This window comes from Epinephelus lanceolatus, chromosome 15 (assembly GCF_041903045.1).
Source record: "Epinephelus lanceolatus isolate andai-2023 chromosome 15, ASM4190304v1, whole genome shotgun sequence".
Taxonomy (NCBI): Eukaryota; Metazoa; Chordata; class Actinopteri; order Perciformes; family Serranidae; genus Epinephelus; species Epinephelus lanceolatus.
In genome coordinates, this window is record NC_135748.1 from 31,543,934 (window position 1) to 31,616,022 (window position 72,089).

Here is a 72,089-nt window from a genome sequence, read left to right on the forward strand (position 1 = left end):
TTACTATCTCACCAGGAATACCAGTACTGTCTCGGTAAAACACAACTGCTCTTTGCGCCACTACCTGGTAAGAAACACAGTGATCTCTCATGAAAAAACAACCACTTTTCATGCCACTTTCCCAGCAGAAAAAGCTGTAATATCTCGCCAAAAACGACCCGGTCTCACTCCAAAGTCATTAAAATCTGGTGCTTCGGCAGTGACTTCCAGCGTCACTCCCCCAGAAACAAGCCATCCTGTAACATCAGCATAATACACAGCTGGTTGCCATTAGAGTTTAACATCGAACACTGACTTTCACCTGGCAGAGTGGTGTTCGCGTCCTGTAATATTATAAAACCAAACCCTGTTATTTTTTTCCTAAACCTAACCACGAGCTTTGGTTGTTTAAGAGGTAAAAAAAGTCAATTCATGGATGTAGGTCATTTATTTTGAAAGAAACTGTATGTAAACGTTAAATTTCCTTTAAAAACCGAAGTGTATTTTGAAAGAAGACGATGCATGTAACAGGCAGAACTTGACAAAGTGTCCCACAACATCAAAACCCAACTCACCATGGGTACCTTTCCCATCGCATTTGGACGTGGAAAGTCCATGACCAAATGCTGATATATGACGAGGTCGGAGGGAGAATGTGTTGGCAAAAAAAAAAGCAGCACTAACTCGGTAATAAAACAACCGCTTTTCATGCCACTATACTGGCAACAAAAACTGTGGTATCTGTCAAAAAACAGCAACTGGTCCCAAAAAAAACTCGCAATTGTTGCTTAAAAAGCTGCTGGAAACACAAACCAATGTTGTTGTTTTGACAGCTGTCGAGGGATGACAGTCAGCACATATTTAAAATATAAAAGTAATGCACACCAAGAATTATAACAAGGTGCTGCTCACTGGCGATACACTTGATTGTCGAAAATGAGTGTCACACACTGGCTCCATATGCATTTCTTTTATTATGATGACGTTTCGGGCTTTGGGCCTTCTTCAAGATCAACAAACATATTGAGACACATGCACTGATATTATATGGACTACACTTTTGTCACACTGATGATGATTAGGTATATGGAGCCAGAGTGTATGAGTGTGTGTGGCACTTGCTTTCCAAAGTCATGTTATATCACTTTAGAAATGTTGATATGATACTTTTGAAATATGCAACAGTGCCCTCATTTTCTTTTGTCAGCTGGGATGCTAAAATACATGCATTTATGAATATGAATCATCCACTGACTTTTTAACATGTTAATATCAGATATGGAGAAATAAGAGAAAAATAACAATAACAATAAAACCAATATAACTAAAAAGTACATGAAATATTCAATAAGTACTATGCATTGTTGTATACAAAGTAGTATGGGGTATTGTGGGCACATTAGTGATAATCCTCGTGTCATGCTTGGACCCGTGGATCACGGGGGTGGGCTGCTGGATGGACGACGTCCGGTCAGCTCGGTGCCTCCCGGCCGGTCGAGGGCGATCAGGAAACAAACCGGATGAATAATGGACCGTGTCGGCGGTCACATGTCGTGCAGCGGGCTCCTGAATGATTTAAAGCTTTTTACATCATCAGCCTCACCCTCCCTCCCTCCTCCTCCTCCTCCATTTCCTCCTCCTCCTCCTCCCTCCCCGCGCTGTCTCCCGCTGATGCACCGCGCAGCCCAGAGATGCTGCTGCTGATGCTGGTGACCGACTGCCGCATCTGACATGGGCATCCTTTAATCCGGCCGTGCCACAGTGAGTGTTTTTCCTCCACTTTTCTCCTCCTCTCATCCCGCTCGTAATCTCAGCCCTCCACCCTTCTCTGCTACTGACTCCCCTTCCTCACTCCTCCTCCTCCCTTTTTTGTTGTCTTTCCTTTGTGCAGTTTTTTTTTTCACGCGCGATGGCGCATAACGCGGCGGAAACCGCGCGTCCTCGCAGACAGAGGTGATGCTCGGTGAGTCCGGCGGGGCGGACGGAAATGTCGGGTCCCTTCCTGTATGCGCAGCTCACCTTAACGGTGCGCGTGTTTGCGTGAGGAAGAGGAAGGCAGAGAGAGTTTAGGGCGGGTGTCGCTTCTCCCACCGGACTAGAGCTGCAGCAGGCTCCGTTTGGAGGGTCGGGAAGAGTGCAGGAGGAGACAGAGGGGCGGCTGGGACGCGACTCACAGAGGGTGGGACGTGTAATTAAGTGGTTTTGCAGGTGAGAGCATGTGTGGTTATTGTTCCTGTGGACTGTGTCTAGGTGTGTCAGAGGGAGAGGAGGGGAGGATGGTGAAACTTACTGTCTTTGTGCTCAGGGAAGAGAGATCTTCCATGAGGTGTAGAGTTTATTGTGCTGCTGTTGGTCCTCATGATACTAAAATAAGATTTGTGCAAAGGCTGAATCTGTATCTGATGTGATGACAGATTTTATTATGGCACACAATGCTCTATCTATCCATCTCTGGCCCCACAAAAACAGTGAGGCAACATACTGTGCCGCTGGATGTGTTTGTGTGTCTCTGTGAGGACAAGAGCATTCAGACGCTGAAAGCCTCAAGCTGTGGAATTGGGCTAATCCCTGATGACATGGCCAGCTCTCTCTCTCTCTGCCTCTGTTTTTCTCTCTATCTGCCATAAGGTCTTGTCTCTCTGTCTCTCTTTCCCCCCCCTCCTCCTTAATTCTTTTTTTTTTCCTCCCCGTCCCTCATACCCAGTTGTGATGACGTGCTGTCCGTGGTGCTGAAAACAGTCATCAGCAGATCGCTGGCTAATGTGCTCAAGCTTTATGGCGCTGTCAGCGCTCAACAGGTGCCTATTACTTACCATAAGAGACAGCTGCACAGGAATAAAGGAGGTTGGTTAGATGGAGGTTGTGTTTGCAGGCTGGAGCTGTGGGGTTTTGTCGGAAAGCAGCATATTTATGACACAGAAAGGGACTCCATTGTGAGAGGAGAATTATTGTAATAGAACAAAAAATGAAACAGTGGGATACGTTTTAAAGCACAGTAGGTAATTCAGATCTGTTAAGACATGCTGGGTCAACTAGTACCAGAAAACTCAGGAAATAACTGAGAAAACTTTAGGGATTAAGATTAAATCCTTCAAAATACAATAGCACTAAACACAAAATCCATAAGCTGGACATACAGTGTGATGGACAGAGGAACGAAACAGTCGCCCCAGGATTTTGCAGGCTTTTTTGGGGTATTGTCGCGGCCTAAAATGCCTGATTTTACAGCAGCTTTTCTAAAAAATTGCAGTCTTACATTGACCTTCCGCTAGGCCCCGCCCCTTTGTGATGGTCCGACAAACAAGCTGTCAGAGTAAGCATGGAGCCCACACTGTAACTAACTGCACTCCCTGAAGAGATATGATCATATTTTTGGAGAAATGAAACAGTGATTCCAGAGAGAAGCAGACAGAGGGGTCTACAGTCTGTGTTTGAAGGATATATCCAGGATGTCAAACTGACTCAGCAGCAACAACAGGTTAAAAAGACAAAGATAGTTAGAAGCTAGTGTTGTTGTCGGACCCTGGTCTGAGCCGGCCTGATGCTACGTTATGATTGGCCAGTCTGTGTCTGTTAGTGTCGTATAAATCACAAATTGTCTAGTACTACCTAAACCTAACTCACCTTGATTCTTTGCAGAGCATCTGGATAAAACAGCCTCTGTCATGGTGATTTGTCATGTTAGTTGTCAGTGCATTTTAGCCATTTACTTGTGTTTGGTGGCAGAGAAGTGTCTGTAAAATCAGTGACTTTTGTTTGTGTCCAACCACAGCACTGCATGTGGTTTACAGCTTTCCTGTAGAACATCAGGGAGTGGCCTTGCACAGTCTGTAACCGTTATTTTTGTCGGTAAATGTGAGAAATTTACGCATTTTATGTCTGAAATTTCACAAGCAGAGACAAGGAAGTAAGTGTGGCAGGGGGCTGCTATATGTGGTGAAACTCACAGGAACCTACAGTGATTGGTTGCAGTGATTGAACAGACACGCAAGGTCGCACAGAGCTCACGAGGGTAGGTTGAATTTGCATTAATTGTTGCGATCGCATCCTGGAGGGGCTGACAGACAAATGCAGTTTTAGCCAGAACAGTGGAGGAAGAAGAAAAAAATGATGATGGTGATGATGGGAGGGTGAAAACAACAACAACAATAATAAGAAGAACCAGAGAATTATATAACTGACCAATTTAGCTACTGCAGTTTGTCTTCCTGCATATCCCTCACACTCACGCACACACACACCCTCAAGACTTCCAGGTCTCACATCAGACAACTCGGAGTCACACAGGGCCACACCACCAGAGCAGCTTGAGGTGCAGTGACTTGCCCCGCGCTCCAGGGCACCTCAGCAGTGACAGTGGGCACAAATAGCCTGACCGTGTCTTCACTAGGACGTTACAGTGACAGTTTTTGTTATTGTTTACTTCAGCTGAATATTTTTTCACTTTGAGGAGATGTTATTTTTCTGATTCAGTGTCTGAAAGAGTTTCTGAATCCACAAGAAAAAACACAGTGTTTTTAAAAATTATTATCTTCTGGGCATTTTCTGCCTTTATGGGGTAATAATGGTGGAGAGGCGAGAGTAAATGAGGGAGAAAGCTGTAGTCTTTATCAGCCTCTAAGCCCCAGCAGCATAACAAAATAATTCAATCTTTTTTTAAAAACTATTTCTAAACTATTTAAGTCTATTTAACCATATGAAACCTGAGCAAATTGCCTTGATGTCTTACAGAAACATGGGAAGAAGGCAATGAGCAACAGAGGAAGAAATTACCTAAAAAAAATTGCAAGAAATTAGTAAAAAGAGAAAATTAAAAAATAGAAAATCAGTTTAAAAAAAAGGTTAAAAAAAAAAAAAGTGTTTAAAAATTCTAATAATTCACCATAATTTTGAATATGTAATAAAAATAAATTTAAATATTAAATAATATATATTTTCTTGCTAGCTTTGTCTTTTTCCCGTTTTATTTTTATATAATTTTCTAAAATTTTTTATTTTATCTTTTTTTTTTTGTTTGTTTGTTTTTTTTTTTGTATTCTGTGGGACATGTCTTACCAAGTTGCTCATTGCCTTTTTCCCCATGTTTCTAAGAGGAAACGCACCAATTAGCTCAGGGTTCAAAGGCTACAATACTTGCGAAAGGCATCTGAAAGCAGCACAAGAAAAATTATGTTGCTCCAGGTTTCAAAGGGTTAACTTTATGTAACTGCTGAAAAGTGGCCACTGTACATAAACTGAGTTTCTGTTCAGCAATGTAAGTTTCAACATTAGCTAACATTAGCCACCCTTAGCTAACTGGTAATACCAGATCAAGTAAGGCTGTAGATCTAGAAGCTGAGTGTAGCAGGGGTGCATTTTTAATTCTTATGAATTCAGTTTTTAATTTGTAAAAAATATTATATGCTATCTCCTCTTTCAAAAGTGAGAAAGCCTCGCTTTAAGTAATCACTGTTTCTTTTTGTTTTGTGGCCACTTGGGGGCAGCGAAAACAAGATGGACATACAAATATTGTTTAAGTTTATATATGTAACAGTTTCTTCTCTAAACGTCCAGCAGTAAGGAAGCAACATCAGCATTCCTTTGGAGTCCTGCTTGTGTCCACCTGGTGAATGTAAGTCCAATATTCATTATCTTTTAGTTCTGCTTTTGGTCTTTACCAACTCCTGAGGGAAATATCTGCCCATTTAGCTGCTAATTGCTCCGCTATGCTCAACATCTATTCGCTAACTGTGTCTATCTGCTGTTTGGTGCTGAGCAGATGTTGGTATACAGTCGGTTTGTAGAGCTATTTCTCTAAAAACAGCTGCCTGGTGCAGCAAGAAAATGATGCTTTGAGAGCAAGTGGAGTGAAACAGTGGGCCGGACTGCTGAACAGTGAGCTGAAACTTCTCTGTAAAGGATTTTCTGTAGGTTCGTTACATTAAGTGACCACTTTTACATTGTGACACTGTTTTCATATTGTCATCTGAAAGATTTTTAGTGTAAAAATATCAGTTATAGCCTTTAATTCGCAAGTCAGAACAATGGAGAGAAAGCTTATAATACAGAGTCACTGTATAACTGCAGTGTTTATGAAATGCTACTGGTCTCTCATTCATCTTTATTAGGGATGATGGATGCTGACTAAATGCTTGTGTGCGTGTAATAGGTACAAGTCAGACACTAGAGAGAATGGATGTGTCTTTGGGGACGGTGATGTTGATGCGCCCGTTTGGAATCACGCATGAAAGATTTCTTTATGACAGATAAATACTTAGCATTTGGTGATGTCATTAGTACCCCATTACTGTAAAATATAGGTGTGACTCATGCAGCAGCAACACACACACACATACACACAATCATAAGCCTTTATATTTATGAATGGCCGATCAACCCCCACCGCCCCTTTCTCCATCAGATGTGCTCGGCACTGACGTCAGTGAACCTGCCTGCGTATAAAGGCTAATATAATCAGGACCTCACACACACAGACACACATTGCATCCTTTTCTTGTCTCTGTCAGCAGCACACACACACACACACAGACACACACACACACACACACACACACATATATACACACACACACATGCATCTCTGGTTATTGGCTCAACTGGCACTAAAGGGAGGGGAAAGAGAGGAGACAAAGCACTGGGACAGACAGAGAGAGACTGGAGGGCCAGTGTGTGTGGGAGGTGGGCGGCCTTGATCATTATCATTACAATGTAATCCGATCACTGCTATAAATTCGTGACTGCGGTTTATTCCCTTCAGGTTTATCGGTAGTTGAGCTCTTTTCTGCCCGTTTACTCCATCTCCTGTAATTTTGAGCACTTCCCAGACAAAATACACAAACATCACTTTATTATATTGACAGTCAAGGACAGACAGAGCCGAGAGCGACCACATTTAAAGCTGCCGTGTCTAAGCCGCAAAAAGAAACTTTCTAAAGAGCAGATTATCATCATGGATGGTGAGATAATACCTGGCATTTGTTTACGCTCTCATCTTTAAATATTTGTGTGAAGTCTGCGGCAGTTTGCCTCAGCTTTGAAAATCATGGGCATTTTAAAAGCCATTAAAACAGCAGAAAGAAACACTCTGTTGCGCTGACAATCAGTCAGTCATTTAGCAGATGCACAAAGTAGTTCCACTCTGTAACGCTGATTGAGAGGAAATCACTGCATGTCTCCGAGGCTTTGTCCCAATTATCCCCCGTAACAGGCCTCCTTCCTTTCCCTCATTGTATCGGTCCCCTCTGTGTAGAGTGGTCTTCAGTAAAAACAGCTACCACAGGTCGTGGAAAACTAACCCCGTATTTTACTCCTCACCTCCTCCAGAGCTAAAATTGCCAAACCCTCCAGACATGTGGTCTTCAGCATGATGACTTCTATCAAGGCACCAGTAAACAGTGTGTGCACAAGCTGAAATAAGACTTAAAGGAGGCAGCAAGCGTTGAATTTAACAGGCATTAGGAAATTTAAACTGTGGTAAACACATAAATGGTCATCAGTGAGACAGGAGAAGATAAAATTACACTGGTATTATTGTGTCTTATTAGTTGATTGTGAAATATGATCATTAGTTGAAAGCTTATAAAGTCATTACTGAACTTTCACTGAGACAACATGCATTTGTTTGTTTACGCTCTGCCTTTATGCCTTTGTATTTTTTAAAACCAATGGCCTCGTTTCCACCAGACACTTTCAGTATGGTACCTTTGGAACCAAAAGTAACCCTGCAGACAAACGGTACACTTAAATGTGGGCGGGGTTGTCGTCACTCACTGCTCCGTCCAGCGCTTACTGTATTTCCTCATTACTGGTGACATAGATGAGAAGACTGCACCTTGTTTATCGTCCGCAGAACAAAGCTGCATGCCGACATTTTCAGAACAAAATAAAACAGGCTGCAGTGAGAGTCTCTCTTGATGGTATGTTTAAAAATAGCGGGTTACATTCTCGGGCAAGTGCAGCCGGCAGGAGCCCACAGGCGCTCCGTGATGCTTTTTTATCTCCAGGTAAGGATTAGAATATATGTTGTTCACATAATCTGGTCAAAATTAATACTTATTTTCAAAAGCTTGAAGGTCCATTCATTACAAAAAGTCTGTGTTGTCCAACAGAGAAAATAAAAACTAAAAAAGTAATAGTCAAAGTTGTTATATTGAAATTTAAGGTGTGCTGATGGATTCACGTCGTCAACTCACCAGTCTCCATTCATTGCATGTCGGATAACATTACAAGTAAACATTCCACCTTAAAAGTTGCCGTCAGTCAACCTAATGAATTCTCAGACTCCAGCTGCTGCGAGAGGCAGCAAAACATCCTTTATTTTTATAGTTGTAGTTTACCAATGTAAAATTTGGCAACAAAACAATGTTACTAATAAAAAGCCCATGTTTTTCGCACAAAATGTACATTTGGATCCCCATTCGATGTAATCAAAAATTACTTCAGTTAATAAGAGAAAGAGGAAAAACTGAAGTAACTGTAACCCCCCCCAAGCCAGGGTGTCCGCGGGGTCTTAAAAAGTATTAAAAGTTGATCAATCAAATGTCGGAAAATTAAGGCCCTTAATAAGTATTAAAAAGTCTTAATTGCAATTTTATCAAGTATTACATTTTCCTGGCTTTCAAGCTTTGACAAAAAGTATCCATTAATGTATAATTTATTTTCCTCCTCGCGACTATTACAAACAACGATGTGTAGGTAGACACACTCTGACTGCCACTTGGGGTGGGGGCTGAGCGAAAAAAAAAGTCCAAAAAAGTTAATAACTTAAAAATTATGGCGAAAGGGTAGTTTCTTGCAACGCTAGAATTAAGATAAAAATATTCACAAACAAAAAAGCACTTCTGGTTGCTGATAAGTAGTGTTTACCTTTTGATTGAACACTAAATTAAAACCCTCGGCGCGCACTGCAGCGCAAACAGACAGATGCGCGACTCAGAGCAGCATGTGTCACTGACACCAGACCAGTGGAAATTGTCACCATCAGCATATTATTTTACATCAATAAAATATATTTTATCATTATTTTGAGTCACATTGTTGAAAGAAGTTAGTCGTCTGTGTTCAAGCAGGATAATAGGTCTCCATTCATTGCACGTCGGGCTTTCTATTTCCTTGTCGGAGATGTTTTCCTTTTTTAATAACCAACCAAAAACAATCAATCAATTAAAAACACGAACTGGAACATGAAATCTTTTATGCCTAACAGACATTGCTTCTTGTTCTTTGAGTTTACATATGGCTAACGGGGAAAAAAAACAACCGTAAACAGACAGCATGATTAGTGTTGCGTTCAAGGTCCCTCCAAAAAACACAGCTTTGAAGCTTTGAATTTTTTGGGTCAGCCCTAAATCCCACATGCAGGGGGCTAGCCATAAGGTTGTTGTTTTCAGCAAGTTGGCCTTGAATAGCTGATGTTGAGCTGTAGAGCTGTGTTACTTGTTATGACCTAAGGTGTATTTTAATAAACCTGCCTTTGGTTTAATTTATTCTTTCAAGCTTTATTCCTTCTCATTTTATCTGAGTTCTGTTGTGTGTTTGTGCTCCATAGATTTAACTGCAAACTACAACTGTTTAGTAAGTTAAAGAAAGAGAGTGTTGCTGCTAACGACAGCTTGAAGTGGCGATGAGGTCTTAAGGTTTTTTTGGAAGGTCTTAAAAAAGTCTTAAAAAGGTATTGAAATTAACCTCAGGATTCCTGCATATACCCTGCACACATCTCAAAATAGTATTATTGTTGGCATCATGGTTCTTTGGACAGCAATACGATATTTGGTGATATCACAAAGTCTGCCAGGATACGATATCCCCATTGTCTTTGTCTTGACTGCTGGCCATTGTCTGCCTGGTGCTAGGCTGCTAAGACTGTTTGAATGTTTTGAAAGGAGTTGTGCTTGGTAGGAAAAGGTGACACAAACGTGCCATGGAAATGTCTAAATAAAGGAGTATCTAAAGTTGACGACATGCATCGATGACATTGGATCATTCATCATCAGTCTAGTTCAATATATCATTAAACCCCTATTCACCTACTGGGGATAATAACCGTGAAGTACTAACATTGACACTCTTTGGTAACTGGGAATAGCTGCAGATAGCCACTGGGGAAAACAGAAGCGCTATGCTCTTCCTGTGTTATTTCTGCAAAGGTTGACGCACTTCCTATGTGCTGTAAATTGAGCCTTAAAAGGTCGTACCTTGTAACAGAATTGCATAGTGAAAGTGAGGCCCATAGGGAGCCAATCTAAACGGCAATGGTGTCATCATTCTATAGCCGTTACATTGTGCAATTAACATTTACTTCATAGTAAGTTAAAGCAAAAAACTATCACCACTTTATAATATGAAGGAAAAAAGATTCTGGTATCAGTATAGGCCTTTCACAACCTCACTGTGGCACATGCAGCGCACATCTGAGAGGTCAAAGTTGTTGTAAGACTGAAAAACTTGTTGGCGGACAAACACGGGAGTTCAGGGAGTTTATCCATTCGGTTGCCATGGCAAAGTACTCTAAGGCCGACCCTTTGAGAAGAGACTGAGAAAAAGAGAAAACAGACAGTCAGAGAGTGAAGGGGAGGAAATACACTTGAGAATGTGGAGAGGGGTAACAGGTGAAGGTGGAATCGATGAAATGAAAAGGACCATCAATTGTCAGCGGATTGTTTGAACACAGTGAGCAGCGCACACAACAGGGACTACACTCATTTGCTGGCAAGCAGGATACGCTGACAAACAAGTCCCTGCGCTGACTGGGAGGATAGAGATGGGGAAAACCAGAGAGGAAGTGGAGAGGTTACAGAGAGTGACGGCAGAGATGTGGATACTGTATGTGGTGCTAATGATATACGGCAGATGCATTTTTCTCCAGTCACTGTGATCCCAAGACAGATGGATACTGAATTCTGTCATAACAGACCAGGCACATGTTTTTTGTGCAGTGATGCTGTATAGAAAGCTTTCTTAGATACTCGAGAACGACAAAACTGACTGCAGTTAGGATGGAGATTAGCAAATGGGATCGATAGAGACAATACTGTTGGGAGGGGGGATGTCTCTGGCAACCACTGGCAATATTTCCTTCCTCCATTATCTCCGAGTGTCACCAATATTTCATGGCATTGGAGATTCTCGATGAGGAATTAGTCAGCAGGATATCAGTGAGCTGGTTTTATGACCATGTTTCAAGCCTTCTCTTAGACTATATGTCTGAAACTGAGGTTTATTCTCAGGCATCAAGTCACGGTTAGTCTGTAAGTGTAAAATCACCCTGCTGTTTTTTAGAGCTTAAGGCCTCACAGAGAGAGATGTCATCGATATGGCTGGTTAGCCAGAGAGCCAGAGGGAGTGACACCGTTGTTTTTATTTATCTTGCCGTCTGGAGCCAGACCCAGTGCGCTTTAAGCTTCAGGCACCCCGTGTTGTGCATTAGGGCGAGATAGATGGGGATGAGGCGGGCCAAATTGTGAGTGAACTGTGCTGGCTGACAGGTCAGTCATGCAGAGCAATTTGTCTGCGGCCTGGCACCAGCGCTTTCCACCTTGGAAACTTTTGACAGATAGGGATGGTACACCTTAAACGTGCAGGCTGCTGCAGTATTCCTTCTCTCTGTTTACTGATTGTTTATCACTATGATAAAATCTAGAATACACATCAACATGTTTGCGCTTAATGGTCCAAATCTGAATCAGAGTCATTAGCGAGCCAGAATATGAGCCAGACATGTAATGAGTAAACTGGTCAGACAGCCAACTGAGCGTAGCAGAGGGACGTCCCTGTTTGTGTTTATATTTGCCTCTTAGCAGTTCAAATATTGTCGACTAGCACTAAATGGCTAGGGATGATAGTATGTTGGAGGGTATCACTGGTCAGCCATTAATTTGTTTATACCAAATTCAGACTTTCTGTCCTTCATCTATTGGCACATTGGTTATTTGGACCATGTAGCGGCTCTTTCAGTGTACTCCATGTTCCAAGGCCACTGAAGAGTCTGTTTCGTCTTGTGTTGAATTTAATCAAGTAGTACACTCACAAGTCAAAATTGGAGGAGGCAGGCAAAATTGCAAATGAGGATTTATTTGAGTATTTAAAATCAGAAACAGCATGGTAGGTTATTCTTATACAGGACTTACAATCATGGCCAGATGGTTTACTCTTATTAACACAATGACACAGGATATAACACAGTCAAAAGCTCCAAACATTTACATCTTACCACAGATAGATTTTTTTTGTCACACCATGTTACTACACAGCCTCGCAACACTAGCTCCTGTCATCATTTTTAAAAAGGATATAGTATGTAGGGCTGCCCCCAACTAAGGATTTTCCTAGTGGACCAATAGTCGTCATTTAGGGCCATTAGTCGACTAGTCGCCCGCATGTCTACATACTAATTTAATTATTAAATGATATATTTTGGGCGGGGCAACACAATGGTTTGAGTTGAAGATGTAAGAAAAAATAGTATCAGTAACATTGTTAACACTGTGCTACATTACAGAGAAATACAAAACTGTACTAATGAACCTTCATTAATATAGGCCTATATTTTATCTACAAGTGCACGTCACACACTGAGCGAGCTGCCTGTTAATGACGCTGTGGGCTAATGGGCATGTAGCTACTTCCATGTTTCAGATGATACGTCATGTTTGTAGTCGACCAATGAAGATGAGTTTACATATCACCTTGGGTTCGTCCTTCACCTTCTCAAAATGATCCCACACTTTGGATTTCCTGCCCGACATGTTATTAACTAGCCTGTGGAATAACTGCAGGTACCAGCCCTGGAAATTAACCTGACTCCTGTCTGACTGCTGAGCGTGGCCACTTCCTGTGTCTGTCCTTTCAAATTAAATTCTCACATGGTCCAGTCATTTAGGTTTTGATTTATCTTGACAAGATGTTCGTAATAGATTTTCACTTTTTTTCCCCTGCAATTAAGCGACTAATGACCTTTCTGGTCGACTAACATTTGGTCGACTATTAGGAGGCATTTATCTGAATATTATGTGTATCTGTATTCTACTATTAAAATAAAAAATATAGGGAATGTAAACACTAGGAGTCTGAATCTGTAGGCACCTCACAATTCGATTCTGATTCAAAGGGCTATGTTGTGATTATAATTAACATTTTTGATTTCTATACACTGTGTGACTACTTAAAATATAGTATATTGGTAATGATCTGTAATTAAAGTCAACAGATTCATTTCCTTGCACACCATGTAGCTCTTGTCAAGGTTCATTTTTCGTTTAATTTCATAGATGCTAAAATGCTTCCATACGCTAGTTTTTAGGCCATGGGATTGTGTTGTTGGATTGTATCCATCTGTGGTTACACACACTCAGTTAATAATAATAATAATAATAAACTTTATTTACATAGCACCTTTCAAAACACAGTTATAAAGTGCTTTACAAAACCGAATAAAGGACAAAGCAAATAAAACAAGATCAAAGTAATAAAAACAGAATACACATAACAGCAGTTAAATTCACCAAAAGGCCATTTTGAACAAACAGGTTTTCAGAAGTGATTTAATAGATGAGACTGAGTTTGCAGCTCTGATCACCTCGGGCAGGTCATTCCAAAGTCAAGGAGCTCTGACTACAAAGGCTCTGTCACCTTTGTGAATTAATCTAGACCTTGAAACAACAAGAAAAGATGCATCTGAGGATCTCAGGGTGCGAGAGGGAACATGGGGCAATAGAATATCTGTTATATAACTTGGAGCAAGGCCTCTCAGGGCTTTGTAAGTAATCAATACTCTTAAAATCAATTGTAAAAGCAACAGGTAACCAGTGTAGTGTTTTCTAGTCTAAGTCAAGATTCTGGCAGCAGAGTTTTGGATGAGCTGGAGGTGCGAGAGTTGTTTTTTTTTTTACTGATGCCAAAGAGCAAGGAATTGCAATAATCTAACCAACTGGTTATGAATGCATGAAGAACAGTTTCCAGATGTTTGTTGGAAAGGAATGATCTGATCCTGGAGATGTTTTTGAGATGGTGGAAGCCAGATTGAACTACTGAATTACCATGTTTGTCTAAACTGAAGGTTTGATCAAAACTGACACCAAGATTTCTTCAATGTGTAGTTATTGAGTGGGACAGAGAGCCAAGACTGTTTGATATTTAAACGTTTGCACTATCTTGTCCCATGATCAATATCTGTCTTGTCAGCATTGAGCTGCAGGAAATTTTGTTACATCCACTTGTGAATGTCACGAAGGCAGTTTAGCAGGTTAATCATGTTTTGATAGTTATTTGTTGGATCACAGCTTAAATAGATCGTAGATAGTAGAGTATCATCTGCATACAAATGGACACTGATATTATGTCTGTGTATAGTATACAAGAGATCAGTTAGTGTTAACTTAGGTCGTTAAGTTGTCTCGCTCAGATGGATAGCTCACATGTTTACATCCATTATGTTTCCCATCCATTTGGTTCAGCCATAAGAACGCACAGCCCAATCTTACCAATTTATTCCAGGTGATCATTATGTCGAGAATTGGGTTTTAAATTGGTAATTATTGACTTTTCTGCATCGACACATAATCTTTCATGGGAGAGAGAATCTTTTTTTTTCCTTGCCTCTAATAAATATTACTCAAAATATACATAAACCTACTGTAGGTTTGCATCGGTATGAGATGTTCACAGTAGGATAACTGTCAAGATATATTGCAGTTTCACAGTATCACAGTATTACAGAAATATGCTAATTATTTTAGGTCAAAATGACCCTTAAAGAAATGAAAACAGAGGGGTTATTTTGCTTGAATTTTGCTATATTACTGTATTTGAAACTTGAAACCATTTTTTTATCGAAAGTTTGTGTAAAAAGTAAAATAAAGTTGACCACTGCAACCCTACATGAAACCATTTTTTTCATAGAGGTTTGTGTAAAAAGTCTCCCTTTTGAATATAAATAAAATAAAGTGTAGATTCTCTGTCCAGTTGCATTTTTTCCAATATTGTAGATAAGCAAATGTACATGGTATGGTCACTGTCAAATTTAATATCACCGTATACCTTAAAACCAGTATACTGCTGCAACCCTAACCTACTGTATGAACTTCTGTGACATCAGAACAAATATAATATGTGACAACAGGATAAACCAAAAACAAACATGCTTAACTGGCTCACACACTAATGAGACATAGAAGGAAAATGTAAACAGAAGATATACAAAGTCATAATTTCCTGGTTTGATGGTGCCTTGCAGATCCACTGCTTTACAACTTCCAGGTTGACTCTTTGACAGGTGGCTGCATCTCTGCCCCCACTCACCTCATCATCAGTGGAGCTTCATGTCTTGTGTTCCTCCTCTTGTCGGAAATAAACAGTTGATTAATATTGATAGATAAGCAGAAAATTAAATTAGTGCATGTGAATAGACAACCATGGCTGGATCAGGACCTCTAGTCACTCCTCTAGGGACTCAGTCTCAAAGGGATCAGGGTCTAGTGTGTTATATTAACAACTGTCAATATACCAGGTTACAATGAGGGCATAAACATGGGGAACATGGGGTGGATGTTACTGTGATCATGGTTTTCTTTTCTCTTGAAGAGGGCACAGTGGCATGGTGGGCCTTTGGGTGCACACACCCAAGACACACCTATGGTCGATTAGGCCATGCAGATAGTTTGACATGAGTAAATCAAACGAAGAATCTCTCAGTAAATTACAGAGGCAGTCAGACAGCCGCCTCTGTGAAACCAGCGAGAACATCACAGTTCTTATTTTAAAACCCGTCTCTGAATAGTGTAGACAGACAGAGATAGTTCGAGTGTGACCGATGACTCAGGCAAAGAAATCAACCTGGCAGGAGGCAATTTCTCTTTTGTGTCAAATGAAGAATCCGAGTCATTAGGCTTGTCAGATAGGGACACTGTGGCCACTCAGCCAAGGCACCGAATCAGCCAGACAGTCACCAAAGTCAGCCAAGCAGAGGAAAATGAATATAGGCCTCCACATCTTCACTTTATAACCAGCCAATTACAACACAGATTCGTGAGACTCCTCAGCTGGATATACTATTTTAATGGGTTCTCTGTGTTGCTTTGGAAGAAATGACTTTTAAATATTGGTGTACATGTTGTTTTATCAATGTTAACACAGTCATACTGTCACGCCTTTTATCTAAAAGAACACAATGCTAAAAATCAAGTTTGCTTCATACAAGACCAGACTACATTTAACAGTACAGCCTAATGAAATGGATGGGATTAAGTGAGCATGGATATACTATTAGTCAGACTGATTGATGGCGATGCATCTAGATATTAGACTGCAGACTGCATGGTGCTCTTAGCACTGCTGTGTAATGCTTCATAGAGGCTGTTCTCATAAATCTTTACACAGAGGCAATGAAGTAGAGCTGCGCACACAAACATGAATTATGCACATTCACTTTTCCTTCTTCACACAAGCTCTATCTAGCTTTCTATCTTGCCATCTTGCTGTCTGTCTATCTAATATTGAATTGTTTGTTGTCTGAATGCTTTCTGGTAGTTCTCCTTGCTATCGTTTGTCCCTCTAAAAGGTTTCATATAATTCAATTTACTGGGTTCTGAGGGTCCCTTAATGTTTTTCTAATGTAGAGTGTAATTTTACAATGATTAGATAAAGGTGTCAGGGGGCTGATTGTGAACGCTCTCAGACAGGACAGGTATAGGTCTGTTATCCTATAATCTACTGTGCTATTTCAAAGAGGAGAGCAGTCTGTAGTGAGAATAGTGGCCGTAGGAGTCCCGACGAAGCAGACCATCCCAGTGTTTGACATAGCTGCAGAGTTGGTGCCTGCTTTTGTTGACAGTTTTGTCAAAGTTGTTCCTGTGGGGAGGTGAAAGGAGGGGAATGCTGATGTGGCCAGGTATGGTCCGGTTCTATGCCTGTCCTGGCATTAAGGTCACCGCAGATACGCTTCCTTGGGCCTGGTAGTGATTTATTTCATCTTGGAGAATGGAGAGACTATTTTCATTATAATGAGATTCTGATGGAGGGATATATGCCACACACATGAAAATATCTTTATCTGTTGTGACAACCTAAGCCTTGAGCCAAATTGAAAATTCGCCTTTTCTGATTATTTCTGTTGAGTGTACAAGGTTTGCCTTGTACCAAATCAGCATTCCTCCTGAATCCCCTGCCCTGAGTTACTCCCTTCAGTTTAGTGGATGGGAACACTATCTCTCTGTACGGACGGACAGATCTAACGAGATATCGAGGAAGACAGATAGATAGATGTCTACATCTATAGAGATATTGACACAGATGGATGAATACATGTATAGAGCTATCAAGACAGACAGGTAGATGTATGCATCTATAGAGATATCGAAACAGACAGACAGACAGACCGACATGTATACATGTGTAGAGATATCGAGACAGACAGATAGATGTATACATCTACAAAGATATCCAGACAGACACATATCTACATCTGTAGATATATCCAGACAGACAGACAGACAGACAGACAGTCAGACAGATGTCTACATCTAAAGAGATATCCAGACAGATAGATATACATCTACAGAGATATTTAGACAGACAGACAGACAGATGTATACATCTAGAGATATCCAGATAGACAGATATATGTATATATCTACGAAGAGACAAAGATATCCAGACAGACAGACAGACAGACGCATGTATACATCTATAGAGATATCGAGACAGACAGACAGACAGACGTATACATCTTTAGAGATATCCAGACAGACAGACAGACAGACAGACAGATGTATACATCTATAGAGATATACAGACAGACAGACAGATGTATACATCTATAGAGATACCCAGACAGACAGACGTATACATCTTTAGAGATATCGAGACAGACAGATATATGTATACATCTACAAAGATGTCCAGACAGAAAGACAGACAGACAGACAGACAGACACATGTCTACATCTATAGAGATATCCAGAAAGACAGACAGATGTCTACATCTATACAGACAGACAGACAGACAGATGTATACATCTATAGAAATATTGAGACAGACAGATAGATGTATACATCTACAAAGATATCCAGACAGACAGACAGACAGACAGACAGATGTCTATATCTATACAGACAGACAGACAGACAGACGTATACATCTATAGAGATATCCAGACAGACAGACGTATACATCTATAGAGATATCCATACAGACAGACGTATACATCTATAGAGATATCCATACAGACAGACAGACAGATGTATACATCTATAGAGATATCGAGACAGACAGACGTATACATCTATAGAGATATCCAGACAGACAGACATATACATCTATAGAGATATCCAGACTGACAGATATATGTATACATCTACAAAGATATCCAGACAGAGAGACAGACAGACAGACACATGTCTACATCTATAGAGATATCGAGACAGACAAACAGCTGTCTACATCTATAGAGATATCCAGAAAGACAGACAGATGTCTACATCTATACAGACAGACAGACAGATGTATACATCTATAGAAATATTGAGACAGACAGACGTATACATCTATAGAGATATCCAGACAGACAGACGTATACATCTATAGAGATATCCAGACAGACAGACAGACGTATACATCTTTAGAGATATCGAGACAGACAGACGTATACATCTATAGAGATATCGAGACAGACAGATATATGTATACATCTAAGATATCCAGACAGACAGACAGACAGCGAGACGTATACATCTACAAAGATATCGAGACAGACGGACAGACAGACATCTATCTGTCTATCTGTCTGTCTGTCTGTCTGTCTATCTATCTATCTATCTATCTATCTATCTATCTATCTATCTATCTATCTATCTATCTATCTATCTATCTCTCTCTCTCTCTCTCTCTCTCTCTCTCTCTCTCTCTCTCTCTCTCTCTCTCTCTCTAGTGTATATAATATACTGGGCTGGTTATGTAACATTGTCCTTGGACTTGGACTTCCTGTCATCCTTCCCTGCCAGACAGACAAACATGTATGTTCAACATGCTAATATGTTCACAATGCCAGTGCTAAAATGCTGATGTTAACCAGGTCCAGTATTTAACATGTTCCCAATCTAAGTTTGATATATTAGCATGCTAGCTTTTGCTAATTGGCACACCAAAAAAAGCAAAGATAGAGAAAAAGAGGGAAACAATTTTTACAAGGTAAGACAAATTCTCCTTACTCAGACATTCTACTAAACGGTGATGAGTCAGCACCTTCCTGTTCTGTCTGTGGGCCATCAGAGCCGGGGCCAGGGCCGCTTGCCAGGTTTGATTTTTATAGGGGCAGGGGCAACGCAAGCCTGTTGCCAGGATGGTTTGGAGTGAATCAGAAGAGGGCTCTCAGCCTTATTAAGCCAATGCAGCTCTTACTGTAAAGGCAATGAGAGCTCAATCAGGTTATTCATCCAGTAATTCAGACGCAGGCTGGGGCGGACACAGAGACAGGCTTAGTCATGGCTGATTAGGCAGGAGGATGGATGTTCTGACAGCTCTCTTATCTGGAGAGGAAACACTAATGCTAAGTTGCTATAGAGGTGGTGGTGGTGATTATGATGACAGGGATTCAACTATTGATCTTTAAATGGCAACACTCTGGCAGAGCAGATAATGGCTGTTTGTTTAGTGCTATGATATTGAAGGAAGGTCTTGTTCGAAATTCTATTACACTGCTTGTCTGTGTGAAGCAGGGCTGCTGTAAACACAACAGCAGTGTGTTGCTCACACACACCGGGAGATGACAGTCATTTTCCAAATCTTTCTCCTACCCACAGCTTTGCTTTATTTTGCTGCGTGTTTCCTCTCTTCATGCTGTTTTGTTCATTTATAGACGTAAATTTCCGATGGCTCTTTCCGTTGTAATGAAAAAAGCAAGAGCGATATGAGTAATTCCATGTCTAGATGTTTAAATATAAAATTTATTGCCTTCGCCCACACTCTATTAAATAATTCAGAAGCTAACGTCGCCACTGGCACTTTAGTTTGTGCTCCTTATAAAGGCTCAGAAGAACAGCACTGTGCACTTTGCAGATGTTGCCAGGGGAGAGGTACCACCTGCCCCTGCCTCTGAATGTAATGAATTTCTAGCAGGGAAATGAGTTTGTCTCATTTCATTTTAAGTTTTCTTGTCTTTTTCCTGCAGAGAGTAGAAACCTCAGGAAGAGTAAGTGAGGAGTGATCCCTCTTCCAGAACAGAAGGGCGTATTATAAATGTGTGTACAGAACAGATCAACGTAATAATTGTACAGTAACCAAAATGACAAAATGGTTTTGTGGATTTGGAGCTAAATGTTGTGCCTGGGGCCCGTCGTGTATCCAAAACCAAAATCAAACCCTGAAAAGTGTAGGGTTAGCTAGCTAGCTACTGAAGATATAGCCTACTGAATGTATACACATGCTGCTTTTGCTTTTTAATGATTATAACAGTGAAACAAAGACCGACCCTGCTGTACAGGAACCAGTGAAGGGAAGCAGGGAAACTTTGCTGATATTCAACCAGCTCTGTGTCATCACAGTGTGTGCAGATGAAGGTTGTTTAACTTCCCCTGGAGATCCCTGCCCGTCCGGCGGTGGAGGTCCGGGTGCGGGTCAAACACCATTCATCTGCACACACTGTGATGCCACACAGCTGGTTCAATATCAGCAAAGTTTCCCTTTATATTCATTGTCTTGTGTGGCGATCAGCAGTGATGTGGTGGTTCACTTTTACACTGTGATCTGTAGCCTATAGTTTGGCTTTAGCTTCTAACTATCTTTGTCTTTTTAACCTGTTGTTACTGCTGAGTCAGTTTGACATCCTGGATATATCCTTCAAACACAGACTGTAGACCCCTCTGTCTGCTTCTCTCTGGAATCACTTTTTCGTTTCTCTAAAAATATGATGATATTTCCTCAGGGAGTGCAGCTAGTTACAGTGTGGGCTCCATGCTTACTGTGACAGCTTGTCGGACCATCACAAAGGGGCGGGGCTTAGCGAAAGGTTCTTTTGAGGGAACTTGTGAGACAGTGGAGCACAAAGGCCCAGGACTTCAGAATATGAAAGTGAGGAAATAAAGGAAAGAATAGTCGAATATTCATATTAAATAGCCAAATCCGATTCACCTCACATAACTCTGAGTCGGGCACAGCCCTAGAGCCAGCTTGCTGTTTCCCCCTTGCTTCCAGTTGTTATGCTAAGCTAAGCTACTTGCTCCCTGGCTCCAGCTCCAGAGTGGTATTGATCTTCTAATCTCACTCTTGGCAAGAGAGCACAGTGTGTTTTATGGCTAAAATGTCAAGGTATAATTAAAAGGTCATCCGCACCAGCCACTGCAACATTACTGAGAGGACACAGGGAGTGTCCGCCCTGCAAGGCTGCACAATGTTTTATTTTATTAATTTAAAATAATAAATATTTAACCTTTACCTCGATGATGATCTGTATTCAATTACACACAGTGACAAATGTCATTCACTAACAGACGTAGTCCACTTGTCACACCACAGGTCAACTGATAACCATAATGCAGCTGATATTAGTTGTTTACATACAAACGTGTAACAGATACTTTGTCAACCTCAGTCTCTACAAAGGTTAAATGCTCTCAGACTAACCTTTATCCTGGGGAGGATTGATAGTAAAGTGAAGTCAGTTTACTAACCCAGAGCAGATGGAACACCTGCTGCCACGGCGCCCTGTGCGGCTCGCTCTTGTTGATCTACGACTGTTCAAATAGCTCGCATGCAACGCAGGGCAGGTGGTGGTCACCGTCAATGAAACTACTGAGAGTACATTAAAACGTCACAGATGTTTTGAACACCGAGCTACTGAGATGATTTGATTTGTGATATAGAACGATAAAAGGCCGTGCGCGCATGTGTGTAGCAGTCAGTCTCAAACTGAGCCTGGTTTGTCCTGAGCTGCCACACAAGTTTTACTGAGTGTGATTGGATACGTGCATAGGTATCAGTGTGTCCAATTAAAGCTGTGAAGGTCTGTCTGGCCATTTCACACACACACACACACACACACAGACTCAAATTGATTGACAAAGCCCAGCGGACGATCAGAGTTCAAGTGCTTTAAAGAGAGAAACAGATTTGCTGTTTTTCAGTCTCCCCATCCTCCTCACCCTGTTTACCTGATCACTAATGTTAGTCAGAGGAGAAACTAACTGAAAAAACACTGTATGATTTAATTGCCTTTGAGATTAGATATTAAAAAACATGATGCTGCTAAATTAAACAAAAGCATGCTTTTGAGTGCAGGTGACAATCTTTGCAAATATCCCAATTAAATTTAACTTTGATACTGAAATTTACACTTGATTCAACGGATGAAATTGGCCACTTTTTTCGACCTGTGTGAGCCCAGTCAGTCTGTTTTCAGTCCATTGAATTGCAGTACAAAACCTAACTGGCAGTTAAGCTAACTGGCCCTTTTGATGAAGATCATTGAGTGATAATTTGTGGGAGCACACCGCTTTTTATTTGTAAAAGGAATCTGCATTAGACCCTTTTCACGGCGGACATTTTGACTTGTCAAAGCAGGAAAAGCACGGGTGGAATCAAAACTAATAATGGCTGCTTTCCATTTAGATGAGCCAGACTCTTTTAAATTCATGCTCTCTCACTGACGTACACCTTTCACATCTTCCACAAAAATACACTGTGCAATTCAGTTTCATTAGGATACCTGTGGTTAAGGTTAATAGCCCCTGCCCAACCTCGCACTCACCATCACTTGCAAATTAAATCACCTTTTGAGCCCGTTCTACCTCTGCACACACTCCCACTAAGTGCAGCGACAATAGCAGCCCCAGCCTACTCTGCTTAAACAGCTGGGTAATTGCAGCCATCATTTGAGTGGCTCATATTATAGCTGAGAGGCGATGTGAGTGCACCGTATATGAGTGTGTGTTTGTTCAATAACTTGCGCTTGTTGTTCAAAGTGGATGAATGGTGAGTGTTAGTTCACCGCTGTTGAGTGAGATGAGAGCGAGAGGCGGACGGAGCTACTATTGAGGACGATAATAACTCCCCTTTCAGTTACTCAGATGACATCAGAGACACTGTTGAACAGCTATAGAAAGGTAGAACAAGGCCTCTGCGGTTTCAGTGCACTCTTCCATTGTGAAAACATAATACGTCATTGTTACAATTATTCCACACAAAAACATCTTCAGATTTTAATTTCACTGATTGCTTGGATTCACATTCAGCTGCATGTTTCTGTTTAACACTGCGCTGACTGCATATTAGATTAATTTTCTGACACATAAATTTACTATAATAATAATGAGGTGAGGGCTCAATTTTTTAAAGGCTTTTTGTATTGTAGCTACACTATAATTATACACAGCTGTGGAAAAATGATTCAGATCATTATTAAAATAAAAGCAGCAGTGCAACAGTAACACAGTTGTCAAATGTTAAGTAAAAGTCCTGCATTCACAATCTTACTTGCATTAAAGTATGATAGTATTATGAGCAAAATGTAAGTAAAATAAAAAAAAAAGTTATTATGCAGAAAACTGGCTCATGTGAGTTACTCTATTGTTATTACTGATGCATTAAAGTTGCATTATGTGACATTCAAAGTATTAATATAGCAGCAAACCATTATTTGTTATGTATAAATATAGAGGAGTAATGAAGCTCTAGGGGAACTTCAGTCATGTGTACCCTTCACCTCTGCATTGCCACCTAGTCTTTACAGATTCATCAGCCTCATCTGCCTCAGCAGTCAGCAGCCTCAAAGTCATCAGCCACCACCACCAACAGTAGTCTGGTTTCCATCCACCTATTTTTATTCGCATTTTCAACATTTGCGGAAAAAAACTTGAATGGAAATGCCAGAAATTCCAAAAAAGGCCGAAATATCACAAAAAAAGTTTTTACGCTTGGAGGGGGTGGAAAAGTCAGCGTATCGATATTAGGAAAATGCGACTTTTGGCAATGGAAACAGATTTAGCGAATAAACGATGATGTAGGCTACCGGATCCTACTTCTGCTTCACACACACACCTGTGTGAACTTAGAGAGAGGTAATTACTCCAGTGTCAGGTGAGTGTATTTCACAACTTACCTGAATAGATGTGTTGAATACCGCTGCATCATGTGCGCTGCCTGGTGTACCAACACAGACATCACGGCATTATGTAGGCTATGCTGACAACACTGATATGAGTGTGATGAGAGCTCTCGCAATAGCCAAGAAGTTTCCAAGGAATCTCTCCATCTTGTCGTAGTCATGGATGTGCCGGTAGTTGTTTACATCAGTTGTGGACATGAGACGCTCTCAATGACGTCATATCACGGCGCCCTCTTCTTCTACGGGTGTTGTTTTGCATTTTTATTTTTCACGAGAAGCGCCACCTACTGCTCGACTTGTTGACTCCCAATACTCAATAATACTCACGAAACAATAATGAATGGAAATGTGCATAAATTTGCATTTTCTTTTGCGCATTTTCATAAAATTCGCTTAAAATTTGCGATACAGTTGGATGGAAACCCAGCTAGTGTCTGGACTCCATGGTGGGGATTTATCTTTCTGCTGCTCAAATGTCCCATGAGCACAAAATAGCTCCCTCTGGTGTCCAAGTGCCAAAGACTTCTATAAATCTTAATCAGCACCAATCATCTGTTAATCTGTACATTCATATTCTGTATTAAGTGTTATCTTTACTTCATTCTTCTGTCTCTCCTGATTGAAATGGCACCCTGAGCAGAGAATGAGGTCACATTACCTCTGTTTGTGTTGCGCTCTGTTTTTGTTTTGGTAGCCTGTACAAGTTCTGCCCCTCATGTTCCAGTGGCTAGCTAACTGCTACTGCCTTGCATTGGGCTCATACAGTGTTTACTGCTGATAATGCATTGTCCTGGAAGCGTAACCCCCTCCTTCCAATTCCCCCCAGGTTAGCAACGTTAGCCGTGTCAGCACTGTTGCCATTCCTAGCGCTGTTTATGGAGTTAGCACTGTTAGCTGCTAGCCGCCGGCTCAGCCACCGCCATGTTGAGAACCGTGTGTAGACAATCCCACCCCAGACTCTGAATCATAGATATGTTCTGAATGTCATATACAGCCCCTTTAGTTATATTATCTTTAATTGTTGAGGGGGCAGTAGCTCAGAGACGTAGGTTGGGAACCGGAGAGAGAATCGGTGTGTACTGGTAGCTAGCAAGGTGCCAGTTTCCCTCCTGGGCACTGCCGAGGTACCCACTGAACCCCCAACTGCTCGGGGCACCTGTCTATGGGCAGCCCCCTCACCCTGACATCTCTCCATTTAATGCATGTATAGGTCCTGTTTGTGCGTGTGTGTGTGTATTTCGGGCCTGTGTGTATATGACAACAGAGGGTCGGATACACACTCTCCTTTTTCTTCTTCTTCTTCTTTGTTAAGAATTTAGCTTATTTTTACTGCTTGCATTGTTTGAGATAACAACTTTTAGATAACCCTGTAAATTACAGATCACTAATTAATAACAAATAATCACATAAATAAACCAAATAAACTTATATTATAATTTCCAAGGAAAATTAATGACTGACTCTTCAGTTACTTGTTCGGGACAAATTACTTGGCAATTATAAGTTTAATTATTCGTCTTTTAAGGAAAATGTTTGACTTCTTTATTCCCAATTAGTTGCAGGTTTGTTTTAGTAGGAGACAAATGATAGGATTTTTTTTTTTAAATTTCAATTTTTTTAACACAATATACATTAATGCAATTTGTTGGAATTTTATTTTTGTATTTGATAAATTAGAGGCTGATTAGTCCAGATTTCCAGGGTTATTGAGTTTTGTATGTAAAATCTTAAGACTCAAAGAAACTAGTAACTAAAGCTGTTAATAAATGCAGTGGCGTAAAAAGCATATTTCACTTTGAAATGTAATGGAGTCAAAGTATAACGGAGCATAAATATTTAAACCCAGATAAATTACAAGTATCTCAAAGATTTACTGAAGTACATTATTATAATAGCACTGATTTTTGATGAATGCATCTGGAATGTGAGTAAATTATAGCAATAAATCACACTGTGTTGCTACAGAACAGTTTTTTAGGACTGAATAAAACCCTGACAGCTCTGTTTAAGTCTGATCGAGCTCAGACAAACTTTCCACAGTTTGGTTTAGGTTCAGTAGCGACACATGTGATGACACATTGCTCCTGCTCCCTCTTACAAACACGCACAAAAAAAAGATTAAGCGTCCACTGTCGTCACTAATGAGCTCGGCTACTATAGCAACAGGGCTACAGGGAGAGGGCTGCTAATTAGCTGCTTCCTCATTCAGGTACGCTTCATTTGTGGACAAATGTGAAATGCACCTCTGACAGTGGGCTCCTGTGTGTTAGCGTGCATTAAAATAAGCATTGTGTCAGAAGGACAGTAAAAAGCAATGTGCTGTGAAATGCTGCAAAAATAAATCATCCCATCTTTGTTTTTCAGACTTTCTTTCTCATCATGTGGGGAACAACTAGGATCCACTGAACCAGGAGGGAGCAGTTGCAGAAAACGGACGCACAGGAAGCAACACAACTCATCTTCTCTTGAATTTTCCATCATTTGGATACGGAATAACTCTTCTTCCACTGCGCTGTACACAACTGTTTTCACAGGAAAACAGTGAAAGTACAAACGTATCAAATAGAGAACATCCCATTCTTCCCTTTGACTGTGACCCTTGACCTTTAGCTGTCAGCATGAGCAGTCTGGCAGGGAAGCTAGACCCTCGGAGGATACAATGGGGCTCGGCGTGGAACACCTTTACGTCCCGCGTCCTGAGGACCAAACCCGTGGAGTCCATGTTGGATTCAGCCATGTCAGGCACCGGCGCACATGGGACCAGACTGGCCCGGGTGTTATCTACGGTGGACCTGGTGTCGCTCGGCGTGGGCAGCTGCGTCGGGACAGGGATGTATGTGGTCTCGGGGCTGGTTGCCAAGGAGATGGCCGGTCCAGGGGTCATTGTGTCCTTTATTATCGCCGCCGTGGCCTCCATACTGTCAGGTGAGACTGGAGCAAATGCACACATGAATATTGTGACTTTTTATCATACTGTCTCTCCTGCTCACACACACACACACACACACAATGCTGACTCTAACATCTCATAGGCCACACTATGAAGGTTACTGTCATTCTTATCTCCATTACAGCGATATGACTTATATGAAGAGCCCTTTAATACCTACGCAATTAGAACAAGGGCAAAGACATAATACGGGCGAAGCTATAATGTGAAATGCTATCAAGGGATATTTTAGTACTGCCTTAATGCTCCTATCAATACCTTTAACTCCACCTTACACTTGGATGATAATGCACTCGTATCACTGATATGTGTGTATGAATCTGTGTCTGTGTCTGTCTCCTCCTCCCACAGGAGTGTGCTATGCAGAGTTCGGCGTGCGGGTGCCTAAGACCACAGGTTCGGCCTACACCTACAGCTACGTAACCGTGGGCGAGTGCGTTGCATTTTTCATCGGCTGGAACCTGATTCTGGAGTATCTGATCGGCACAGCGGCGGGAGCGTCCGCGCTCAGCAGCATGGCAGACTCGCTGGCCAATCACAGCATCAGCAACTTTATGATTTCACACATCGGGACGCTCAATGGCTTGGGTGAGTGGAGGAGGATGTGTCTGCCACAGCTGTTGTTTTAGTCAGAAAAATGAAAGGGGAATGATTAGGCTCAGTTTCAGGTTTCTACTAGAACATGTTAACAAGAGTTAATGTTCAAAAAACACTTTATTTTAGCGCCTGTCTCTTTCAAGTCGAAATGAAATGAAAATGCTCTTTTAGATCACATTCCCAATCATATTGTAGCCGGGAAATCCAGACCCAAATCTAGAAAGATTTAGGGTCTGGCTATGAGTAATGCAAATGGCCCAACTCGACTCTTGCCATATCTGGTTGGCAAAACAGCAAAAACGTCCTTCTTGCAAAGGAAAGATTCGAGCGCCATCTTCTGTTCCTCTTTTAGAGAAAAAGCCAAGTCTAACTCGTTCATTGTAGCAGCCAAAGCTGTTTCAAACAGCTGGTGTTCATCCGTAGCCATCTTGCAATGTTTACTGACTGATTCCGGACTTCGTCATCGCAGCGCTGTCGTCATCTGTTTAGCTCGCCTCTGGCCCGCCTATATCAGATACACCAACTTCCTTCTTCGTCATTCTTTTATTAAAATTCAATCATGTTTTCTTCCTATAAAACAAAATACGATAGTCCATACTAGTTTATTACCAACATAAGGATTCTTATCTGGGTAAACCAAACCAGTGGACCAAGGTAGCTCTAAAGGTATGGCTTAAAACCTGGAAAAGATTTCACCTTGAGAAAATATTGAAATGGGTGGCTTTTGATCCAGAGTTTATACCTTCCAGTCTAGATAAGCAGCGGTTTAAACAACAGGGACATAATGTTGTGACACCTTACTCCACTGTAGCTAATGGTAATGACTTGCAGTCTTTTGACCAGATTTCAAACCTTTATAATCTTGGGGGGAAAAAAAATCTTTTTAGATAATTCCAGGTCAGAGACTACCTCTACAAACAGAGGATAGTGAACCCAATTAGACTGATGTATTCACTGAAGTATATAAGAATAAAGGAAACAAACATCTTGTATCCTGAATGTATAACAGATTGCAAAATTCCAAAAATGACTCCACTGCCCAGGTCAAACTGAGGATGATTGGAATGATATTTGGGAAGGACAAGCCAGGACCACCAAGTCAAGATCCTGGCGGAAGTTCTGCTGGAAAAAACATAATACGATATTTTGTGACTCCAAAACTGAAATTTATACAACAGGAGTAGCAGGGGCGGGATGAATGCTGGAGGCTGTGTGGTTAATCAATGGCAGATCATTTTCATATTTTTTGGGGATGCCCACTAATCTCTCCATATTGGCAAGAGATTGCCAAAGAAATAAGGAACATCTTTGGAATAGAAGTTGATTCTTCTACTCTCATAATGTACTTGGGTAAACCCCAGACAATCTCATGACCCAGGACAAACACCTTACTTAAGTACTTCTGGCCACAAGCAAGAAAGCCATTATATGGAGGTGGCTGCGGGCGAGCCCCTTTTCAAAGGACGACGAAAATCACCTTTTCTCTAAGACTACGACTTGATTAATATGTAGAACACTGGAAAAAATGGACTGTATCCACAAAGGAATGTAACCTATTGACTGGTTAGTTGAAAAATCCTGTTCTGTACCGTTGTGTGGGTCTTACCAACCCTTGTCCCCCAACAGTTTTCTGTTGTGTTTTCTGCTGGGAAAAAAAATCTAATCCATAATAAACACAATAAATGGCCAAACATTTATAGCTAATTAAAAGTGCTCGCATTTACAAGGGAGAATGTATTCTCACCAGCATATATTTGAGTTTGTTTGATTGCACTAGAACAGTAATTGGAGCCTTTGAGACTATTTTTCTCCACCTGCTACCTACAGTTTATCATCTGTCACCTACAGTCTGTTGTCAGCAAGGATTGCTTCAAAAGCTATAAACAGACATTCACCCAGGTGACCTCTTCAAAGAAATGACCCCTTTTTCTCCACACCTTCCACAAGAGGGTCACGGTCAGCTCTTGTGGATCAAGTACTTCTGTAGTGGCTTGAACCTGAGTTTTCCTTGATTGAATGACAGCTATGCCGATCTCTTGACCCACAAAAGCAGATTTAATGAACGCTGTCTTTGCTTTCTTTCAGTATTCTTGGAGTAGTGCTCGTCCTCAGCATCATAAATTGCCCTTTTCAACATGTAACAGAAGCACAATGTTGTCTATATCACCAGAGATTTTGCGCAATGTTGGCTCAATGCACGACTGAATTTGAATGACAGGACATATTTGAAATCCTGATAATAAAAAAATGACAGTAGCACCATCTGGGAAATCATCCAACCCATATCAGATTTTTTTTCCAGGGGAGCCTCCGAACGATGTTTCACTGCTTATCTTGGAAATCATGTCATTTTGGAAAATAACAGCAGCCGTAGCATCTTGGATTTCTAAATGATTCATGCAGCACAGTTTTCCAGGTCATAAACCGTACCATGAGGGGAATGCCTGCTAATCTGGTGTAATACTATAGCTGCTGTGTGTGCCAGCTGTGTCTATCTGGGTGACACTGCCCTGACAGTCCCTTCCTGTTGGACACTATCAAAGCGCTGGTAGTGGTCACATGATAAGCAGCGTGGCCAGCTGTTCCACACCATAATGGAAAGTTAAATGTTTTCCTTTTCCTGCTGAGATAAACGTCTGTTTCTCTGCACCACGGGGAAAGTGTGGAATTTAGCTCAAAATATGTCTCATTAGTTTCTGTATGTGCGACCACCTGTGAGTATTTATAAAGACTGAGTTCCTGTGTAGCACGTGCCTGGTTTAGTTGGGTTAAATAGTAGATAAATTGTTTCAGTGCACATTCAGTGTAATGCTTTAGTGGGATAGACTCTTTACTAGACAAAAAAAAATTGTTTATTTTTCATTTTGACATTGCTAACACAAATTTTAGAAAAAAAAAAAACTGAGAAGGTCCCTTTTGATGTTTCAAGAAAATATCCGATTTTGGGCACCCATTTCGAGTGTTAACACTCGACAAAGTGGTTATTATCAGAGGTTATCAGCCTCATAGATATGGGTAAGAAGGGGCCTGTCACACCTACCGGTAGGTCCAGTAGGTCATCAGTCCAATAAATAGCCATTATCAGTTGTCATTGGGAGCAGTTTGGTCAGGTTTCACTTTCAGCGTTCTTTCACAGCTGCCCTGTTCGACTCGGTTCAATCGAACTCAAGTTTGTTTGCCCCCTAACTGCGGTTTGTTTGGGCAGGTGTGAACACAGCAATCACATTCGGGTTCGCACAAAAACAACCAGACCAAGAGGTGGTCTTGGTTCGGTTACAAACAAACTCTGGTGCGGTTCGTTTGTGAGAACATGTTCCGACCTGGATCTGAACCAACTGCAGTCACATGACACATTGTTTGGGTTAAACATGAGCATGTTACAGTCCTGGAGGATTATTAATGTGCACCTCCTCCTGTACTGCCTTAATATGCACATTCAGCACATCCAATGCATCAAAACATTGTTTTCTAGTTGGAGCCGCGCCTCGTTTTCAAACTGTATGGTTTGACTAAAATGAACAATGACAGCAATATAGTCCACGATGAGCAGCGCTAAAATCAACCTGCGTAGTTGCCCCTCCATTGTGACATTAGAGTGTCACATTTATCTTGCAAGTGTACTCTTCTTCAACGTTTTGTTTACTTCCTGGATTTTTCCCACATGGAAATTCTGACCAATCAAGAGCAGCTTTCTTGCGCAAGACATTTGATCTGGTACGCTTGTAAATGCTGCAGTGAGAACACGAACTACGTACTTTGGAGCAAAATTAGTCCCTGATTCGGACCAAAGCAAGACAACTCTAGGTCTAAAAGCACCCTAGTTTTGTTAGGTTTAGGCACCAATACTACGTGGTTATAGTTACAAAAAAGGTAGTTTGGGCAAAAAAAGTTTGTTTATTACATAATGTAATGTGACGAACAAACGTACATCAGTTAAAATAAGTCAACCTTGACTTTTGGATTCACATGGTACATAAACCTCAGTCTCTTGGGTCAACGTCCTGTGCTTCTTGACCCATCCATCAACCTGACTAGCGTTACATCACCTGACTTCTGAATCTTTTTTTGTCTGACATTGCTTTGTAAAATCTCAATAATTGCTATGGTTCTTGTAAAATTGGTCTTAAATTGAATTCTGAGCGGCACTGAAAAAGTCTTAAAAAGTCTTAAAAACTACTTACCTTAAGCTGAAGGAACCCTGATAGACGGAAAACAGTCTTAACTCTGATAATCAGTTGATCATTTGTTGGCAAGCAAACACTCTCAAATATGATGATTTGCTGTTTTACTCTGATCTGTGTCATTTCATAGTGCAAATTTTATGCATTTTGGTGAGTCAAAACGAGAAATTTTAAGATTCCCCCTTAGACACCAGGATGTTAAGATGAGCACTTTTTTTTTTTTTTACAATTTTTACAGTCAATTGATTCATCTGAAGAAAAAAAATGAATACATGAATCAATAACAAAAATCTGTTTGTTTTTTTTCCCAAGCAAATGTGCATCACCCACCACCAAGGTGCTTGGATCTCACAGATACAGTTTTTACAACAGTGATATCTCTGTGTGTGTTCATGAGTGTGTGTTAATCCTAACCCTATCCTTTAGGTAAAGGGGAGCAGTCGTACCCGGACCTGCTGGCATTGCTGATTGCTCTGCTGGTGACGGTGATAGTTGCTTTGGGAGTGAAGAACTCGGTGGGCTTCAACAACGTGCTGAACGTCATCAACCTCATCGTGTGGGTGTTCATGATGATCGCCGGGCTGTTCTTCGTCAACGGAGAGAACTGGGACGAGGGGAGATTCCTGCCCTTCGGCTGGTCGGGGGTACGCACGCACACATGCAAATACACACTCATATTTAGAAAGACTCCGTCTGCTTACACTCTATATATAAGCTATCATTTCTCTTGCTTCTGTTTTGATCCAGGTGATGCAGGGTGCAGCCACCTGTTTCTATGCCTTCATTGGATTTGACATCATCGCTACAACAGGAGAGGAGGCCAAGAGTCCCAACACCTCCATCCCCTACGCCATCACTGCCTCACTCATCACCTGCCTCACTGCCTATGTCTCTGTGAGTTAGACGCACTGTGTACACAAACACAAACCGTAAACACATCATTTGCCTCCCTTTGTTAGATTTCAGAGGCAAAAGTTTGGCATGAGGATGCAAAACACTTAATCTTGTTACTCAAAAGTATCACTACAGCAACTAAACCCAGTGTTCATGGCTGATTTGAGTGGTTTTTGGCGTGCTCAGTGTGGTAATGAGGTGAGATAATGACTTGGCTCACCGACTCCGATGTTAGAAAATATAATTTTATTTCATGGATGAATACGATCACATTGATTGTGGGAAGACAGCAGGCAGCAATAACAGTTTGTAATTCATACACCCACAGTTTTAAACATTTTGAAACAAAAGACATGCAATTTAATCAGTGAGTTGTGAATTTCAGTTCACATTTTATTCACTTCACTTATCCCTAATTGTAGTTTTAAAGCCACAAATGTTTACCTACATCTGTTTGTGTATTTGTCATCATTCATGTTCATGCGTTCCCTTCAGCGTCACCTTTGAGTTCTTTTCAACGTACATGTGAATCGCAGAAAGTGTTACCCCAAATTTTGAGAAGTGTCTGACAGCAGGACGGAAAAGATTAAACATCAAGATGCCCCCCCCCCGTGCGCGCTCCAACTGTGTGGGTGTGTGTCTCATCTCCGATCTTTACGTATTCAGCTCGCACAGCCTTCCAGATTCCTGACTTTGACACGTTTGTGCTGGATGGTTGTTGCTATGGGTACCGTGTAACAGGAGCCTATCAGGAGGGAGAATTTTTTTCGACATTGCCTGGGGCCATAGATTGCATCAACTTCAAAACTCAACTACTTCTCTTTGAATACCTTGTCTTTCTCTCTTCCTCTCCGTCTCACAGTCACATCTGCAGTGTGTTTCTCCAAATAAACCAACTCTCCTGCCGCAAGATCTATTTTCTCGGCTTCTCTTAATCTCCGTCTTTCTTTCATCTTTCACTTTGTAGGCATCTTGGAATAGCTTGTTTGCTCCCATCAGGGTCCTCTAGCTTCTGCGGTTTAAGATCAAGAGTCACTTTAATCATTAGGCACATTAAATGTCACATATTTTCTCAGGTGGCGTTCACAGTACATTTTAATAAGAGACTGCATCCACAATTGTTGAAATTAGCAGGGCTCTTCCATCAGTGTTCCCCTGACTGCATTTCCAAGTTAAGTTTCCTCATATTAAATGGTTCTCAGTGTATATTTACTTAAGAGGGCAGTGAGGATGGTGCTTTTGGGAAACCCTCCCTCACAGTGGGGAGTCACATGAATGTGAAAGCTGAAAATTAGCCGACAGTGAGCTAAACCCTGCAACGTACGATGCAGTTTGGGATCAGATTTGCTCTCAAACAAATATGTTAAACCAGGATTTGTTGTAGGAATCCCTCAGGATTAGTACAGCCCCCCTTCTGACTGGTTCACACACAGTGTCAAGCAGCCTGTGCCCAGATTGGACGAAGGGTGAAAGGGCACCAGGCTACTCAGAGGAAAATGATGTCTCTGTCTTCTGTCTTGCTCTCTGTCAGGGTTAGTCTTTTTTTTATATATATAATTCCTCTCTCCTCCTGCAATCTGTTCATGCAAATCCCCCTCGTTTGCAGCAGGGTATCTGTGACAGATGGCCCCGCATGATTTCACACGTCAGACGCAAGGTTCACAATCGCACAAATACTCACACACACACACACTGAGAGAGAAGCTTGATATTTTACATGTGATGTGATGTGCGGTGTGCTGAACGTGCTAGCCATCTAAAGCTGGGCTGTGAGAATGTAGCTCAACAGTTGTAAGTATTTATAGCCTAAATGTTTATAGCCTCAGTCAGATTATTCTGCTGAGGCTGAGGAAGCAGTCTGACTACAGGGTTCATTTAGCAGCAGATGGAGTTTGCTCAGTTTTGCACACTTCTCATTCATGTCAAAAGCTTAAAAGCTACACTTAAGAGGACATGTCTGATCTCTAAACAAAGTCCATTTAGTTGCTGTTCTGGAGCTTTCGATCTTCAGCAGCTTTTACTACCTTTTTGTTTGTTTTTCTGTTTGTAAAGAAAAAATACACACTTGACCAAAGCTACAGTTGCTAGTTCGGACAGGAAAAGAAACATGGCAACTCTGGTTCTGTTGAGCTGGGTCCTGCAATGTGTATTAGAAGGTTTCTTGGAATCAGGCAATATAGCTTCAAGCCGACAGCAAGGACTACATTGTGTGATGGAAGGATATTCATATGGGGCCATTATGGTAGCTAAATAGCTGCAAATGCGTATCTCAATCTGTGTGTGCGTAATCAGATTTGTACATGTGTAAAATAATTTGTAAAAGCGTAATAAAGTTTGTGAATGCGTACAAAAATCTGCAAATGTGTATTTAGAATCTGTGTGTGCGTAATCAGATATGTAAATGTGTAAAAAAATCTGTAAATGTGTACAACGATCTGCAAATGCGTACAGAGATCTGTAAATCTGTAGACAGATTTGTAAATACTTCAACTCAAGAGGAAGACATTTATGGGGCCTCCAAGGATGCAGCCTGTCTGTACAACTTCTTCTTCTTCTTCTTCTAGTTTTATGGCGGTTGGCAAACAACGCATGGAAGCATTACCACCACCTACCGAAATGGAGTGTGGGTCTGGATAAATTAATATTCACAAAAAACAACAACAACAAAAAAAAATCTTCTACTCAAGAAATAAAACAAAAACCTGAAGCAAACCTCGTCTGAATTTTTCTGGAGGATAGTCTTTATGTTTAAAGGCACACTTTCTGACTCCAGCCCCTGAATGAGTTGCTGTCTCTCCTGGTCAAATTTGGAGCAGTACTCAATAACATGCTCTACAGTCTCAGCAGTATTACATACACTATATTTACCATCGGCATGTTTCTTTAAAATAAGTAAAGTACTGCCTAAACCAGTATGCCCAAATCTCATCCTAGAGATAATGTCTTCCTCTTGAGTTGATCTAGTTGTTGGTCTTGCATCACCAACATACCTTTGAACACTATAGTACTTCCTCCCGGTGATAGCATTATTCCAGTCACTTCCTGTCCATACAGCAACAAAACGGCGCAGCAAAGTAGCGCCTGTGAGCCTGTGCTCAGGGCAAAACAATCTGAAGGTCGCTGCAGCTTGAGCCTGTCAGCCTGTGCTCAGAGTGAGGCACACTTCAAGTTACAGACACAAATCTTCTCACGCATTTGCGGATCTCACACGGCAGAAAAGTAGCAAAAATCACGTGTACAAAGAGAGCCAATTGAGAGGCCCGACTGAGTCAAAGCTGAAGACAAAGGTATTTACAAATCTGTCTACATATTTACAGATCTCTGTACGCATTTACAGATTGTTGTACAGATTTACAGATCTCTGTACGCATTTGCAGATCTGTGTACAGATTTACAGATCTCTGTGCGCATTTGCAGATCGTTGTACACATTTACAGATCGTTGTACACATTTACAGATCGCAATACACTTGCAAATCTGAATACAGATTTGTAGATTTTTTTTACACATTTACATATCTGATTACGCACACACAGATTCTGAATACACATTTGCAGATTTTTGTACGCATTCACAAACTTTATTACGCTTTTACAAATTATTTTACACATGTACAAATCTGATTATGCACACACAGATTGAGATACGTATTTGCAGCTATTTAGCTACCATAATGGCCCCATATATTCACGATGGGATGCCAGATGGGGCAGCACTTAGCCTTACAGAGATAAGATTAACAAAGAAAATTTAGTCTTCATATGGTCAACGAGAGAGCGAAGCCTACGCCGTAGGTATGGCATCAATTGTCAGTGTTGTCGTGCGTTAGCTAGCTAGCTTGTATTTTGCTTACATTCGCCAGCGTAAGCTGCGACAATATAATGTGCCATGATGATTATGACACCATACACAATACTGAGTGCTGGACAGAAAAACAAATACATATATATAATTTTCTTTTCAACATAAACAAGCCTAGCACATGAAACTAGGAAGCAAATCTTGTGTCCGCTCAGGTGCTCTTTTGGGTGCGCTATTTCTAATCCTCTTGGGTGTGTTTGGCCTGGCAGAACATTTTGGATAGGCTCGAATGGATGGCGGCTGATATACAGTCGAAAGTTTTCATATAGAAAACATCTGTTTTTGGTCTTTTAAAAAGGACAGTGAAAGGCATGACCCACCCTGTTCTGCCTTACTCTGCCTCTGATTGGCCTACCTTTATATTCGTACCCTAAGGGCCGTTTCATATTCGACGCAGGCAATGCGAGCAAGCGACGCAAGCGACGTGAGCAATGCACTTCTTTTCATAGTCAACACATTGAACGCAAGCGATGCGGGTGACACTTGAAATGCAATATATCGCTCGCACAGTAGGGGGCGGCAGAGTCACCGGTACATTCCAGCTAGCTAGAACTGCTGTAGCTAGCTAGTACTGCTATTTTTTAAGTTTTTCCTCCTCGCCCGCCATATTTCATACTTGCTTCTTCTGTGAATAACAAAAAATGGTTGATTTCAAGTACGTCGCTTGCATTATCAGCCCCGCTGGCAGCGCATGGTATTACATGCAACTGCGTTGCATATCAAAAAAATGGACAACGCATTTTGAGACGCAAGCAAGCATAATGACGGCCAGTGTGTCTCGATGTGTCCCAGTGCGTTCGCGTCTGCGTGCCTTTGTGTCGACTATGAAATGGCCCTAACACTAACCAGTGTCACTCCTCATGCCTGAACCTAATCAACCAAACCAACAAAGGCAACTAGTACCAGCCAATCAGAGGGAGAGTAGGGCGGGTCATACTTTTGCATCTTGGACAGTGTATGGATGCTACCACTTCTACCAATTCTACTCATATTTAATTATTTCACTAAAAATTACTATTTGATAGAGCACCATTGTTGAGTAGCCCCTCTCAGTATTTTATCAACATTTCATGATGACTGTCAGGATAACTTTTTGCTGTGTTATCTCACGTAGACATCCTTACTAACTCTCCACTTGTATTTAACCCACATCCATCCAGGTTTCTGTGATCCTGACTCTGATGGTGCCGTACACTGAGATCGATGCAGACGCTCCGCTCATGGAGATGTTCGCCATGCACGGCTGTATGTTCGCAAAGTACATCGTGGCGGTGGGCTCCATAGCCGGACTCACTGTGTCCCTCCTGGGGTCCCTGTTCCCCATGCCTAGGGTCATCTACGCCATGGCAGGGGACGGCCTGCTGTTTAAGTCAGTCCACACAGTTATTATTTTTGTGTTAATCTAAATAACGTGCGCAGCTGAGTCTCAATCAACTTATGTTTGTGTGTGTTCAGGTTCCTGGCCAATGTGTCTTCCTACACAGAGACCCCCGCTGTTGCCTGTGTGGTGTCGGGCTTCCTGGCTGCCCTGCTGTCCCTCCTGGTCAGCCTCAGAGACCTCATCGAGATGATGTCTATAGGGACCCTGCTGGCTTACACCCTGGTGAGTGGATAAGGATGGTGGATGCATCCATAGAGACCATATGGGGATTTTCAAAGTCCAGATGAGTCACTCAGTGTACTATAGATATTTATTCTGAAACACTTAAATGTTAATTCCTTGGCATACTGTAAATCAGACTTGGCGAAAAAGGCTCTGCTCTGAGATGGAGCTCTGGAGAAACTAATCCCTCCAGCACATGAATCATACAGAATTATGCATTGGCTGTAAACATAAACATCGGGTCTTAGCTGGTAGCCGAATAACTGAGATATCAATGAGCCACTGGTGCCAATGTATGAATGAAATGCTGATCACCAATCAGAACTAATGCAGTGTTCCATATGCTCAGCGACCAAAGTCAAACCACATAAAATAAACCAAACTGGGGAAAGCTTTACATGGATAAGACCCCCAGACAGTGTTTTTTTGCAACAATGGATTCTTTCTGCTTGTAAAAGAAACTGTTCCTCCTCCTGGTCTGCAGGTGAGCCTGTGTGTTCTCCTGCTGCGTTACCAACCCGAGGGCGACATCCACGGCTTCGTCAACTTCCTCTCTGAGGAGCAGAACAACAAGAGAAAGGAAGGCGTCCTGGCCGAGTGCGAGAAAGACGCTTGCTCACCAACCAGCGAAGCAGACGAGTACGGAGGTCCGGCCACGAACACCTGCGGAGCCAAAAACCTGCCCTCCCTGGGTGACAACGAGATGCTGATAGGCAAACCAGATAAAAACGCCTACACTGCCAGCCACCCAAACTACGGCACAGTGGATATGACCACTGGAATTGAAGCAGAGGAGACTGAGGGCGGGATGTCACGGCGTTTGAAGAAGCTCATCGGACCACGCTACTACACCTTGAGGATCCGCTTGGGCCTCCCGGGGAAGATGGACAGGCCGACTGCAGCCACGGGGAAAACTGTTACAGTGTGTGTGCTGCTCCTCTTCATTTTCATCTTCGCTTTCTGCTCCTTCATCATTTTTGGTGAGAACATGTGAACAAATTCACACATTAATTTACAGTATTGTGTCACCATAAATTCATTGTTTTGTTTTCTCCTCTCCTCCAGGAGCGAGCAGTATTGGCGAGGGGCGCTGGTGGGCTTTGCTGCTCTTAATCTTCTTCATCATCTTCCTCTCCTTACTCATCATCATCATCCTCCAGCAGCCAGAGAACCCCAAGCGACTGCCCTACATGGCGCCCTGTGTGCCCTTCGTACCTGCTTCAGCCATGCTGGTCAACATCTACCTCATGCTCAAACTGTCCGCCATCACCTGGATACGGTTTTCAATCTGGTGCCTCGTGGGTAAGCCGCCATCACGATGAATCATAGTCTGGGTTTGTGTCTCTTATTGGCAGATTTTAAGACAGGATTTATGTTACTACTGTCGTCCTGGGCAGATGGGAAGTCACCCTGTTTTGATTGAAAACAATAGAGTGATAGATTTCATGACTGTTAAGATGAGTCATGTCTTATCATCTCAGCGAGCCAGTTATATCTAGTGCGCGTCTCAATTACTCGCTTTGTTTGTTTTTTTATGGAAGAACAAGGAAGTTTCATGTCACTTTTATCTCCGGCTGCAGTTGTATTTCGTCTGTGTGTGCGTGTGTCCACTTGTGTGTGCAAATGCTCAGAACATGCAGTTCATCTTACGATTTTATCAGTAGAGGCACTTTGTTTCTCTAGTTATCACGTCCCTCCATTAAATTCTCATGAACACAATATCACATGAACTCCTTGAGGGAATTTCTTTAACTTGGGCGCCTCACAAAACATTTCTGATCATTATTCAACGTCATAATTTAGTTACAAAAGGGACGGTTGGTCAGGTACTGAACTGGTGAGTCAGCTCTGCATAAACACGCAATAGCCTAGACTGTATCATGACATGCGCCTCCACATAAGCATAACTACATGTCATAGCAACACAGACCTCCTGTCTATTTTTGTAAGCTGAAACCATTTCCCTCAGTGGAAACAAAGTTTTTATTTACTTTAATTTCACAGATAAGAAACAATAAATTGTGAAGACAATAAAGCCTCCACAAAAATAGCATTTAAGTCTTGTGTGTGATTTATCCTGGCTTCATATGAGCAGGGAAATCTCTGCCAGCTGCTAGGATAATTTACACAGTGGGAACTATCAATAGCCCTTTTTAAACAGGAATTGTGCAAATTTGCAGGAAAGTCCAATCAGTCTTTTTTCAGCATTGGCAGTATAAAAACAAAATGAGGGAGTGCAGCAAAATGCCGCCTGCCTACTTTTGTTTATACAGAATGCGGCTTTTTCGGAGCAATTAGGGGCGTGAGCAAGTTACAAAACGTGTAGCTCAGCGTGTGACGTAAACAGTGACGTGCTCCGAGGGAAGTCGCCGCTAGTCAGTCCTTCGGCGATTCTCTCGTAAGTCGGCCTGATCTTCACCGTCCCCGTCACTTGACAGTTAATGGCCTCTTTGTTTCGAGGACAAGGAGGGCGCGCAATTCCTTGTCTCCCCAGTTGCTCATCTTTACAGTGTCTGTCAGGTCTGCGTTTCCCTCTTACTACTAGCTGCTCATTCCTGCTATCAGCTGCTTCTTGTTTATCCACCACCAGTGGCTCGCACATGCGGCGTCATCAACAGCCCCTCCCGTTGCGGAAGGCTGCCTCGGTCTTTTTAAACTAAAAGGGTTCTGCCAATATGACTGCCCTACGAGGCGGAAGATTGGGCACCTCAGATCAACTCGCCAGTCCGGCTCTGTGTGTCTAAACGCTCGCAGCTTGCTGGCAAAACGGCCCAACACTCCCCAGAGAACTGGCAGTGTAAAAGGGGCTATAGGCATGTTGTATATGTAGGGAAAACGTGTTTACTATAAGGCACTTGTTTTGTCACCGAGTTTAAATGGAGCCAAATTTTGTGACATTACCTTTGGTAAATGTTGCTGTTGTTACTGGTTTCATATGAGTAGAGGAAAGCTCCGTTAGCTGCTAGGCTAATTTATGCAATTAAAATGTCATAGGCTTATGCTAATAAAGTTAGCATGCAGTATTTGTGGGGAAAACGTGTCTAGCCAAACACAGTTTATTTCTCAGTGAACCTTCTGAGTTATAATGGAGCCAAATGTTTTACTTTTTTAAAGCACTGTCTCTTTTAAGCCATGTTTTATGTGTGTTTTAGATGTTTTAGTTGAATCTATCAAAGTCACAGTCTCTGTGTAGAGCTTAATGTTGGGTGCCCACCTTGAAACTGTGATGACTGAATAGATATTCTATGCTTTCAGGTTGAGGATGTGTGTGAAGCATCCCTGTTTTGTCAAAACAAAACCCCTATTACCTTTAATTAAATTCCTTCAGAGTCTCACTGCATATATTTAATGACTTTGGACAGACGTAGATATAAACTGAAACTGAACTGGTTGGCAGGGGCAAAACTGCGAAGTGGTAATTCTAGTTACTGCTTATGTAAAGACAGAATTAATACAGACTGGTGTCCAGCAGAGCTGTTTGTGTTTGAACACAAACGCTGTGCTTTTTTTCACTGTGTGAGTAGGATTGCTGTATTGTGACTCACTCAGAGTGGGATGAATTGTATTTTTGTAGTTGACAGAGAGTTTACTCTTTCTCTGTGCTTTTACATTTGTTGTTTAGCTCCTCAAAGTGCCGTAAGCTCTGGGTATGTATGTGCATCTGTGCTGATATTTGTTTTTTCCCTCAGGTGTGCTCATCTACTTTGGCTACGGCATGTGGAACAGCACGCTGGAGATCACGGCCAGAGAGAACGAGGTACACGCTTCCACCTACCAGCGCTACGATCAAGGCGTGGACGAAGGCTTCTGTGGCTTCGACGACGATTTCTACCCGCCTACCACTGACGCCTGGGGAGCGCCGGAGGGGGGATCGGGGCTCACCCCGCCCCCCGAGGCAAAACCCGACAGTGACGGGGCGCCATCAAAAGGCGGAGGCAGGACCATTGCCAATCACGGCCTCGCCGAGGAGGACCCGATGGATTTCTGAAGGGACTGACTCTGTGTTACCCTGAATGTACTGCCTTGTCTGCTGCCTGGGGAAAGGGAGGGGGAACAGTGGTGTGAGTGCATGAGTGATTGTTTGTGTGTGCGCGTGTGTGTGTGCATGCCTGCATGTGTGTGTGTATTTATTTGTGCGTCTAACCCTTGGGCTAGATAGTTTTTTGGCAGTGGAACGGCTTTTTATTCACCACGCTCGGCTCCCCAGCTCACACAGCAAATGAGGACGTCAAGGTCAAGTGTCACAGTCACTTGTTATTCGCTTACTGGAGTTCCACATCCCACACAAACACAGATAGAAAAGTGCAGACGTAGCAGAAGATGAAATATAATGTGGCTCACTGCACTGTGAGCCATGAGACATTGTTTCTGGAGCGATCCTTTAACTGTACGTGTAGGAATTTACGGGATATAGGAGGAGAAGGTGATGAGCACAGACAGGGACGGATGAATCAGCACCTCTCTTCCTGTTTCAGCACAGGAAATTTAGATGACAGCATGCCAAACCCAAGCTATTTCCTATCTACAGGTGTGACTTTCTCTGCTCGTTTTCTTTTCGTGCTCTTGAAAAACCCGGAAACGTCCCTAAAAATAAAAAAAAAACTGCTCTCTATCTGTCTTTAGATCTTTCCCTGACTCGTACCATCTAGCCCAAGGGATGAGGACCGGATCAGGAAGAGGGTGTTGATGTTTTCTGTCACAAATAGTACTTGGACTTTGCTTGCAATAGTGCCTTCATCTACTGTACGTGTATGTGACTTTCTGATTATGTCCGTTTTCTACTTTAATTTTGCCTGTGTACGTGCGAGGGTGTATGCACAATCAAACTCCACCTTTTACATCGATTCTCACGTCTGTGTGTGTGTGTGTGTAGATATAAAGTGTGTCCTTCAGGTTGTTTTACTGTGTATGTGTAGATATTTGTTTTCCTTCTTCCCACTCTTTGCCCCAGCATGAAGCTCAAAATCAATCCACTCACAACAAAGCAGCTCATGGTGCAATGTAACACACGCTCGTCAGCCTGTCGGTGTACCTAAGGAGAGGAGAGAGCTGAGGGTGTAGAGGAGGAGGGAGAGGAGAACAGGTTGAATCCTAATTGACAACCTGCATGGTTTATTGTGATGAATGTCATATTTTCTGTGTGCTCGTCTCTCCGTTGATGCAGTCGTTGCTGTTTACTGGGACGGGGAAGGAATTAATTTTCAGTTCATTCAATTCAGGAAATGGATTTTCTGCATGGTTTGTATCTTTGCTCCCAGAGTAGGAAACAAAATAGGGACTGTACGCACATTATTATTGCGGGAGAGGGGTCAGAAAAGGGGAGGATTGATTTTCTTTTCGCTGTTGGGAGGGCAGTTTGGGTGAGGCTCATTTAATTTATTTCACTTCTCCCAGGTTTTTATTTTTATTCTAAAGGTTCTGTATGCAACATTCAGAGCAGCAAACCCAGATGTAGCAGAGTAATGCTATCCTGAGCACATTACCTCTGTTTGGCTATGTGTGCATGTGTGTATCCTATTAGCTAGCTTACTGCTGCTGCTCTGCACTGCACCCATATGGCGGTTACTGCTGATATCTGAATGGCGTCGTTGTGGAAGTGTAGCGCACACCCTCCGTTTCCCCCGGGTTATGGCCAGTAGCCCTGTCAGCACTGTTGCTGTTGTTTAGTTTATGGAGTTAGCACCGTTAGCTGCTAGCCGTCGGCTTAGCCACCTCCATGTTGACAACCGTCTCCAGACAACTCGCATGCTCTAAGTTTATCATAATATTTCCTTAGCAGATTAAAGTCTGGCTCAAACTAAAGGTGTTTTGGGCCCGTTTATCCCAGATTCATTCCTCCCGACAGTCAGAGGAAAAATCTGAGACCTCGGTTGGTGCTGTTCAGCCCTGCTAGTGTGAGGGGTTCAGATCCAGTCTTAAACCTCCCAGTCTGCTCCCAAACCCATCGGGGCCGCCCAGATAATTTTCAAACGTTTAATATTTAGGAGTTAAATTCTGGGTGATTACAGTTATGATTGCGTAGTATTAGGTATTGCCAAGCATCGATAACATTTTAGCCCTAGAGGCTAACGTTGCTAGCAACTACAACAGATATTAAAGTAGTTAGAATCTCACTGAAGAGACGGCGACCTGTGTTTACCGTGTCTCTCCAACTATTTTCTCATCCAGACTCGTTTAGCCTTTTGCTTTTCTTTTGTCTGTTTTTTTTTCCTTACTGCAAAGTTGTCGTACCACGTTAGCTTAGCTTCCTCCTTGAGATCACATGAGGTGGTGCATTACTCCTACTCTGCCGTGTTAATCTTAATATTGTCTTGTAGCGTGTGATGTGCCATTATTTTTAAATCTTGTAGTGTGTGCGCTTTTGACATTAGCAACGCTAATTTTGCGAAGCTTTACTCCCGTGAGTGAATGCTAGAATATTTTGTTTACTTGCTTCATACATGTGAATAACTTGCGTCATGCACGCGTGTAATCACTGAATTGATCAATTAACTTCCGCCAGTACGTCCTTGGCATCAAACGTCTCCGGAGGATCTCAATGCTGATTGGCTATTTTTGCGCGAATTAGTCGCTTAAGTTTGGATTTTTCAGTTCTCATGGATAAGTGTATGACGTGAAATCACACTACTTGCTTAATTTGTGTTATTCGCGCCACATCTGTTGTGTCCAGCTCGCCACCCAGTGGGAATTCACATCTAATTGCGTCTTTAATTCTGGCACACATATTGTTTTATCTGCACCCAGTGTGAACACATCAGCCAAAGCCCAGTTTAAGTTATTAATTAGTTTTTAATGATGAATTCAGTTGTACTAATACTGTTGAATTATTTTGAGTTGCTGGGGCAGGGTATTTCAGTTTATGTCTAAGTCAAGGGGATGGTTCACCCTCCTCCCTTACAATAGTAATATTTGTACAGTCCCTAACTGTAAACAAGTTTTAATTTGACATTGAGTGAACTGAAATATAATCCCTCCTCTTCCATCTTTCTCCCCTTTCTCCTCCCCTCCTCTGCTGTTTTTATCCTCTACTTCCACCATTCCTCTGCACTTCCAGCCCAACTCTTCCTTCATCTATTCCCCTCCTCGCCCTGCACTTGATATTCATCCGGCCATGTCAGCGGGGAGTTGCCACTCTTAAGTCACAAGTGATAGAGCAGGGATTGGTTTCCAGTCAGGATTTGAAACGGCAATCTGTTCATAGCCTGACGCTACATTAGCTCCGGTTTCACCTCAGGGTGTCTGCTATCTCTCTTCTGATTTGACACCGGAGCGTTTACTCCTCTCCCCGACTCCCAGTGGTTCTGCTCCAACCCAGGCCCGAACCAGTCTGAGTGAGCCTCCCTGCTGCCCTTTCCTCGTCATGTAGCTAGTGTTGAAGTCCCACTCTTCACATGTTTCCTACTGTTGCTGCACTCTGAAGAGATATTGTGAAAACCAATCAAATGAAACCATGATCCTGCAGAGCCCAGTGTGTAGGACATGTAAGCTAATGCTGCCAGATTACAGAGGTTTGATTCTACACTAAGAATGTATGCACTTATGGCACTGCAAGGGATTTTGGCAAACACCAAATAGCATACTGTTATGTTATTATGTTGAGGGTGGGGGCACTTCTACAATAGCTGCTGCTGTGTGCCCTGATTGTCCTCCTTGTTGTCCCTCTTGCCCCCCTGTTGCTGCATCTGTCCCTTCCAGGGAAGCCTTATTTGTCTAATGCACTAAATCTAAGGATGCCACGCTGAACCCCCACCCTACCTCTGCTCCGCCCACATCTATCCTCACTCTAAAAAGTTTCTGTCACATAGTAATAGGCCCTTTGGTGTCGTCCGGTGTAATGATTGTGATACCCAAAAACAGCCCACTGACAGAGGAATAACGCTCGTATTAGACGATTCTGCAGCTTGCCAGTACAGAGAGTAGTGTACCCTTACTGTAGTGTAGTAGAACATAGAGGTGAACTGGTGTGGCCCGTCCTGACTTTTATACAGAAATTGGAGTGCCCATCAAAGACCAATCATGACTGTAGCTAAAATTAATTGATTGATATATTTTATTTTGAACATTTAAATAAAATAAAACAAAAACAGATAAAAACAAAACAAATAACAAACAAAAGGGACGGTAACCTATACAACAAACTCAAAAGAAAGAGGGAGGGAGTTTACCTTCTACAAGTGAAAGTTGCACATGGTGTATATTTTACAAGCTGATCCCAGCATTCTTAAACTCACTATATTCTAAATTTGACTACCTTTAGACCAACAAGAGAGATGTAATTTATAAATGCAGTATTTCTCGTAGGGAAATAAAAATGTAAATAATAACTTAAAAGTATAGAACGTCTTTTTTTGGTGTCTCGTAAAAATTTCAGAGGTAGGCTTCATTATTTTTAAAAGTCCTAGCTTCAGCCCTGAGACCAACAATTTTGTTGCCTTTTTGTTACTATAATTAGTTCCCTAGGTGGTGCGCCGGGCTTTGAAGCCAATGTTCATAGTGGCCAAACAATGTAAGTGCATCTGTCACGTGATAACATTTGGCCAAGATAGACTTTTTTCCCAATAGATTTACAATGTCAAAGAGACGTTGGTAAATCAGTGGATGCATTTTCTAGCGTCACAACCCCCGCAAAATGATTGGTTTCACTATCAGGATTAAATCCTTCCAGTCCGATAACATTCAGAAAATCTAGAGCAGTGGATTTCAATCGGGATGCCTATCCAGGTGTTCCATGGGATTTATTTGGGAATATTATTCAGTATTTAACTGGGCCTGTACAAAAAGTTATGAAAGAATTTTTAATTAACTATCAGCATTTTGTGCACATCCATTTCTTAACAAAGACGCAAACTCCAGCTAAAAAAACTGACTTAATTTAATTTTAAAACCTTGTGTGCGACACATCAAAAGCCCTGATTAGCAGCCAGTGTGAAGGATGATAACAGTTAAAGGGAGAAAGCTGTGAGTGGGACAATGGATCGCGCATCAGCGAAGAAAACCTACCACTGAAAGAAAAGACAAAAACAGTAGACAGTCTCACGAAAGCTACCTGTCTTATTTTTCTTATTTTTATTGTCTTATGTCGTGATAAGGGTAATAACACGTGTTTTAGAAGCTATTGTGCACAGATCTACATACAGGTGTGTCTTGGGCACAGAAAGTGTGGAAACCACTGGTCCAGAAGAGCCACACAATTTAACAATTTTAACCCCATTCAAGTTAGCAAAGCGCTTAGATGCAATTAGCCCGCTTGGCTAGCATAAATCTCTGGTGCGCCTGCTCAGTGGGCCACACAGTACAGAAGCAGTGCTGGTTATTTGGATGATTTTATATTGAAATTAACTTTTTTGACTTCATGCACCACTGAGCAACTTTCATAGGAATGAACAGGGCCCCGCCTCTAATGCTGTATCCAAGTCTCTTTATATATCCATGACCAGAACCTTGATCTGTCCTTTACTAAGTCATCTGCTTTAGTTGCCTAACCTTATAAATACTTCAGTCAGTCGGGTGACGGGAATGTAGAATATGTTTGGCACAAGGAATTAGCAATATTTTTAGAAGATATTGAAGATTCTCAGTCATCCGGGTCATGGTATTTGTAAGTGCTATTTCCAGGCAACTGGACTTGCTTCAAGAAACTCAAGCAAGTCGAGCTGCCTACGATATAGCACTGATGTTGCCATTGAGGTTTTGCAGAATTGTCGAATATCAACGTTTTGTCTGTGATAGGGTTGGAAAAAAAACAGCACATCCCAAAACACTTGCACACTGTTGTATTTCTAATCAGCCAAAATCCCCTCTGTACCCACATCACCTCCCGACTCAGCTAAAAGAGTCCAGCCGTTTTGCATCCAGCCAAAACAAGACGGCGAATTCAGGCGTTGCCATGCCTCTGACACCGGACTGTACAGTCAACATACTATATTATCTGCTCTGTGTGTGTGTGTGTGTGTGTGTGTGTGCATACGAGTGCGTGAATGCATGTACAGTACGTGTGCGTGTGTTTGTGGTCTATGCCTGTGCCTCAATGTGACCGTCTGGTGAATGTGTAGCATGCTCTCATGCACAAGGCCCAGACTGTATATGTTGTACTTTGCATGTGGTGACTGATCGCTACGAGACATAATAGAACACTAAACCAAACCAAACGCAGGCTTAGTTCTGATACCTGGGTACGCTGCTGGCCTCTGTGCTCGGGAAGGATTTAACTGGTGCATTACAACCGAATCAGCTACAACAGCGTCATTGTTCCGGATCCTCACGCAGACTCCCGTCACTTCTGTTCCGATTCAAACCAAGACCTTTCGTATACTTAATAAAATATTATGTTAAATGCCAAATGAATTCTCTGAGCTTAAAGAAGATTATTTGCTGTATGTCTAAGCTCGTGCTGTAATCTCCTCACCCAGGTATGGGAACCAGGGCTCCGTTTGAAAAGGGAGTAGAACATGTAGCAAACACACGGGTGTGTCCCTCAACCACTGACAGTATGCCTACTTCCTGTATATCCCTTTTCTCTACCACAACCTCTGCAAGCCAAAGTCTGCAATGTTTGTTTACTTTTCACATACAGGAGACCGTAGTTTCTTCGAAGTGAACACTTAGGATACAACAGAGCTAATCGTTTCTCTTGGGGGGGTCTGCTAATAAGCTAACAAGGAGATTTTTTTGTTCCTCACGGTGACTTTAGTCAACAGTGCAATGCTCATTTTTTTTAAGAAATTGCTCAGTATTTCATTTAAAGATTAAAAGTATTAGTCTAGACATCACAGCAGATCCGTTTGTCCAGCAGCGAAAAAGTACAACAGTGAAGGAGAAAAGAAGTATTTTTCTACAGCTGTCTCCCATCCAAAGGTCCTTTTCTGGGTAGGTGTGCACAAAAGAGCGGGGTGGAGTTATCAGCCTTCACTTTCTGTGTTTTTGTTCAATCACACAGAGGCCTGGGAGAAACTGCTAAAATATATTTTTACCAACCGTAGTCTCTAGAACGCTCATTTATAAACCTCGATCCTTTCTTTGAAGGATTTCGAAATGGTTGCTGTAGACGTCAATAGGACCACGCGAAGGTTTAGGAGTACTACAGAAAACATGCAGAAACTATTTTAATACAAATCTATAAAGGGTAAACTACAAGCATAGTCAAATATTGCCACTATTGCTTTTAAAGTCAGCTACTATTTGTTTATTTTGTCTCGGAGAAGGTGTGCCATGTTCTTCCTGTGCTCTGTGTTCGCTGTGGCCCGAGTGTCCAGTCAGTGTGTGTCGGACTTGTTGAGATTGGCTTCTCTCGCAAACAACTAGATATTCCTTTATTCTTCTGTATATTTTGGCACAAAGCTGTATGATGTAGATGTTTTTTATGTTGGTTTTTTTTTAATGGTTTCTTCCATATGTGTGGTTATTTTGCTCCTGGGTGCACTGTTTTTTGCTGAGTTGTTGATATTGCTTCCATGCAACAATGAAAGCTACTTATTGCAAATACCAAACAGAGGCTTGCTCGTTTTTTGAAAGTTTCCTGCTCTGACTATTATAATGAAAACTGTATGTTAGATTCAGTCATATTTTAGACATCTGAGAAGGATGTGCACAATGTGTTACTAACCCTGGCTGTAAGTGTGAATGCACAATATATTCCATATTGAACCAGGTATGGAAGGAACACTTAAAAGCAAAATGGTTTCATGTCCATTTTGAGCTGAGCTAAATGGTGTCCAAAAATCCAGCGCAAACTCTTCAGACCCAGTCACACCAGTGTTTAAAATAGAAGTGCTACAGTTAGCAGATCGGCTTGCTGGGGCAAAGTAGTCAATTTTGTCAACTAGAGTGAATTCTGACACGCTAATTCATGCATTTGACCAACAGCAGACTATTTTGACTGGACTGACTTTGAAGGAAATGGAGACTTGGGCAGTACAAAACAGGAGAATCTATCATTAGCCCATTAGCTGTGTTGCATCATCCACTTTGGTTGGTGCCCAAGCTAGCCAGCTTCCTGAGCCAGCTAGCTTGGAGAGATATTATTACTGACCAGCCAAAGCATGTTTCCAGCTGGCTAGCTTGTTAGCGGTAAGCTTGGCACATCCATAGTTTGAGAAGTTGCCCTGTGAGCAGTCATTTCACCACCAAGCTTCTAGCACCACCAATTTTGGAAAGACGGGCAGATTAAATGTTCCCTGTGGAGTTTCTGACCATCAGTAATGGTATGAATCCATGTTTTTATTCGTGGGTCCCTGATTTGGTGATTGTAGTGCATGTGTTGCAATACACATTCCAGCCAGCTACACAACTACACTAATCAATGTGTAGCAGTAACCACAGACTCTATAAAAATAATGGATGTAGCCACTGTGACATCAACCACTGGTTTGTAGACTCTCATTTTGAGGCCTCGAGTTCAGCATTTCGGATGTCACCATTTTGGACTTTTGGAGCCAGAAGTGACCATTAAGATGAGGGAATACATGACTTCAACGCAATGTCACTCACTGCCATAACAACGGCCACGCCCCCTTTTGGGTGAAAGTTTTGAACTCGACCCGAGAGAGACGCTAGTTGTGGCTAGGAGTTCATAATACCGAAAAGTGCTGCTGATTTTCTTTGCTCCCGGATAGAGTGAAGAATGGGGAAAGAAGAAATCTGTGGCTCACAGCCATCAAACGGCAGGGTAAAGACGGAAAGCTGTGGGATCCAGCCAGTCACTACACCTAACATCTTACATCTGTGGCAGGCACTTCATCACAGGTTAGATGACTAATGTTAGCTAGCTAGCTAAAGTCAGTTGATCTCATCAATAACATGAGATGTTCAAAGCCAAGTTAATTCTAATGAATGTTAAGTAATCAATCAACAGGACATGAATTGAATGAATGAATTGACAGGGTCATTCATCCACACAGAGGCTGGCAGCTGAAAAGGGCACACACCTCCTATCATTTTCACTTTCTCGTCGTACCGAAGGCGATCAGGACCTCTTAAACTCTCTCCATAGCATGTAGCCTGACTGGCCATTTCATCTGAAGGGGAAAGACTCAACTGATTTGTTTTTATTTACACTTTATGTGTGTGAAGAGCTCTGCCACCAGTCAAAATCCCATGTTTCTATCACCTATGACGTCACCGGCACGTGACCCGTTGTAGTTCGTTGTAGTCCCGTTGAAGTCATGTATGCTAATGGTAAAATGCTAACTCATTTCCGGGTGTAAGGACTCATTCCTGAGGCACTCTGTAACATTTAAACAGCTGAGTTATATACAAATTCACCCCCCTAACAGTTGTCATGAATGGGAGAATCTTCTGGAGAGACCAAAATTGTTTTTGTACCAGGCTGTGAACGTGTTTATTTTACTGTAAAGTTTGGAATTTTAACACGAGTGTCCACAGGGATTGACTCGCTTCTCCTTGAAAGACCATTCAAGGAACTAAAGTTTTTGGCATCTCTGCGTTGGCTGCTAACACGCAGGCTAGCTAAGCTTGGAGCGTCCATGGTTTGTGGAATAGCCCTGGGAGTAGTCAATATGCCACCGAGCTTCTGGCATTACCAATTTTGGGAAGTCGTGCAGATTAAAGATTCCCTGTGGAGTTTTTGATCACTGTTAAAGCTATTGAGCGATATTTGTGAATGTAGGTCCACAATTTGTTGATTCTGGTGCATTTCACGCAGTAAAATGCACAGAGAGTGAAATCTAGCCAAAAGTGTCATACCTAGGGTGACCATATTTTGATTTCCAAAAAAGAGGACACTCGGCCCGGCCACGACATAGCCTACTTAAATGATACTCGCAGTTTACTCAAAGATGCCTTGTAATTTTAATATATTTAAAATTTATATGTATGGATAGAAAATTCAGTTATATTACAAAATAATATCTCTCAAAGACAGAAATTCAGATAGGCCCCAATAGGGGACACATACACACACTAGAGTGTGGCGATCTGAGCCCGACAGTACCCGACGGGTCGACCGGGTTTGGTCAAAAATGTAGCTATAAATTGTATTCGGGCTCGGGTCGGATTCAGTCAGCTTTCAGTGAAAATGTAGTGTAAAAATAAATAAAATCCTATTGTCTGTCCTGTTTATTGAGTGGGCACTGTTATTTACGTGACACCTGAACATAACACACACACACACACAGACACACATTGGCTGTTTGTTTCTACCTCTCTCCTTGCTGGAAGTCTCGGACCTCCAGCCGCCCGCATCCGCCTTGATTAAACGCTGAAGATAAAATAAAAGAGGGAAACAGGTTTTTCCTATTTTATCTTATTTTGTTTTATTTCTCCCTCTCCTCTCGCTGGAAGCGTCGGACCTCCCGCTTCCCGCTCCCGTCTCAAACACGGAGGTCTCCCTCTCCGCAGCTGAGCACCCACGGCGCACACCCGGCCTGTTAAATAGCCTGTAACCGTAACAACTGTGTGACACAAACTCAGTGCTTTGGTCATTAAATAATGTCGGGCTCGGTTCGGGTTCAGACAGAAATATGCGGCCCATGCCGCACTCTAACACACACACACACAAACACACAGAAAACCGGACATTATCATCAGTTTATAAAAACCCCCTGGACGCCCCGGACGGGACGTGAAAAGTGGACATGTCCGGGCAAAAGAGAACGTTTGGTCAGCCTAGTCATACCACTAGGTGGGCGTCTAGAAACACTAATGTGGCAACAAAGGCAGTGAAGATGACTGCAAGCTAGTAAACATGGATATAAACAATGCAGCTTTTTAACCTTTAAACATAAACAGACTATCACAAAAACTCCACAGGGCACCTTTAACCTTGTTGTGCCCCCCTCTGGCATATGTAGACGATGCACCGTACCTTTACCTGGTCAAATCACAGCCTGTAGGCCAGTTGTCCTGCAGATGGTATGACATCACTGCAAGATACATGAAAATTCAAGTTTTAATGTCCTTCACTCCGAACCAAAGACAAGCGGTTTCTATTGAGTCCTCACAACGCAGCATTGACCTACAATCAAACTGTGTGAAACCCATAGAGGCAGAAAAACCCATTTGTCCGCCAGCAGCGTAGCTTCAATAAACCCAAACACAGCTCAGCAGCGAGACACGTTGTGTTGTGTTTTGATCCGAGGGCTAGACTCTAACCCGCTGTCCACTGTAAAAACTCTCTGTATTGCTCCGACATTATTGCTGCAATTTCTGTTCTCACCTCCTACACAGAAACACACAGCGGAAGGGAAAAAGGTCACGGGCGCTCTCTGGGTGCTGCTGAAAGGTATTCTGGGAATTTAATCGGAAACATCAAGTGAAGTGGAAAATAGGCAAGCAGGGTGATGGACGGTGGATACAGAGAAGTAAAATAATCAAAATCTAATTGCTGGAGAGGATGGATATCACAGAGTCATGGCGGCGGCGGTGGATGATAATATCCTAGAGCAGAATCTCATCCTCTGTTTAAACTTCCTCTGAGTCAACAATAAAGTTTTCTTGGTAGATACAAAACTTAAGATAGCAGCGCTTTAGCATAACATAACACTACCAGTCTCTCTCGGTAATACAGGACAGCTTGGTTGCCCACTATCCTCCCACTGGCCTCCTGTTGACTGGATGGCTCTGTGCCTGGAACAGCATCACATTTCAGGGAATACACACACCGACATGATCGCACACACCTGCACACACAGGCGTGCCAGGAAATACAGTACAGTGACGGGATGATGTGTAGAAACTAGGACAGATGGTTTTGTGTGTGTGTGTGTTGGAAGATAAGCTGAGGACAACACGATAGCACATATTGTTTCCAAAGTATCGTGTAATATCTGTGATGTGACTCAGTGACCTTGATAAGGACAAAGAAGCACACAGTCAGCCACACACTGGACACATTTATCCTTCTTTGTGGCATTTTGTGTGTGTGTACGTGTGTGTGGTCGTCAGGGGAGGGCTGGCACATTGTGTGGCTTTCAGTGTCTCAGAGACAGGCTCTTCTGTGCTGACCTAACTCAAGGTCATTGAGTCTCATTACAGATATGATGTAATAATAACAATTCATGTTTATGTCCACATAAATAGACACACACACACACACACACATTCACGATCGTCATTCTACATCTCCAGTCTGCAACAAACAGCATCACAGCCAGCTTGTTCCAGGCTGATTACACTATCACACACACATCACACACAACATCAACCTCCTGTCTGCTGTATTGCTTGTGACACAAATAAAACTTAAAGGGACAGTACACCCCGAATTCAAAACTACATATTTTTCCTCTTACCTGTAGTGCTACTTATCAATCCCGATTTTTTTTTGTTGGGAATTGCTGAGTGTTGGAGATATCGGCTGTAGAGATGTCTGTGTTCTCTTGAATATAATGGAACTAGATGGCGCTCAGCTTGTGGTGCTGAAAGTCTCATTTATAGATGTTACATACACACAAAACAAGGCCTGAGAGAGGTGTATGTACGCCACTTGCCATGCAAAAGTTGCAACCTATAAAAACAGATGTAATGGGAGAAATTCTGACCCATTCTTACGAACATTTTGGAGACAGGAAATTGGGGACGCAAATGATGAGGTGGAAGCCTGATTATTAGGGGTGTAATGGTACACAAAAATCTCGGTTCGGTACGTACCTTGGTACACAAGTCATGGTTCGTTTTTTTTCGGTACAGTAATGATAAAAATAGACAACTATTAAATATCTTTTACTTATTGGTAACCTTATTAAAACATACCACCACAGCAGTTAACTCTTTTTACACAATTGTTGAATGAAACAAATATATATAAAATTCTGCTTTTTCACATTGTTTGAATGAAAATAGAAATATAAAAGTGAAAAATAAAATCCTGCTGTTTTTTTAACACATTTTTTGAATGAAAAATATAAATATACATTTTTGCTTTAACAGTTTTACTCAATTAAAATAAAAAGTATAGTGCAGCTGGTCAGCTTTAAAGCCTGCTCAGATTCAGTTTTACTAGGAATTTACTTAGCTTAGCTTAACAAAACATGCTTATATCTAAAGTGCAGCTTAAACAATTTTACTCAACTCCAATGGCGTTGATTATTTCTTTAGCGCGATGGTCAGGGAAACGCTATTTCTGTTTTAAACGACAACGATATCGTAGTTTGCACCAGATTGCTTTTTCTAGTCGTGCCGGTTAACGTTCAAACTCGGGTGGTGTTGCTTTAGATGCGTTAGCATGTTAGACATGTTTCCAAGTACATACCCGACCGCTGTTCTGCAGTGTCAGCACACTGCTTTTGTCTTGTCAACTTGTTTATTTCCATCTTCGTATTTTACCCTGAAACCAAAGTGTTCCCAAACGGAGGAGTTAAGGTTTGCAGGTGGGTCTTCAGGTTCGTCAGGCTCACTTGCCATGTTGTCAAAAGGCGAGAATGCGCTGCACAAAGTGAAAGCGGAGATTTACGGGACTCGGTCCGTCACTCAATTATGTCCGTCGGGGAACTAGATATTTTAAATGGTTCGGCTCGCAAAAACGTAATTAAAATAAAACAAAATAAAATAAAATAATATCCTTCGCCCAATAATTCGGTACAGGGTCATGCCGAACCGAAAGTCGCGTACCGAATGGTTCGACACAAATACATGTACCGTTACGGCCCTACTGATTATAGAAATTGTCAAATATTTTGGGGTTCATGCTGTTTTTGGCTTTCGTCCGTACATACATTTTTAACATGAATTACAAATTGTTTTGTAAATGATACCTCAGATCTTTACGTGAGCAGTTTCATGTAGGAACTATTTTCTTTCTACCGAACTACACCTGCCAGCTATGTCATTGCGCAGAAGGAAGTGTGCATCTACTACTGGCTCACCTAGCACCACTGAGCTAGCTAACGTTACAGCTCATTTGAGAGGGATGCCATTAATGCGTACATCCCACACTGTCACAAACACTTCTCGTCTGTAAGTAGATGCACACTTCCTTCTGCAAGAGCTATTTTCTGTCTACCAAACTACAGCTGTCAGCTGTATCATCATGCAGAAGGAAGCTTGTACCTGCTGCTAGCTCACCTAGCACCACTGAGCTAGCTAACATTACAGCTCAGTCGGGAAGGACGCCATTAATGTTTACATCCCACACTCACAAGCACGAGCCTCTCGTCTGTAAGTAGATGCACACTTCCTTCTGAAACCACTTTCTTTCTACCGAACTACAGCTGCCAACTATATCACTGCATAAAGGGAAGTGTACATCCACCGCTAACTCACCTAGCACCACTGAGCTAGGTAACGTAACAGTGTGCATCGACGCAAGGGCAAGAGGCTTGTGCTCATGACAGCGCAAAATGTAAACATTAATGGCGTCCCTCTCAAATGAGATGTAACATTAGCTAGCTCAGTGGTGCTAGGTGAGCTAGCAGCAGGTACAAGCTTCCTTCTGTGCAGTGAAACAGTGTGGTTTGGAGTGAAGAAAATAGTTCCTACATGAAACTGCTCATAAAGGTCTGTGGATTATCTTGAGTAACCAGGTCATGATTTCTGGAAAGAGACATTGCTGTTGAGTTTTTCAAATGTTTTTTTTTGGCGCTTTGAGCACCACAAGCCGAGTGCCATTTAGTCCCATTATATTCAAGAGAAGGCAGACATCTCTACGGCAGATATCTCAACCATCTGGCATCTCTCACCAAAACAATCTAGACTGATAGATTGCACTACAGATAAGAGATAAAATATGTATTTTTGATTTTAAGGCTGAACCGTCCCTTTAAAACCCAGCTACAGGAAGTAAGTGATGTCAATGGTGAGAACATCTTACGGCGACAGACTCAAGATGGAGCCACTTTCAATTCTTTTGTCTTTATTATAGAAAATCACACAACAGCACATCAGTGAAACAATAAATAACCAGCTAATACTGCATCTGCGCGCTGAGTTGGGAATTTCCATCTGTGCTCTGAACACTTTGAGTTATCGAATATTCAAGTCATCACATTCCCCAGAGAGAAGCTAATGTACATAATACTGTCTTTGTGTGCACGCTCGTAGAAACATACACTACGCTACAGAGCTGTGCTATATGGAGAAGTTTGACTGAGATGTGTCATGGAAATGTAGTAAGAGGATAAGCTGCTTTTTGTCACTCATAATAAAATAGAAGCAAGTTAGTCCCATAAAAATGTGTAAGGTTTGGATTATGACATATTGATATCAGATGAGGGAGAGAAATTAAGGCTTTGTAGTCTCTAATAAGTTATTTTTGCCAAGTCAGTGCACACACCAAGGCTCCGATAGAGACTGTAACACTACTCTGCTGTGAAATTTATGTTCCCATCATGCCGCAGTGGCTGGGAAAACACAGTGCTGCATTTTTAATCAAGTCCATCATTCAAGAGGCAAACGCACCAGAGGGTTTTTACAATACTGTCATAGAAAAATCAATGTGGATAAACAACGTTAATGAACATATTCTGAAACATAATACTGTCATAACCTGCTCGCATCGAAGCAACAGATCATATCGTATGATTTAAAAAATAGATTTATCAAAAAAGACATAGAAATAGAAAAATAGACGTAATATAGAGGAACAATATCTCAGTCCACAAGGCCCGGAGTAATTGGGACCTCGGGCTGCTGTGCAGGAGCTCGTACAATTATGTAACAGCGGGGAGAGTCCACACCACACCCAGCAGACGGAGGCTGGAGGACGAGCTCTGTGATCCAAAAACATCCATCGGTTAAAAAAGAGCTCCAACAAAAACAGTCTTTGTGTGTTTGGGTGTGTGAACGTCTCTTTTATGTATGTTTTATGAATGTGTGCTCATTCAAGGAACTGTGTGTTACTCTTAAACATGAATGAGTGTGTTTATGTGTCTCCTTCTCCTGTATGTGTGTGCTGGTGTGTGTGTCTCTATATACAAACTACAGTCCCCTATACATCCGCTCCACACTCTCCCCTCTCTCAGACGTGGGCGCTCTTGGCGTGATTGGTGGAGGCTGCCGCTGGCGGGTTGCCGCCTCCCTGTTTGGAGTAGTAGAACCGATTGTTGTCCTGGTAGGAGCGAGATGAGGAGGAGGACTCTGAGGAGCAGCAGGTGAGAATGCAGCCGCCCAGCAGGGAGAAGATGGTGCCCACCCATCCGGTGTAGAGGGAGAAGCCGAATGACATGAGGCCCTGCTCCTGGTGAGCACCGATGGGAAACCAGACTGTAGACACCATGCCGCACATCGCTGAGGATAAACACAGATACAGTTATATTGGGAATCTAAAATGGTGCCCCAGAAAGCAACATATTCACACATAAAACAGTCTGAATCAAAGTGTAATTAAATTGGGGATGCCAAATTGTGCTGCTGACTACAATGAACTACAAACATATACCACACAGCATTAGGTTTGAATGACAAGTTACATAATTATAATGGGGATACAAAATGGTGCAAATGAAAGCAGAACAAGCTTTTTAAGACAGACAGACCTAAACTAATTTGGGAATACAAAATGGTGCTGCTGACTAAAAAAAGTTCATACAAACATTTTGTATTACCACACAGCATTAGGCTTGAATGACCAGTTACATCGTTACAATTGGGATACGTAATGGTGCAAATACAAGCTATATAAGACCGACAGACCCAAAGTAGACTATGTTGGGAATACTAAATGGTGCTGCTGAATATAATAAATACACACAAACACCTCACACCATCACACAGGTCTAACCTTTAATAATAGACTACATAAATAAAATCAGGACTGCAAAATGGTGCAAATAAAAGCAATACTAGCTATATAAGACAGACAGACCCAAAGTAAACTAAATTGGGAATGCAAAACGGTGCTGCTGACTAAAATAAATTCATACAAACATTTTGTATTACCACACAGCATTAGGCTTGAATGACCAGTTACATCGTTACAATTGGGATACATAATGGCGCAAATACAAGCTATATAAGACTGACAGACCCAAAGTAGACTAAGTTGGGAATACTAAATGGTGCTGCTGAATTTAATGAATACACACAAACACCTCGCACCATCACACAGGTCTAACCTTTAATAATAGACTACATAAATAAAATTGGGGGTGCAAAATGGTACAAATAAAAGCAATACTAGTTATATAAAACAGACAGACCCAAAGTAAACTAAATTGGGAATACAAAATGGTGCTACTGAGTTTGATAAATATACCTTGCACAAAATTACATTACATAATGAAAAGGGAATACAAATGGTACAGATTAAAGCAACCTACACACAAGCTATATTAAAATCCTGTATATGAAAACTTTAGGAATTAGGAATGCAAATTATGCTGCTGAGTACAACGCAGACACACATACATCTTGCCTCACCAGAGTGCTACCCTGAAGGGTAAATTGAATAATAAACTAGAGATGCAAAATGGTGCAAATGTAAGCAATATAACCTATAAAAAAACCGACAGACTTAAAGTAAACTAAGCCGGGAACACAAAATGGTGCTGCTTGATTTAATAAATACACCTTGTACCAACATAGGGCTAGCTGTAAATATCAAATTGCATAATAAAACAGGGAATGCAAATGGTACAAAAGAAAGAAACCTATACACGCAAATTGCAAATAATACTCCTGAATATTGTATGTACACACATATATCTAGCATCATCTCTGAAGGTTGAATTCCATAATAAAAACTAGGGATGCAAAATGGTGCACATAAATCTTACATATACACATAAATGCCAATCATACTGAGAGTGCCAAAAAGACCAAATAACAGTAAAATGTAATTAAATTTGGGATGAAAAATGGTGCAGCTGAAAGCACAAATGAATGAATGAGCAGAACCAAGGCTTGGATAGATGAGCACACTGTGGAACTGTCACAGTTTTGTTATCATGTATTCCTCAGACAGGAGGCAGGGCTACGACAGACCGGAGGAAAGAATGCGTGCGATAATATTAGTTAGCAGCAAGACTTAATGGTGTTATATAAGCTTTGCCTTGAACTACAGAAAAGAGGCCCGATCTAAGACTTAGACAAATATTGAAATCCCCATACAGCTGACAGGGACACATTTGGTATACGTTGGATTTGTGCCAGTGCGCACCCGAGGCTGACACAGAACAACTGCATTAAATCCTTTTACTGGCAATATGACTTGAATATACTGCACTAGAAAGGGCAATAAGCAAATCCACAAATAATGTGTGAGCTGAAAGCTTCCCAACTGATGCTTCAGAGGACACAGTTGACAAAAATATTTAAAGTTGGGCTTCAGCTAATTGCTGCTGGGACGATTCCGCTGCCAGTATGGAGGCAGTCTGAGACAATATGGTGAGTGGATTTTTATTCTGCTGTGCAGCAAGCGCGCAAACACACCAACAAATCCTCCCTGATGTGAGAGTGCTCCCAGTGACAAAAACAGGAAAATCTATTAGCAAAATCAGGGCTTTAACTTTTTCATATGGATGTACTGGTGATGTTTGTGAGTGTGGGACGCACGGCACATGTTGGGAAGAGTTTTGTTTTGGAAAATGTGGGCGGTGGAAAAGTCCAACACAACGATGGACGCAGGTGTTAGAATTTAATTTGAGGGACGCAGGCGTTGGAAAATGCTGCAGCACCAGTCAAATATTTATAAGCACAGTAAAGTGGACAATTCAGGGAGTGAGTTTCCATGTGGCCGAGGACAAAGGCAGGGTGTGGATGAGAGTAGGTGGAGGAGAGGAATGTGATGGGGTCCGGGGGGGGGGGGGGGGGGGGCGAAGGGTTGAATGGAACAGGAACATATAATGCGTGTGTGTGCATCTGGGTGCACCCTCGGGAGGAAGAAGGTCATATGCAACATCCTCTGCTCTCCACAGCTTGTAAGCATTTGAGGTGGGGTTAACAGAGGTCGCAGGGATGGAAGTGATCTTGGTGTGTGTAGAGCGCAAAATAATCACCTGCTCTGATTTACAGTATATCTCCTAGCTATTTGGGATCAGTTTAAAAAACGAAACATTGCCAACGATAATAAAGTCCCAATGTCCTCAAACGAGTACTTCCTAATTAACAGCGTCTTAGCTCGTTGCTGTTGCTAAAATTAGGCACATTTGTATTCCATATCAAACTACAAACATTATTAATCATAAATAAACAAGTTTAAACCATAAAATGTGATCAGGTTTTGGACCTTATCCACTTTTGTTTCGGGATTGGCTGCAGACTGACTTGGCAGAGATGGCTGCCATCTTGTTTCTACAGCAACAGAAAGCTTGTTACTTCCTCTGGATTGTCATGTTTGATGGTCTTCTCAGCGCCCCACTAGATGGGACCAAAAAGTGTCCACGAATGAGGACGACAGGTCTAAGTTAAGTCGAATGAAGTACACCCAAAGTAAAACCCCAAATGTGATGTCCTCAAATGTGGACGCAGCGTCTCTGGAGGTTAAATCACCATTGTGTGAATGAAGTCTCTTACCGACTATGAGTATGAGCACTCCTCCCAGGATGGTGCGTTTGTTCTTGGAGCTCTGGGGCTCATTGCCGAGGCTGATGCAGGGCATGGACATGAGGATCATCCCCACTGCTGGGAGACCCAGGATCGAACCTGTGATCATCAGGGCACGAGTCGTCTGGACGTAGGCTATGGAAACACATATTAAAGTATATAACTGATGAAAAAAGAAAATTTCTGGGTGTCTTTTTTTCTGAAAAGGGATTATATGAGGAAAAAACTGTGAACAATGGAATAAATAAACCTAAATATATGTACATAAATTTAACCAGAGTGTTGTAGCATGGATGTACACAGAGCAGTATCTACCTGGCAGTTCCAGGATCTGCGTCAGGGAGACGCAGTGGTACAGTCCCGTGGAGATGACACAGTCTGCCCAGGGTCCCTTGGCCCCCAGCTCGTCCATCTTCTTACAGGTGTTCAAACCGTATTTACACATAATCACCCAGTCATTGGAGGCTGTCGCGATCACGATGCCCAGCCAGCCGAGGCAGCTGACGAGAAAGCCACTGAGTTGGAGACACGAGTTCACCATGGCGCAAACTGTGCGTAAAAACCACTTGATCCCGGAGACAGAAACACTTAGAAACTAATCTGAGAGTGATTAACAAAATAAACCAACTCTAACTTTACAAGTTACACTCCAGAGTCAAAGTTAATCCAGTGTTAAAGTTCACTCCGCACTTCAGTAAGTCCATCAACTGCTCTGCGTTGCGCACTTCAAAAGACTGACGCTTTCACATCATCACAGGTTTTATATGGGAAAGTTCAGCAAGGGAAAAAAATACTCTCAAAGTGACAACCAATCAGATACAAGGTTACGGACAGGATTTAAAAAAGGCAGAAAACAACACACCCCACTTTTATTGTCTCTCCCAAAAGGTGGTGCGCACTCCCTCCTTCTTTGCATCCCAATTGTATCATACAGTGTGTGCAGTGTGCGGTGAGTGATGGGATGCTGGGAGAAAACTGGCAAGAAATCTGCTGCCATCTACTGGACACTTTGTAATTATTACTATAAGTGTCAGACATGTATTATGAGACAGTCATACATTTTTTGGATGGAGTGGTGGTGACAGTACTTTAAAGATGATGTACTTAATTATTTTTTGGCAGATAAAAAGACGAGGAAAGGTTGTGTTAGAAGAGTGCATATTTATTTTGTTAAAAAAAACTGTGTTTATTACTTATTTATTTAATTGGATGGTTAAAAAGAACAATTTAAAGTTAAAATAAGAAAGGTAAGAAACGGGGTAGAGACATATAATGTTTACTTCTCCATACTCCTTTTCAGACACTGTTGTCTTTGTCTTTTTTTAAAATTGTTTTTATTTTAATTTTTGGTTCGAAATAAAGTCATTCATTTATTTTAAATCTAAAGCATTGCAGTTCACCAAATTTTAACTCCTTTACAGATGGAAAAACAAACAGAAAGGTAACAGGTGAGTGAGCTCAGCTGACTCATTCGAAATGTGCACCATCACTGGCCGATTATTGGCAGGTGTGGGGGGCGGAGTCACACCTGGGCTTGGGCTGGCATTTTGAGAACAGTATAAAAATGGACAGCCTGACTATTAAAACTACCAAGGAAGAGGTCATTATGGGCTGTGGTTAGGACTGGCATTAATGTATCTCAGTATGAAAAAGGGTAGCATCTAGGTTTTATCACTAATTCACCGGCGGGCAGCCTCCGTGCATCAAATCAAACACACCCAGAAGTTGCGTGCACAGGTGCACGCTGTTAAACGATTAATGGATCCTACAGGTGAACTTCTGCCTGCAGTGAGGTGTGTTTGAGGTGTGTTTGAGGTGTGTTTGGGACAGTAATCCCTGATGTGACCTCAGAGCCTCATTCAATCAACATGTTTGGGAATTTAAAGGAGCACAGGGGGCACCAGAGACTCTTGAGTGCCCAAGACTTCAGACCAGTGATTACAACACACATAAACTGTACAGGTGCTTTGTTTGCCTTAAAGCTACAGCGGGTGACTTTGATATAAATAAGTCACTGTGATGTGTGATGAAACTGTCTCTATATCCTGGCAGTAGTGCATGGGACTGACAGTCTGCAAAAACAAACAAACATTTTCCGGCTCCTCCCAGTGCTCCTAATGGCCTTTGCAAGGATGAAACAAACGAATCAGAGCTGAGGAGTCTCTCACCCAGTCACACTGTGCATCCCAATCCCCTTACTGCCATACTATGAAGTATAGAAAAAGGTTTAGGGTGTGTTCCAAATCACATCCTAGTGGTGTAGTAGCCGTAAGTAGCTGTTCAAGATGGTGGACCTCTTCATACGTGCACGACTAACATCATGTATTGACAAGCTGCATACTGCGGAAGTAAACCCAGTGGCTAGGAAACTTTTTGGTGTATATGCCAGGCAAGCAGTTCCACTGGAATAAACAGGAGCCATCTTGGCATCCAGTATGTTGTTATTATTCAAATCTATGATTTTAACAGTGGTCTAATGTTTCTGAAAACATTTGAGGTGATAAATAGGCAACACAGAAACAGGGCCTTGATTCATATTGACAGTCTGGGTCGTTCCGAATCACATACTTTTCCTTCTCACTTATAGTAGGTAGTGCAGCTGCCCTTAGAAAGTAGCCTACGTACCGTTGCATGCAGTATGCACACAGTCGGGACTGATTTTTATATCTGTTACCTTGGAGATAAAAGAAAAATGCCACTTTCCGAGAGACGGAGATCAACCCAGAGAGCTCTGCTGTTGTTACTTTACAATGTATGTTTAACTTTAAAGTTATAACTGCATACATGGTAGATTCGGACATATTAAATTTGCGACAGTGAAATTACATCTGCAGTTCTCTGTCGGTTATTTTTATAGTTATGCCCTTTTTATTGTTTGTAATATTAATGATTATTTTGTTCACTGAATTAATATTCCTATTATTACTATTCGACTGGTCATCAGTTACTTGAATGTGCTGTCAGACGTCATTATGACTTCTGACAGCTGTCAGTTAGCTGTCATCTATTTGTGGCTCAGTGGATGTGACGTATCGTCTGCTGCACAGAGGATTGTGGGTCAGAATAGCCAGAGAAGCATGCTGGCTTGCATGCTGCAAAATTGGACCAGACATAGTAGAACATCCTGGTATTTTTGGCATACTGCATTTGACACACTAAGTATTGACACATACTAAGTCTTTTTCTGGCGTACTATATAGTATGGTAGTGTGGGTATTGGAACGCACAGCTTGTCCCAAAACATAGTACATGTCAGATGCAGGTTGCCTTAGAGCCTCCTTGGCTCTGATTGGTTGTTTTTTGCTCAGCTGCGGTGGATTCTTGGAGCAACAGGACGAGGAGGAACATGACTTTGTCTCATGTACTACTGTCAGGATAAAGTTCCAGTCTCAGCAAACATGCTGAACAATTATTTTCTATAAAAGACACCAACTGTGGCTTTAATGTGTGTGTTTGTGTCTGTAGCTGCTGTGAAGTTTATTCTGTGTTTGGGCGATATCTCTGTGCTGGCCGCCCTGGTGATGCTTTATTCTGCTGTTAAAGTGTCAAGTTAATTAATTGATATTGCTTAATGATGCTTGTTGCACCCGCTGCGGTGTCCACAGCTTGTTTATCGCCAGTCATTTTTGTGTAATCGTCTGAGTTTCCTCCTCTTTCCTTGGAAGGACGGTTGTTTATTCCTAATTGCTCAACTGTTGTATGCACAGGCTTGTGTTGCTGCTGCTGTTGTCACCAACAGAGGGCGACATAGCACAGCAGTGGTCCACAGTTGACATTCAGGTGTTGTAGGACATAGTGTTTCCTTCCTTCCTGTCCTTGCTGAATGGAGTTAAGTAAGTCCTCCATCACTCACATCAGTCCAGTGATGTGGCAGCAGCATAGCAATCAGTCTAAGAGGAAGACAGAGACAGACTGAGATGCTCCGGATGGTTCCACAAGGTCACAGACTGTAATGGCATGTTTGGCCCACTTCTTCCTCTCATGTTGTGCCCGTTGCTCCGGTGTCCTATTGTTTGCCTCGTCATGAGGTACTTGGTGTACATTGCCTGGTTAAAGTGACACAGTTTTGACAGGTAAATGCATGTAATCTGGTATTTCCAGGTGCGTTGTGTTTACAAAAACAAATCTGGATAAGAATGTAAAACTGATATATTCATCTGGATGTGTCTATCAGAGATTTTAGGTCCTCGCAATTTGCTTGGAGTGTCTGCAATTTCTCACTTCAGTAGCGTATCCCAACAGTATTGCCTTAGCTTACCTATGAAAACCTAACGTGGGCTGCATACATATATAGATATTTTATTCAACCAGCTGCACTGTCGGAAAAAACTTAGCAAGGCAAAAGACTACAATGCACCAGCGGGACAATAAAAAGCTGCTGAAAAACAAAAGTTGCAGCCAGCAGTTTTGTAATAATGGCACATGTATCTTGTTAATACATGCTTAATATTCCCTGCAGCTGCCTCACAGTCAAAGCCCTCCACTGAAGATTACCAATTATGGCTTTTAATGTGGATTCGTTGCAGGAGGTATTGAGTTCACTGTAGCTTTATTATGTTCTAAAAGAGACTAGTTGTCTCAAAAATCATAATTCATGCCTTTTTCTTTTTAGTTTTTTTCTTTTTTCTTTGGACAGAAGATGAGTTTTATTTAAGTCCGCCGCGTAGATGGAGAGCTGCAAGCACTTACTGGAGTTTAGGCAATTAGAAAGCAGTAACACACGATGTACGAGCCCCTGACACGGCTCTGGTCGGCCCTGTAGCCCTTACACCAGCCCCAGCTGACACTCCAGCGTGGATGATCATTATCTGTCTTTTTGTGGTTATTGCCGCGCTTTCACCGAGGGTTGTGTTTACTGTTTATTCATGTAGGCACGCGGGGTGTGTTGAGTGTCAAATAGAAATAAAAGATAAACAGAAATGCAGGCGAAAAGATCGGACAAGTTTTTATCACAACTGTGGTGGAGACGGTTCCTGTATGTGTGTGTATCTTACAGCTTTTACCTTAGATGTGACACACAAACACATTATAGATCATTGGGGTAAGTGGTTTGAGCCAGTCAGCCATGTAAGCAGACAGTGTTACACTTCATCTCTCCCAGCATTACTCTGTATCTCCTTCATATATCTCTCTTTCCCCACCTCTAATAGAGTTGTCTGCTCAGATAGACAGAAAAATAGACTTGATGAAGACGTTAAAAGCGGGAAGGTGAGTGGATGAATGTGTGCGCTTGAGGGTAGGGAAGTGAGACCAGTTGCAAGAAAAGTCACAAGATGCAGACTGAGCATGAGCAGGGCATTTCCCACTATGATTCCCAGAGCAGTTTGTCTGATACAGGAGGAGTGAGGCGGCAAGGGAATGGGAATATTATGCTAATGGAGTGAGGATTGCAACAGCGACGCTGACATAGAGGGATGATGGGATTTTAGCCCTCCTGGGGAGGGAAAGAGGGGGCGGCGGTGCTTGTAGACAGTGTATGTATATGTGTGTGTGGGTGGAGTGTGTGGGGCATCTGAACGCAACGGAAAAAGTTTAAAACCTTGTGGCGCAGGAGCGGGGAGGAAGCACGGCAGAGTAACTCCTCTTCTACCCTTCATGCTGTCAGAGCTGTCAGTCAGGCAATTGAAAGAGATGAGGAGCAATGATACACTCTTTGTCTCGGCAAAGCGAGACCAGCGGTCCGGTTCAGAGGTGGGGGTGCAGTCGAAGAGAATGACTTATGAGCGGGGAGGTGGAGAGCAGCAATGATAAAGTGATTGGAGGAAGAAGGGAACCTTTTTAGGCCAGCCCTCTGTGATGGAGTGGCAGCCATACTGGATGAGTCATCCCGGGCCTGGGGGAATGATGGGTACTTTTTCAAATAGTTGTCAAGTCACATTCTGTGATTAACAGGAGGCAGACGCCGAGGAGAGGAGGATCAGTTTATGCTACAGTGCAACAGTGACGTGACTGGAACTGATGAGGTTTCTGTCAAAACGCTGCACAGTTGATCTGTTGAGAAAAAACAATATATTCATCACGTAACTCTCTAAATAAACATAACACCATCTGGTCTGTGGAAATATTATGATGCAGGTAGGGTAGTTTTTTTGTTTTAAATACTTGGTGTCTCATTTTGAAAAACACTTCTCAGAAACGTGTACCTGCTATTGCTATTAGTGTTTCTTATAATTTGAAACAAGAAAATCAATTTAACTTGCAGGTTCTGATTGTTTTCACAGATGTCGGGCATTTTGTGTGTCTGGCGGGCATTTTCAGCTGGCATAGGCAGAAACCTGGCGAACACACACAAAAAAACAGAATATGAAAATACACCCTCCGCCTGCTGCTCTCCCTGATCTGTCCTAAGCCCCTCCCACCAGATGACCACGGGCATATGCATGTACTTCATACAGTAACCTAATGTTTCCCATACACTGAGTTATTTAATCTTAATTCACTGCACAGTTGTGCGCAGCACTGTTGCTTAGACCCTCCGTGTTCCATTCTTGGGACAAGAATTGGCTAGCTACCCCACCTTTCCTTCTCATTGCTCCAACGCTGCGGACTGCTTCCCTGGTTAGGAGACCAGGCCGCAGCTTGGGAGACAGACCTTTAATCGGCGACTGTAGTGACAGGAATTCGGCCAGTACAACCTCAACTCCCCAACGATCGGGTGTCACAGTAGGCTGGTGGGCCACAGCAGTGCCTTGTCCAACCTTTGTAACGGCAGCAACAGAAAGTTTGCTGTTCCAGCAGGGGGTCTAGGCTGAGCTGGGGTTTGCGCTGGCTGGATTTAGGTTGCTGTGACAGCTGACTGGGGTCCTTCTCCAGAGCTGCTGCCCATCTGTAGCTGCGGGGAGACTGAAATAGAGGACGTACTGTGATTTAAAGCTTTAAGGTTAGCTTATGTAGCGACTAATCGATGACTAATAGACTATTAAAATAATTGGTGACTATTTTAGTAGTCGACTAATCGCTTTGAGTCATTTTCCATAGAAAAGTACTATAAAAGTAGCCCAAAATACTCTTATTGCAGCTTCACACACTCTCCCATGACTGTGAACTAAAACCCTTTGGCGTGAGTACGAAACAAGACATTAGATGACATAATTTTGGGGTTTGCGAGAGACAGACTGACATTTTTTAACATTTTAACACATTTTTCGATAAAATGATTAGTCGACTAATTGAAGAAATTATCGACAGATTAGTTGACAATGAAAATAATCGTTAGTTGCAGCCCTAGTTGGCAATATAATCGTGAACTTGAGGCTGCAGCCGTGAGCCTTTAGCTCTGGTTAGCAGAGCAGGCCACAGCTTGGGAGACAGACCTTCAGTCGGCGGCTGTAGCGACTCAGATTCGGCCAACGCAAATCCCCATGATCAGGTGTCACAGTGGGCTGGTGGCCAGCAACGGTGCTATGTCCAACCTGTGTAATGGCAGCAACAGAAAGTTTGCTGATTTGGCAGGGAGTCAAAGCTGAGCTGGGGTTCATGCTGGCTGAAGTCAGGTTGCTGCGGCAGCTGACTGGTCTGTCTCCAGAGCTGCTGCCCATCTGTAGCTGCGGTGGGACTGAAATGGAAGACATACTGTGACTTGAAGCTCTATGACTGTGGTTCTAAAATGGTGTGCTGCCACACACTGGTGTGCCATGATGCCAATCCAGGTGTGCTGTGGGCCTAACCACACATTATTACTGCAATATTCAACTGGGCCTATACAGATAGTTATGAATGAATTTTTAATTGACTGTATCAGTATGTTGTGCACACCCATTTCCTAATAAAGAGGCAAACTAGCTTAAAAAATATAATTTAATTTAATTTAAAAACCTTTACGGGGAACCTATTTGTCGCTGTTCACGTCTGGGAATTATAAGTGTGTGACACATCAGACACCCTGATTGGCAGCCAGTGTGAGGGATGATAACATTTAAAAGGAGAGAGCTGTGAGTGGGACAATCTTGCTTTATCGTACGGAGCAAATTACAACAAAGCACCAGCGAAGACGACCTACCACCGAAAGAAAAGAAAAAGGAAACTGTCAGTAGACAGTATGATGAAAGCTACCAGTCTTGTTTTTTCTTATTTTTATTGTCTTATGTCGTAATAAGAGTGATAACACAGGTTAAAGAAGCTGTTGTGCACAGGTGTGCCTTGAGATTTTGGCTTGCCCTTTGGTGTGCCTTGGACACACAAAGTTTGAAAACCACTGCTCTAAGGTTAGCTAACGTTAGTATCGTAAACGTGAATTTGAAGCTGTGTCACACCCTCTTTTATTAAACAGTCAGGCTTCCTTTTTTGGGTTGCCAGTGCCGGAATAGCAACATTAAATCGGGCTTTCACCGAAAGAGACGTGCGTCTGCATTTGTAGAACAGCACGGGAATGGCCTGTCTCTGGACTGACCTGTGATTGTCTGATCCTGTCATGGATTAGAATTTCTAATGCCCTAAAACCAGTGCCAAGAGGAGGTCCAGAATTTTTGTTTCTCTCAGTCCACTGGAATTTCAAGCTCAGAGTTTTTATGGAATTTTTACCCAGTGACACCAAAACTAAACTGCCTTCTGCAGCTTTAACAGCATGTAGTTCACAAAGAAAGAGTTTCTCACTAAGTTCAGGTAACATTTTGTCAAGTAAGACTGAATTCTGTGCACTGTGGGAATTTTGGCACGGATTTTTTTGCTGACATTTCTGTATTTGAATGTGAGGCATTGTCACACATTAAAGTTAAAGTCTAAGCGAGTATAAATGAAATCCTCTCTTAGCTCGGAGCTTCCACCAAATTTAAGTTGCTTGTTGGTGAAAATGATTTTATATCCCTAGCTCTATGCCTGGTGTTAACACGCATCCCTTGTCGGGATTTTGCACAGACACGATTAAGATGGATTACACTTACATCTTGTTCTCTGCTGCAATATGCATATGCATCGTTGACATCACATCCTGTCATAATATTGCTATCTGAGCTGCCTGGCACCTGTTTCCCACGTGTTAGGCATTTTCTGGTTGATTTTTGCATGACAACTTCTGCATGATGTCTTCATTTCTTAGAATAGGAAACTTTTACTTTCCAAAGAGTGAGTGCAGCTCGGCTTATTAATCGAAACCAGAACGATACCCAAGAGTTAACTTTACTTGAATGTCAGTGATCATTTGAAGCATTTAGGTTGGATGTCACAATTTGGAACAAAAGCTGCCAGTGAAGCTCACAGCTGACTGGTGGCCTAAAGTGCACACACACACACACACACACACACACACACACACACACACATCTCTTTTGTTTCTCTGTAGATGACAGAGCAGACAGAGCGTGTTGCTGCAGTGGAAGCCGAGTCGCAACTTGATTTGTGTCTAATCCTCCAGTGTGTCTGCAGTGTAGCAGCCATCACTCACCGCTAACTGTGTTAGCCATTAGTATCAATTAATCTCAACAAACGCTGTTGGCCATTACACTCAATACATCACCACGGGCTCTGCTAACTATATACCGCGCCGAACACAACAGTCGCACAGCCCCGTCGCTCTGTGGGAGAAGATGAGAGATACATGTGTCATTCCCCATATGGCTAAGTGAGAGACGGGGAGTTACAAGTAGAAGCAGGAAGGCAGACACAGGCAGGGGGAGAAGAGTGGAAAAGAAGGTGATGCATAACTCACTCTGGCCCTGTGGGACTGAGGAGCGTAGCCTCTGTCAACACAGTAAATATACCCTCAGTATTTGTCATAATAGTTCATTAGTGCTGGGGAGAGATTTACGTTGGGAGCAGGGGTGAGGAGAGTGGATTAGGAAAGGGGCATTTTGTTTTCCAAAATACATGTACTAAAGCACAGTTTTTCCATAAACATGCTTTAAATCTCTCTGACAGTTGGCACCTTACCACGTAAACTTATTTCCATTAAGCCTTCCCTCTCCCCCTCTCCCTCTCTCCCTCTCTCCCTCTCCAGCATTTCCAACCTGCTTAAATTAGCCTCCTCATCATTCTGCTCTTTATAATCCTCCTTCCCTCCCCCTTTCTCCTCTGTTGTCACCGCGAATAGAATAATCTATTGCTCTTAACATGGTGGGCTGTGCATTACCTAATATAGGAGATGGGAATGTGTTGGGCAGTGAGACAGAGAGAGAGGGAGGTACGTCATGACTTGTATATCATCTTGATGAGAGGCTCTGCAGCACTGGACTGGAGTCGGGCCATGTGAGGACGACGGGGACTATGTGTGGATAGTTAAATATATTGGGGAATCCATCTATCTTTTCTCAGAGTGATGTCGAAGCATCGGTATCCACCTCATGTCTGTGTGTTAAATATGGAGCAGGAATGTCATACTGGCGAGCCCGACTCTGTTGCAAGTGAAAACCCTTAATTCCAATGCTTATTTAGACAATGCATCTTGTAGGTTGGAGCCATACATAAATAGAAACGTAGAAACGGCAAACAATCTGTGGTTTTAGGGAGAGTTTGTTCATTTGTGTCTCGGGCTGTAGCGTGGGCTGCCAGATACGGTGAGCACAAGTTTC

General features: G+C 42.2%; 2 protein-coding genes across 2 annotated transcripts; one reads left to right on the top strand and one right to left on the bottom strand.

Moving 5' to 3' along the window:
• The first annotated feature begins 1,712 nt into the window (after positions 1 to 1,712).
• On the top strand, positions 1,713 to 45,465 carry slc7a14a (solute carrier family 7 member 14a). Its single transcript, XM_033642652.2, has 10 exons — positions 1,713 to 2,187; positions 26,433 to 26,993; positions 27,370 to 27,606; positions 32,223 to 32,440; positions 32,544 to 32,690; positions 37,712 to 37,920; positions 38,007 to 38,154; positions 38,639 to 39,134; positions 39,220 to 39,456; positions 41,844 to 45,465. Exons 2-10 carry the CDS (start codon positions 26,687 to 26,689, stop codon positions 42,140 to 42,142), a joined length of 2,298 nt encoding a protein of 765 aa, XP_033498543.2. The 5' UTR covers positions 1,713 to 2,187; positions 26,433 to 26,686; the 3' UTR covers positions 42,143 to 45,465.
• Positions 45,466 to 56,942: 11,477 nt separating this feature from the next.
• On the bottom strand, positions 56,943 to 62,324 carry cldn11a (claudin 11a). Its single transcript, XM_033642131.2, has 3 exons — positions 61,903 to 62,324; positions 61,558 to 61,722; positions 56,943 to 58,332 (listed from the first exon to the last, which is right to left on the bottom strand). Exons 1-3 carry the CDS (start codon positions 62,126 to 62,128, stop codon positions 58,064 to 58,066), a joined length of 660 nt encoding a protein of 219 aa, XP_033498022.1. The 5' UTR covers positions 62,129 to 62,324; the 3' UTR covers positions 56,943 to 58,063.
• Positions 62,325 to 72,089: the final 9,765 nt, after the last annotated feature.

Coding starts and splice junctions, on each gene's coding strand:
- slc7a14a (XM_033642652.2), top strand. CDS start 26,687: ATGAGCAGTCTGGCAGGGAAGCTAGACCCTCGGAGGATACAATGGGGC. Junction 27,607..32,222: donor CGGGACGCTCAATGGCTTGG/GTGAGTGGAGGA, acceptor CCTATCCTTTAG/GTAAAGGGGAGCAGTCGTAC. Junction 32,441..32,543: donor TGCCCTTCGGCTGGTCGGGG/GTACGCACGCAC, acceptor GTTTTGATCCAG/GTGATGCAGGGTGCAGCCAC.
- cldn11a (XM_033642131.2), bottom strand. CDS start 62,128: ATGGTGAACTCGTGTCTCCAACTCAGTGGCTTTCTCGTCAGCTGCCTC. Junction 61,723..61,902: donor GCAGATCCTGGAACTGCCAG/GTAGATACTGCT, acceptor GTGTTTCCATAG/CCTACGTCCAGACGACTCGT. Junction 58,333..61,557: donor AGTGCTCATACTCATAGTCG/GTAAGAGACTTC, acceptor GTTTATCCTCAG/CGATGTGCGGCATGGTGTCT.